General features: G+C 39.2%; 1 protein-coding gene across 2 annotated transcripts; it reads right to left on the bottom strand.

Moving 5' to 3' along the window:
- Positions 1–12352: 12352 nt before the first annotated feature.
- On the bottom strand, positions 12353–59753 carry Il13ra1 (interleukin 13 receptor, alpha 1). 2 transcript variants are annotated; one of them, XM_013507707.1, is made up of 12 exons: positions 59428–59753; positions 57978–58088; positions 50692–50831; positions 49829–49967; positions 48209–48329; positions 42367–42554; positions 40058–40209; positions 34652–34699; positions 34260–34392; positions 31433–31529; positions 29184–29268; positions 12353–15027 (listed from the first exon to the last, which is right to left on the bottom strand). In XM_013507707.1, the coding sequence occupies exons 2-12, from the start codon at positions 58012–58014 to the stop codon at positions 14935–14937; spliced, it is 1233 nt and encodes a 410-aa protein (XP_013363161.1). In that variant the 5' UTR covers positions 58015–58088; positions 59428–59753; the 3' UTR covers positions 12353–14934. The 2 variants fall into 2 exon arrangements, with proteins under 2 accessions (XP_013363161.1, XP_005410514.1); XM_005410457.2 differs by lacking the exon at positions 57978–58088.
- Between the last annotated feature and the right edge of the window lie 3679 nt (positions 59754–63432).

The raw sequence follows: 63432 nt of genomic DNA on the forward strand, positions 1-63432 counted from the left end.
CTTATATGTGGGCCACACTGATTTAAGTGTTTGCAAATGTTAACTCACTAAGTCTCCGAAACAACCTTAGCTTGTAGCTATTATTGTTGGCCCTATTTTACTGATGAGGAACCCGAAGCTCAGGCAGATTGTTTTTACTGTTATTTGTTCCAGGTCCAGGTAGTATAGTTCAGTTGGTCAAGTGATTCCATACAGAGATTTTTAAACAATGGTTTAACTCTCAAGAATAAAAATAAAATAAAGCATCATATTTAAAAACTTCAAAAGCATTAGCATTTCTTTATCTCTTTACAACTGTTTTTCAAACAAAGGCTTTTGGGGTGGCTCTTCTATTTCTTCATTTTCTGTTTTTCTGGTTACTGTTGTAATTATTGTCTTTATTTTAGACATATGCTCTTCACCTTAGCTAACATGCCAACTCTGGATTAAAGATCCTCTTAGGGACTATCCTGTGTGTAACCACTGAGACTCCCTATATTATCATCTTACAAGACAGAGGAACCAGAAAGATGGCCTCTACTTTCCTCGGCCTTGTGAGTTTCCTATTTTTCAGAACAGTCAACTTCTAATTTCTCCCAGATCTTTAAATTTCACCTTAAATATCACATCCTTAGAAACATTTTTACTAATCTCCAAGACTAGGTATTTTTTTGGTTTTGGTTTTGGTTTTTTTCCGGTACCAGGAATTGAACTCATGATGTCATGCTTGCCAGGCAGGCGCTGTGCTGCTGAGCTAAATCCCCAGCCCCTCCAAGACTAGGTATGATTCTCCTATTACTTGTTTGCACTGTCCAATAACCAACAAAGAGACAACCTACAGAATGGGAAAAAAAATTTTGCATGTTACTCCCATGTTTATAGCAGCACAATCTATAATAGCTAAACTTTGGAAGTAGCCTATATGTCTATCAACAGAGAAATAAAATCTATACTCAGTGAGTACTATCTGCCATAAAGAAGAATAAATTTGAGTCATGCATAGGATAATGGATGCATCTTGAGACAGTAATGGTAAATGAAATAAATCAGACATACAAGCTTAAGTATTGCATGGTTTCTCTTATATGAGAAACCCAAAGCAGAAATAATTTAAGAGCAAAAGAAAAGCTAGAGAATAGGACACAGGGAGATAGATCCTTTACAAATGGGAAGGGGACCAAGAAATGGAGGTTGGAAGAAGGGAGGAGAGGGGAAGAGGAGGTAAAAAGAATGGAGACGTGCTATGTCCATGTACCAACTCCCCATGATGAATGTAATCATTATGCACTGCAAAAAATTTTAAAAATTATAAAAAGATAATGTCACAATAAAACCTAATATTTATTAAATTTAATATATACAAGCAAACATAAATACAGAAAAAATTCAGTATTTCACCATCAAATGTTAGTGCCAGACAGTGACTCAGTCAAAATGAGCAATGTGGTGGGTCCAGCAGGGATTTGAGGTCCAGGCCCGAACTTTGGTCAACAGCTACAGGACAGCAGCAGCAGCACGAAGCCTCTCCATTCATGCTTGGCTGTAACTAACTGGAGTATCTGCTTTCACAGTTAAGACTTTCTGGAAAGGAAGGTGCTGCAAAACAAGTGCTTCCACCACGGTTTTCTTCATTGAGGACAGAGAAGCAGAGGTACAATGAGAAGAGTTCAAGAAAGAAGTATAAAAGGATTTTGGAGGAGTTGTCTTGCTGGCTCTGAAATAGTGTCCTCCTCTCACTAAGTGGCTTTCACAAAGCTGCCAGTGCAGTTTCTATGCATGACCCCTAGGTGGCAGTAGTGCGTTACTCTTGCAAGTGCCTGAACCATACTCTGATAACATCTAATGTGCTATCTCCTGACTGCTCCCACAGCAAGCTTAGATTTGGGGGTTCCTCGCCTTATGCTGCTGAGAAGGCTTGTAGCATGCCTTCTGGAGGTGACCCTAATGGTCTTTGTCTGCTGGCTGGTTCCCATGACCCTGACCCGTCAAGTTGCTCTCCTCTCATTCCCAGCCCAGAATGCCCCCAACCTTGTTAGAGACCCTAAACAAATGACTCCCTCCGTAGTCGTATGTCCAAAACAATGCATATTTTTCTTCCACCACACCTCCTCCCCCAGGCCTGCTCTTCTGTCCTTTTAATTTCTCCTTCCCACTTCTCAAGTCCTGTTGAATCCACCCTGGAACTTTTTCAGATCTGTACCCTTCTCTCTAGTTTTCCAGGCACAAGACATAGGCCGACTTCATTACTTCTTAACTAATTTCCTAGCTGATCTGCTTATCTCCATCGTCTCTCCTCACAATCTATCCTGCCATCATGATTTCTGCCTGTACTCAAACTTCTCCCAAAGTTAGGAATGCCCTTCCTCTGCTAATCTACTCAGATTTACTCATATATCAACTACCTCTCCTTCAAGAAGATGTCCTGGGTCTCCTCCTGGCCCCCACACCCCGATTGTTCTCTCTATTGCCTTTCCACAGCATTTCACTTGGAATTCTCCTACAGCTTTAATTTTTAACATTCTGCCTTTTAAGAATGTATATATATATATTCCCCCCCCCCATTGAGCCCTTAGCCCAAGGTGGTAACGAGGTGGCCCACATGCCTCAGCTCACTCCCTTCCACCAGTACCCAATGAGAGACATCACTAATAGATCTATGCTGTCTTCCCACTAAGGCTAAATCCCTCTCCAAATCTTCAAAACAGTACTCTAGGTAGACATGGGTCACAAGATAAACAAATCTGCCATCCTTGACCAGACCTCTAGGCAACAGTAGAATAGAAAGCATGCCATGTTCTTTTTGAATCCACCACAATATCTTGCACACAATCTACACTCACTAAAAGGCTTTGTAATCCCAGCGCTCTAGGAGACTAAAGGAGGAGGACCACAAATTTGACCACTTTGTGACTTAGTCTGACCCTATCTCAAAATCAAAAGTAAAAAAAGGTCTGGGGGTTTAATCAGTGCAAAGACTCTGAGTTGAACCCCTAGTATGAAAAAAAAAAATTAAAAAAAATAAACGAATGAATAAAAAAGTACAGTAGTATGAAGCAGCCCCTGATGGCAGGAATACTGCTTCTCGCTCTGTGATTCAATTTAATCAGCATTCACATTCCCATGTATCTATAGATCTTGCTGGTGATAGCCATATGGCTTGTATTGATATTTCCTGATGGCATTAAGGCAGCAATTTACTGAAAACTTCATGATGAAGTGTAAACTCAGCCGATTTAAGAAGCATATACTTAACCACACATACTTTTTCTCAATATCACATTCAAACTTACGACTTATCAAAGTCCTGTTTTTCTATCCTGATTTCAAATTTTCAGGGCATTTAAATGTATCAAAAAAGTTGTGGCATCTCAGTTTTAATAATGTGGATGTGCTCACTTTTAATAGCACATTTCCAACATGCTTATATTGGTCCTTATTCTGTGAGAAGAAAACAATACAAGACAGATGTGCTCTGTAATGCTATTTGCAAAAGCATTCCCTAGACATATTAGCAGTTGGCATTTGTGTGGATGTGTGATCACTCACAGAAGGGTTGTTCTGCTTTGTTTTCTGGTGCTGGATATGGAATCCACAACCTAACATATGCTCACCCGTGAGATACACTCTGCAACCTAGTTTTGGTTTTAAAGGAAGATAATTTCTTGGTTATATAGAAACTTTAAAATTTCAAGGCCAAACTTAAAGTTTTACTTCTTTCCCACTTTGACAGATGTCTTATGTGCTTATAAAGAATTTTGGAATCCATTAGGATACTAAATGTTTAGTTGCAGCAATCTGGAAGGGGACAAAAGGAGGTACTAGGTGCTACTATAATACGGTTTTAAAGGTCAAACAATTATTTGTTCCCAAGTCCTTTCTCCTATATATCACAAAGCATAGGTACTTAAAAGTCACCAAGCCAGATGTGGTGGCACATAGCTGAAATCCCAGCACTCTGGAGGCTTGGACAGGAGGATTGCAATTTCAAACCCAGCCTGAGTAACCTAGTGACTTAGAGAGACCCTATTTCAGAGAAGTAATTTTGAAAAGGGTTGGGGGTGTAGCTCAGTGTGTAGGCCCTAGGTTCAATCCCCAGTACAGAAAAAACCATCATTAGCTTTGTTGAATCCTAATTAGAGCAAACTATACAGAAAAACACTTAGGAGACAATGGGGGAAATGTTAACACTGACTGGATATTTGATAACGTTAAGCAATTATTGTTAATTTTTAAAGTGTAATAATTGTATTGAAATTTTGTTGGCTGTATGTCTGTTTTTAAGATAGAGTCCTACTATGTTACCCAGCCTGGTATCAAACTCCTGGGCCCAAGTGACCCACCTTCTTCAGACTTCTGAGTTGATTGGGACCATAGGTGTGCACCATTCTGCCCACCTTTTTTTTCCTTTTAAGTAAAAATGGTCTTTAGTTTGTAGAGCTATATACTGAAACATTTACAGATGAAATTATGATGTCTGGGATTTGCTTCCAACTATTTCATTTTGTGGGGAGGAAGGAATAAATGAAGGTATAGATGAAACAAGATTAGCTATATTAACAGAATATAGTGGCACACATCTGTAATCCCAGCTACTTGGAAGGCTCAGGCAGGAGGATTTCAAGTTTGGGGATAGGCTGGGCAATTTAGTAAGACCTGTGTCAAAATAAACCAAATAGAATAGGCTTGAGATGTAGCTCAGTGTTGAGTGCTCCTAGGTTCAACGCCCAGTACAAAAAAAGAAAAAAGACAACCATACGGATAACTGTAGAAATTGGATGATGGATACATGGTACTCCGTCATTCATTGATTCATTGTAACAGCCTCTCAACTCTCCCATAACAAAACATCTTCTTAAACCATTCATGAATGTGAGTGATAGCATGGCTTGTCAGAAGCTCCTTGTAAGATGAATTTTATCTAGGAATGGTGACTCACAAACCGTTTGGCCCTCCTTGACTGCATTTGCAAAAATGAATGAATCAAATACCTAATGAGAAGGCCAAGGCCAAAAGAAACAGGAAATGAGGCGACAAATCTGAAAAGAGAATGTTAAGGCTTGGAACATGGACTCTTGCCAGAATTGGCAATCCATTCCTGGCCACTGAGAGAAAGGTTTTGGGTGTGGTAGAAGCTGGAGCGAGAATACTAAAAAGAAAAGTAGTTGACTCTGAAGGGGCATTGGATATGTCTCATGTTAAGACACTGGTAGGGGCCAGTGGACTGCAGCTTTGAGGAGAAGGCTATAAAACGAACTGATATTTTGATTAGAGCTATCTTTGTCTCTTCTGTAGTACCTTGAGAAACATAATGGAGATAACATGGAGAAATCACTCTTAGTTCAATTCTCAAGTCAAACAACTCATAGACTCATTTTGAGGTTTTTTTCCTACATTTTGAAAACTACAACTTTTGAGTCAGCTACTGTTTTTCTATACCTGTTCCTGTTATTTCCAAAAAATAACCAAAGGTACCATTTTATTGATTGTGAGTTTCAGATCGAAAGGAGCCCTTATAAATCATTTACTCTTTTTTCCCCTTGAAGGTAAGAAAACTAAAGCTCAGAGAAAGGAAATAACTTGCCCAGCATCACACAATGCCTAGCGCAATACTGGAAAATACTACTGAATACCACTCAGTAAGTATCTGCTAAATCCAGGACTGACACATACCTACCAAGTAACTGGGGCTTCCATCTCAGAAGATTGGTTGCTACGCATGTCATGTAGTTTTAATATCACACCTGCTTGAACAAATGAATGAGTAAATAAATAAAGTAGCAAAATTAGATTGCTCCCAATTTATATATCTTCTTTTTCTGTAATTTTAATTCTAGTCTCCATGGGTGCCCTAAGTGCAGAAAGGATCACACTTGCCAGTGAATTTCATAGATAATCCAGGTCTCCTCTGGGCTTGAGGCTTGTTAGCTGGCCATTAGCCTCTTTGCTATTCAGTTTACTGACCTGTCTTATTTTAGGCTGCATGGCAGAATTTATGGCAACCGTCACACGTTACATGTGTAGCTGCACTCCCATCCTGAGAAAATGGTTAATTCGGGCTCCAAATTTAGCTAATTTGTCAAGGAGCAGCTATCTAGCAGCATTTGTTTCAGTTCACATCTACCCCAGAGGAGAGGGGAGGGTGGAAAGAAGGAAAAGGAAAAGGGAAAAACTATTTCTGATTTTAAGTGTTTTTAGAAGCATAAAAGAATTAATATCGTTAACTGGATTTGTACTGTATAACTTTTTTCTACAAGTAGTATAATTGGAAAGGTCATGTTATTACAAATTCAGTTTAATGAAGGAAAATATTAAAGTATAATATCATATTATAAATACAAGATATATTGTCATCAGAATTGTCATTTTCACATGAGAAGGGAAAAGGAACTGGTTCCGGAATAACAGCATGTGTAATCACAAGTACCATTTATTAAAGTTCACCATGCTAATCACATCCCAAGTTTTATTTCAATATCTCCCGACAGCCTTATGAGGTAGAGCCTTTTATCCCATTTATAGATGAGGACTGAGGCTCACATCAAGTTGAGGAAGTAACCCAGAATGTGTAACAAAAAGTCAAAATAAATGGAACATGGAAAAAAGATATGAAAGTTGGAGAATTCATCTAGTAAATCCAGTACCTAACCAGTAGGAATTCTAGAAACAGAGAAAATAGAAAAGACATGGGAGGAGAAATAGTGTAAGATTATGCCTCAGAAATGAAGGGTGAAGCCAGGCATGGTGGTGCACACCTGTAATCCCAGCACTCTGAGAGGGTGAAGTAGGAGGACTGAAAGTTGAAGTCCAGTTGGGGAAACGTAGGGATTTAGTGAGACCCTGTCTGAAAATTAAAATGGGTGGTGGTGGTGGTGGTAGAGATGTAGCTCAGTGTGAAGGCCCTGGTTCAATCCTCAGTACCAGAAAAAAAAGAAAGGTGAATTTTTAGATTGAAACAGCCCACAAATTTTATTTCACACAATGGAATATTGCTCACCCATAAAGTAGAACAAAATCATACCATTTGCAGAAAAATGGATGTCATATTAAGTGAAACTAGCCAGACTTAGAAAGTTACATCTCACATGATTTCCCTTGTATGAGAAACCTGAAAAATAAATAAATGAAATAAAGTAGAAACAACAGAAACCCAGGAGGAGGTTGAATTCTGTAGACAGAGAAGGGGACAAGCAGGAGGAGAAGAAGAAAATGAGGGTAATGAGATTGAACTTAAGATATGTTAAATGCATACACCCCTCCCCAAGGAAGCCCCATCAGCATGCAATATAAACACACACGAATAAAATGTAAAATAGGGCTCATAAAATTCCATCCCAGCCTAGGGATGTAGCTCAGCCGCACAAGTGCCTGCCTGGCAAGCACAAGGTCCTGAGTTCAGTTCCCGGTACCAAAAAAAAAAAAAAAAAAGTCCATCCCACTAAATAAAAGAAGATCCAAAATAAAGCATACCATTTCAAACCCTGGGGATCAGAAAACAATCTTGAAGGAGAAAATTTTACATTTAGAAAATTGGAATACATTAGAGAACCAGACTTTTCCAAAGCAGCCCGAGAAATAACAACACATTAGAATAATGCTTTCAATGTTCTGAGAAGAAATTGTTTCCAAAGAGGAATTCTTCATCTAGTGAAAATTTTAATCATGTGTAAAGGTATATCCAGACAAGGATTTTATTAAAATAAACTCCAGCACAGTCTTTCTGAGAAAGTTAATAGAGTATGGCCCAGTAAAACTAGAGCATATTGCCACAGAGAAAAAACAACTTGGGATCTAAGGAACAAAGTTAACACAGAAGAGAAGCAAAGGGAATTCCCTGGATGACAGCTACATGGCAGGTCTAAAAAAAATAACCATTCCAGCATGACCAAGAGGGCAGAAATTCCAAGAGGACATTATCTAAGACAAATAAATGGAACTCACAGATTACCTAATATGTTTGACTATATTGAGTGGAATTTTATGGGTCTGTCAGAAAGTTTAGAACTGAACTCGTAACAACTACATAGAAAAATAAAAAGTGAGAAAATCTGAGGAAGTAAGAAATATTATTAATTATTCTGCATGCATTAAATATGAGCAATATTTATATGGTATGATTCAAGTACTGAATTTTTTTCTTTTTTTCTCTCTCTCCTTTCAAGTACTGGATATTTTAACCAATTTTTCTTATATTTTAGAAGAAAAGTGTGTGTTGGGAGGCACACAAAGAAAGTAACTATGGGGCTGGGGATTTAGCTCAGCAGCACAGCACCAGCCTGGCAAGCCCAAGGTTGTGAGTTCAATTCCTGGTACCAGAAGAAAAACAAAAAACAAATCAAAAAAAAAGGAAAAAAAGAAAGTAACTATGAGGCCGTGCATTCAAGCCCTAGAACCGCCTTCCAAAAAAAGGAAGGAAGGAAGGAGGGAGGGAGGGAGGGAGGGAGGATGGAAAGAAGGAAGGAAACAAGGAAGGAAGGAAGGAAGGAAATCCCAGCTAATTCCTCCTCTTACCATGCAGAAATTAGGAATAGGTCAGCTCTAAAACTACATAAAAATAAGAAGCAGAATTAAGTATTAGGGTGGTACTTAGAAGTAGTTACACTGTGTGGCAAAAGAAATTTCTAAAAATGTTTAAAACTCACTAGAACAACCAAACTCATTACTTCACATTTTTGTAGGTCAGAAGTCCAACACTATGTGGCCAGATTTTCTGCTCAGGGTCCCATAACACCAAAATCATGGTGTCTGCCACTCTTTCTCCACGGAAGCTCTGGGGAAGTAACTGGCATTTCAAGTAATTAGCAGTATTCAGATCCTCCTCACACTTTCTACATGGCCTCTTACCCCCTCAGGCCAGTGAGAACATTTTGGTCCTTTTTTGTACTTCAAATTCCTCTTTCTCTTCCGCTTCCATGAAAGAGATTTCTCTGCTTTTAAGGGCTCAAGCTTGGGGCCAGCCAGGAAATCTAGGAAAACCTCCCTATTTTAAGGTCTATAATTTTAATTACACCTCCAGAGTCCCATTTGCTGTATAAGCTTACATATTCAGAGTTTCCAGGAAACAGGGCATCCACATCTTTTCTAAGAGCAGGGATCAGGGATAAGCAGGGTTGGTAGGGAGCAACGGCTTCTTAATGATGCACCTTGTGTTACTCAGGTTTCCACTTCTATAACAGATGCCTGAGATCATCAACTTATAAAGAGAAGAGATTTATTCTGTTTCCGAATGTGAGAGGTTTAAGTCTACGGTCGGTTATTCCTGTGGCTTTGGGTCTGTGGTGGCACATCCTCGTGGCAAAGCATGGCCCAGAAGCAAGAGCGAGGAAGAGGAAGGGGCTATGGTCCCACTACCCATTATGAGGACATGCATCCTATGACCCAAAGATCTCCTATTAGGTCCCACCTCTTAAATGGTTTCCATCCCCCCACGAGTGCCACTCTGGGGAATAAGCCTTTACCATATGTACTCTTGAGCACACTTAAGATCCAAAGCACAGCAAACTCTGCAACACTCTTTGAGGTTTAAAATTATGTATATATATTCTTTGGATGAAGTAAAAATAAAAAGTTAAATTCAATTAACAAATTTACAAGTACTAAATCTAAATGGACTCAATTTTAGGCAATATATCAAATGTCATTATATAAGCAGTCTATCCTTTATATTTTTCAGGAAAAATGACCTAAGCTCTGCCAAATGTGTTAAATATTTGGTAAGCACAACGTTAGCCACTTGTGAAACTCCTGATTTGGGTGGGCCACAGCGCTCATCCAGTGTTATCAATTCCTTGATTAAAAGGCCTACTGTTATGGTTACTTTTGGCAGTTATGCTAATAACTAGCTAGTTAAACATATTTTTTTGATTTGTAAAACAAAAATCATCATCTTAGCTTTAATAATGTATGTCAGAATGAATAATGGACTATTAATTGAGTCCATCCTCCTTACGGTACAAAGAACAACACTGCCATCCAGAGAGGGACAAAGGACCTGCCTATGGTCATACAGCTACTGTTCATAAAAAAAGATTTGTTTCCAAATGAGCTCCACAACTGTCTTAGCTACTTTCCTCACTGCTGAAACAAAATACCTGGCATCCAAATTTAAAGGAGGAAAGGTTTACTTTAGCTTATAGTTTGTGGAGGATTCAATCCCTAGGCGGCTGGTAATAAAGCATGGCAGCATGGCAGAGGAGAGACAGTCCATATCAGAGCAGGCAGACAGCAAGAATCCATCAGGCTTCCCTCTGCTTCTCTCTTATTCTATTTAGGCTCCAAGCCCATTGGTTTGTGCTGCCCACACTCAGGGTGGCCTACCCATTATCCACACCCAGAACTATGCTAAACCAAATAGTGGATCCTTAAACCCAGTATCACACATCCATGATCCAGCCACCTCCCAAAAGCCCCACCTATGAGCATATGAAGCTTTGTGGGGACATCCAGATACAAGCCATAATGACAATTCACAGCCACTCTTGAGTCATGTATAGGACAATAAGTGACTAAGTCTAGCATATTCATTTCACAGCTAGGGAAACGTAGCCGTACAGGGAGAGATACCTGCCCAAGTTCTTCTGGAGCATCTAAATTCAAATCTAGATTTCTTTCTCCTTTACAATGCAGATACCTCTTGATTAGCCACCTGATATTAAGCCAAACCTTATTTACTTCTAAATTCCTATTACCAATCACCTTGCCTGGCACATAGATGAATGAATACACAAATAAATCTTAAGATATTATTAAAAGCTTCCAATTAAGTGATTTAAATCCTGTCTTCCAGTTGATAAACAATTTGACAATGTGTAATAAGGTGTTTCTATTTTAGACAGCTGTGTCTTGGGTAAATGAGTAAATACATTACTGGCTATATTATACAGCTTTAAAGTCAAGCTGACTTGTATTCCAATTCTGTCTCAGTTATTTACTAGCTGTGTGATTCTGTAACAAAAGTCAATTTATATCTCAGTTTCTTCACCTGCAAAATGAAGATAATTCAACCTACCTCGTGTGACTGACAAAGGGAATAATTGAAATAATACATGTAACATGGTACAAAGCAGCCATGCAAAACTACTGATTTTCTCCTTTTATGTAACAGTCTACCTAACGCATGTTGTAAATTCACAGAGAAATATTCTCTTGTTGCTAATGGTAAACCAAAAATGTGGCCATTAGGAAAGACAGTCAAAGGCCAAAGAACCTTCAGGAAAAATTCACCTTGGGGCTTGATGTCAAAAATATCTACCACATCCAGATGGCAGTAAAACTCCACTCCTGTGTAAAGTAAAAGTATACCAAGATTTAGTTACAGTATTTACAAAAAAGTTATTGCTTGATGTAATCATTAAAGTTGAACAAAAACGGAGTTCTGAAATCGATGCTTTTATTTCCTCACTTTCTTCTACAAATACTAATATCCGAGTAGCATAATATGCTATTCATATGACCATAAAGTTACACTTTTAAAAAAAGTCAGAGTTTAGGGTAATGACAAAATGATAAACCACTCTGGAAAGTAGATGTGCTTAGAACATTTTAGGTCCTCTTCCCTCAAGAGTAGGCGAGCATGTTTGTGGCTACAGAAATTTGGTTTCCATAGACTTCATACAGATGTATGACCATCAGGGTCCCCAGTTAAAAGATTTCTGTCATAACACTTGGTGGTGATATGCTAAGAATTAGAAAGAGCTTTCTTTTTTTCTTTTTTCTTTTTGAGACAGGGTCTCACTATGTAGTTCAGGCTGGCCTTGAACTCACTTTGTAGCCTAGGCTGGCCTCAAAGTCATTGTGATCTGCCTGCCTCAGCCTTCTGAGTACTGGAATTACAAGCGTGCACCACCATGCTCAGCTAGAAAGAGGTTTCCTATTTAAACAAACAACTATAATTACCTGGACATGGGTTTCCAGAATCTTCCAGATAATTCCAAATAGTTACTGAATTAACCAGACCAGCACTCGCCATACTCTAGGGATTGGATACCGTAGAGACTAAGAGTAATAAACAAATGTGGCCTGGCTACAGATGTGCTCTTAGAAATTAATACAAGGGAGGAAAAAAAACTCTGTGACATTCAAATCATGTTGTTGTAATTATACTACACTTGATCTTAGCCAAAAGGCCGAGAAGCGATGTTGTTGTAATTATAGAAAATATGAAATTAGATCACTATTTCTTAAGAGGACAGCTATTGAATACTGATTCTTAGTCTCAAATCTAACCTACTAATATGGTTAATCTGTAACTAGAGATCCCCCATCACATATACTATGACAGTCAAGCGTATTGTGTATATCATGTATATATCATGCAAACTATGACGGCGAGCATAGTGGACTCTATGTTCAGCTTAATAGCAGGAAGGACCAGCTCTTCATTTCCATTATTTATTATAACTACAATTTATCAAATACACATAAGTCTCTCTATGTGCTACTTGCAAAGACTATACTAATATTAAACTAAGTACATGCATTATCAGAATACACAGGCACAGCAGAACACAGGGAAGCTTCAGATAAATGATTATAAAACATCTACCTTGAAATATCTTTTTACAATATTTATTCTTTTAACTCCAATTTTCTCCACCACCCACTCCTGACAACACTTTCCTCCCAAAGCATTTTGGTGACATACAAAACGACAATTTATATATATTTTACTCAAGCATTCCTATAAGCAAAATGACCCTAGTTCAAGACACTACCAAAATGCTAACATAATATCATGTATACCTTCAGTGCCCAGATGCAGAAAAGAGTAAAAATGAAAATACTTACAGTGGGTTTTCTTAGGTACACAGGGTAAAAAAAAACCACACAGGTCAGAGAAAACAGTAAAATATCAACCATACTATTTTCCTATTAATGCCGCCATGAGTTCCTATGACCTGTGCATCATCACTTTTTAGCAATTTAACAACTATTATAGGTACTGTCCTAATTTACTCGCCCCTTCTCTCTTAGCTATTTTATGCTAAAAGAGGAGGATAGAAAGAAAATATGATTTCCCCACTCGTAGGCTGTATGATTATCACCATCAGTAGTTCCTCGGGAATTTCTAAGCCCCCTCCTCATTGCTATCAAAGTAGGCTAACAGTAGAAATGGCTTTGCTTGAAACGTTTCAGTGCTTTGCTTCACAGAATTATAAAGAAGGAAGTAATCTCACTTCTACACAGGAAAACCAAATATTCTTTCTAGTGAACAGCAGAACCAAGTGAACACTTATTGTGCCTGTATCCCACCTCAACCCAACTTGTAAACTGAAAGCACAGCAGGGAAACACCACCCATTCCAATTTCCTCAGCAATGCCAGAGTACAGTGCTCCTCTGGTACTATAGAAGCAGGGTGCCATGTTTATCCAAAACTGTGGAGAGCAGGGGCCTCTTATCTCCCCTGCCCCAGGAACAGAAATTGCAAATAGCATCATTTTATTACTATGAATTGGTAAATGCTTGGAGAACTTGTGATATAATGTTCTTAAATTTCTACTAGCAATCTGAGTCTGTGTGTGAGAGACAGAAGGGGAAATACCTCTCATTTACTTCTTTAAATCTGGAGGAAATAGGAAAAGGAATATATGTGCATACATTATGGGTATGGGGGAGAATAGAACTCTAACATATGCAGAAAATAAGTATATATGTTGGAGCCCTGGCTATCAATGTAACACATAAAATCTACTTAACCATTTGTGGCGGGGAAAAGAGGAACCTAGGGCCCATTTTATAGATGAAATGAATACAACTATACCTTTTTTCTCAAGTAAATAGCTAAGTTCTAAGTGAAGATAATATCTCATTGCAGTTTAGAAAATGCATAAACATCAAATACTAAAAACCCTCAACAACTGCAGACTCACATGGAAGTTATAAAATATGCAAGAATTAGTCACTGTTTCTCAGTCTATTCACACTGTACCTGAGATGCAAATTTGTCCCTGCTCCTTTAGGTGTTCTGAGCAGATTTATATCCTATTTTCCAACGAAATTCAAAAGATCAGAGGAAGGGAATGAGGGAGAGGGGAAAAAGGGAATGTTGACATGGAAGTTGGGAAGTTGAAAAATCTAAGGAATGGCTGGTTGGAGATAAAGAAAGTGGTAGGAACTGAGGAGTCCCAGCTAGCCTGTAAACCCAGTGTCGGGTGTGTCCCTCACACCTTGGCACCAAGCACAAGTCAAACGTGTAGCCAACATTTGATCTGAGTAACAGAAGTGAGGAAAAATACACCATTAGAGATTCCTTGGTTCAAACTCTTAATACCCAGTGAGTCATTCTGTTCCACTGCATTTAAAAGCCTGCAATGGCATGGAATGGTCTTGGTAAAGAAGCTGCCTCTACTTTTTTTTATAGTTTTAATTATCATGGCCAACAGTGATTTCTGGCTTTCAAAGCAGAGGAAAATACTATCACAGCAGATGTTTCCAGACTTCTAAGGAGCTTTAGTAGCCATAAACATTATTCACTGGGATCCCAAACAATAGATACCAGGTGATATCAATTTTAGTTGCTAACCACTCTCTGTGAGTCATGTTCAACATTACTATTTATATCCAAAAATAAGTTCTCTTACAAATAAAATTCTTTGGTGTTACCTGACACAAAGTATATGCATCAAGTATAGATCCCTTAGGAAGTTGTCACAGCTCTAAATAAGCTTAAACTCTACTGCTATCATCACTGTTTTGCTTTGTCCCTTAGTTTGAAGACTTTACAAAGGATGTCTGCTTTTATACTTCAGTAAGAATGACTCCTCTCACATCTATAAAGGGCCCATTATTTTTAGAATTTTTGGTGTATGACTCACACAAAAACTTGTGGCTCCTATGAGCTGCCTGTTTTTAAAGGGTCCAGTAGTTTCAGTTTCCATTTAATGAGTCCCCAGATAACAAATGGAGAATATGACTAATCTTCACAAGATTATACTGGAAGCAAAAATAAATTATCCCAATCACTGAGAGGCTTTCTTCAGGTTTTCTATCAGCACTACAGAGTCAGTTTCTTCTTTGGATTGCTTCTCACAGATGTCATACTTCTTCCAGTGCTGCAAGGGAGAAAAAAAACATACATGATAATTTTTCTCAGCAATGTTCTTTTCCTGAGTACTAAAAGACAATGCTTATTTTTAGTTTTGCATGTGTGGAATCATAAGTATGTTTTTCTGGTTTCTGTTTTGTGATCTAAGAATATTCATCTATTTTAAGAATACAACAAAACAATCAATAATTAACATTAGAGGTTGGAAAAACATGAGACTATTGCATGGTGTTTAATTGTCTTAAGAGACACACAGATTTGGGCTGGGGATATAGCTCAGTGGTGCAGTGCCTGCCTGGCAAGCTTGTGGTCATGAATTCATTTCCTCATTGCCTAGTACCAAAAAAAAAAAAAAGATAAACAATTTTGGACATTATCAGAATTGGAAAAAGCCTTTCAAGTTGAAAAAAAGGGTAGCATGTATTTCTTTGGGTTTTTTTTGTTTTTGTTTTGGTGCTGGGAATCAAACTCATGACCTCACACTTGCCAGGCAAGCACCTATGCCACTGAGCTATATCCCCGGCTCAGCATGTAGTTCTTATTTCAACCGCTTTCACTTGAATATTTATTACCTTTGTTTTCTTACCACTCAAATTTGACCATTGCTCCAGTGATATAACAAGCTTAAAAAGTCAATTAACATTTAGAGCAATGACAGTATATAGGAAGCCCTAAAAGTTTTAGTGCAATTAAAACCTTTGAAAGGTGTTGTATTAGTAGCTTTATCTAACATCAATTGTTAGACATTACACATAAGACAAGTTCATTCCGAACCCAATTCATGCATGCCTCTTATGGTGAAAGCCAGTATCTTAGAACTTGCCTTCTTTACTTGTGTATCTGGGGAAAAGCATAAAATCTAAGGTGTATTCTCTCACCTATAAAAATAAAGTTGTTAAATTAAACAAGAAATGGGCAAACTATATTTCACTAAGTAAATTTGTATTGCAATACACTCATTTGTTTCTGTATTGCCTATAGCTGTTTCATGCTATAATAGCAGAGTTAAGCTGTAAGAGACACTGAATGGTTTGCAAAAGCAAAAATATTTACTACCAGGCCCTTTACAGAAAAAGTTTGACAACACCTGCATTAGATTACATCTAAGCTCCTTTTTTGTTTTGATGTTCTATGGTTCCTTACGCTTAGGGAAAGAAACAGAAATAAGGAAAGAGAAGCAAGAACAACTATGACTATTCAGTTGCTGCAGGTTGTACAACTAGAGATGGACCCAGTAAGTTAGGAGCATTCTGTCTTAGAGAATTTATGAGAGATAAGTTGGGAAATACTACTTAAAATATCCAAATATTCTAACAAAATTATTTAACCTTGACACTCCTAGTAGAGTGGCTAACGTTAAAAATACTGACAATTCCAAGTGCTGATGAGGATGCACAGTAACTAGATCTTTAACATTTTGTTGGTGAAAATGTACAGTACAGTCACAGTGGCAAACACCCTGACAGTTTCTTATAAAACTAAATATGTGCTTACTACATAACCCAGAAGTTCCACTCCTAGGTCTTTACCCAGAAACATGTCCACAAATATTTCTACAGGGATGTTTATACCAATCTGACTTTATAATGTGCCCAAACTGGACACAGCCCCAATGTTCTTCGAAAAGTGAATGGTTAAATAAACTATGGTACAGCCATACCAAGGAATACTGCTTAGCAATAAAAAGGAATGAACTGTTGAAATATGTAAAAACATAGTTGTCTCATAAATGTGTTATGCTAAGTGAAAGAAGCCAGATTCAAAAAGTTTAAAGCTATGTACTTTATGATTCCATTTATATAAATGACATGCTGGAATAGGTAAGACTTTAGGGACAAGGTCCAGGATCAGATAGGGAGCTGACTGCAAAAAGGCATGAGGGAACTTTTGGGGTATGCTAAAAGAATAGTCTGTTTCTTCTTCCCTTCCTCTTCCCTTCTTCTTCTTCCTCTTCCCCTCGTCGTCGTCCTCCTCCTCCTTCTTCCTCCTCTTCCTTCTTTTGGTCTTGCAGCATTAGGGATTTAACCCAGGAACCTGGCACTGAGTAACATCACTAGCTGTTTGTTTATTTGCTTGTTTGTTTGTTTGTTTGTTTGAGACAGGCTCTTGCTAGGTTGCCCAAGCTGGGCTTGAACTCCTCCTGCAGCAGCCTCCCAAAGTACTGAGATTAAAGGAATGCACCACCACACCTACCTAATATTCTATATATTAATTGGAGCAGTGGCTACAAAATTGCACGTATCTGCTGAAATACTTCTAATTGAATACTTAAAGAGAGCAAATTTTATTGCATGTAAATTACACTTCAGCAAACTTGACTTTTTAAAAATGTGAAATGCAGTGACCTCTAATGAACACAATCTAAAAAATTATAAGACCTCAAAATAATGGCTTATTCAATAAATGGCACTAAGACAATTAGCCAAGTGTTTGAAAAACAAATTTAAATCCCACATCATAGATTACACAAATAAGTCCCTGACGAATTAATGACCTAAATGTAAAAAACGAAATAAAGTAATAGAAAAATATACAGGGGAATAACTACACACAAACACACACACACACACACACACACAGAGTCACATATATGAAGTGGAAAGGGCTTTCTATATATAAAAAATAAAGGAGTTTTTAGTACAGAAAAGTTTATATTTTGTACATCATTAATCACTCTAAAGACAATAAAAAGGCAAAAATTGTTAAGCCAAAGGATTAATAGATGACATACAAAAAACTTTCTAAACCACCAAGAAAAAGATGAATACCATAGGGGAGAAACAGACAGGGTAGAAGAATTTCACAAAATAATTAATTTAAACCAATAAACTTATGAAAAAACATTAAACCTGATATGTGAAATTAAAATGCCCTTTTGTCATTTACCAATTTGACAATGGTTTGTTTAAATTAGCTAACCCAAGGTTGGCAAAAGTGTGGCCAACCATTTGGATGTACTATTGGCAAGTGTATAAACTTGTACAACTTAATTCTCATTTATCCTTCTTGTAAATAGATGTGATTTTGTATATTCTAATGCTCCTGTTTTCTTAGCATGAAAAAAATCATATTCTACATAGGTAACCTGGTATTTTATTAACAGCATATGTTATATATTTTTACACATCAGTAAAATAGGATGACTCTATTTTCTTTATCCTCCACATAATATTTCATTGCATGAATGCATCATAACTTATTTAGCCAATATCTTTACTGGAATTTAACTTGTATAACCTCTTGTGATGACAATTTGTCAATATCAATGGAAGAGTTTAAAACAGGGCTGAGGACATAGCTCAGTGGTAGAGCACTTGCCTTTTGTGAGGCCCGGGATTCATCATGGAATAAAAGGCTCCCAGAATCACGCAAAAAAAGGAACAAAGGGAAAAAAAGATAGAAAAACTGCAAAATCAGTCAAAGGCTGTATAAAAACAGGTGGCAGGATTTTATCTATGGTATGTTGTTTGCAGAGAAATTCTAGAAGGAAGTTAGTAGAGACAGTATAGATTTTGAATCTCTCCAAATGCCACTCTAAAAAAATGTGTAGATAAAAGATAAGTAGAACATGTAGGAAAGCAAAACCAAAATTCCCTAACACAGTCTAAACTAACTGTATGAAAATGACTCCCCCATGAATCCAGAAATAATAGTAGGTGACGACAAACCAGAGATACCTACAAAATCAAAATGGTATGAGCTGTGGAAGAGTACATGGAATCAACATGGCATTTGAGAGACTTGCGAACTCTATAAAGTAATTTTCTCAAATGTTAGTGAAGTAATTTGTGAGTAAGAGCAGTGAATGAGAGAGGTTTGCCTCTTCAAACAGTGGGTGAGTGAAAAGAGTTCATGGTCTAGACTGGGAACGGTTTAAGCCTTCATGAACTCTCACAATGAATCATCTTAAGCTCCCTTGTGGGGTAAAGCTGTACTCAGGAGAAACTAGTGAGAATGGACTCCAAATTGCCCAGGACAGAGAGATAAGAAAAACAAACAGGAAAGTAGAAAGCCCAGATAAATGTAGAAGGAAGGTGTTATGGTTGATACATTGTGTCAACTTGGGGAGTCTAGAGGTTTGGCTAAGTGACTCAGCAGGAAGCCAGGGTGCTTACTTTGTATATATCCTGAGCCTGTGGAAGAGGTGGGCATGGAGATTATGTGAGAGCTACATGCCCCTTAGGTGGGGGCAGCCTGTTTACAATGTAAGGCAGGGAAAGAAGCTGCTTGCCGCCATTCCTCCCTTTTGCTCTGGCTGCTTTGCTGTTTGGCTGCCATTCCCTCTTGCTCTTGTTGCTTTGCTATCTTCTGCCTCAGAGCCAGCCAAGTATGGACTGAAACCTCCACAAACTGTAAGCTAAATAAACCTTTCCTTCCTTCATTTTGGGCGTTGGGTATTTTGTCTCAGCAACAAAAAAAAGTAACCAAGACAGAAGGAAAGAGAAAATAAAAAACAGCAAAATATTTAAACATTTAAAATAGAAACAGAAAAAGAGGAAGCAGACAGGCAGGGCAAGGATATTTCAGAGGGAAATTCAGGCTAACTTTGAACAAGTCTCAAAAATCATAGAAAATGTAACTCTATAGTCATGACATTAGCAAGAAAAATCTAACCCAAATCAAGCTTTCTTCAGGAAACTAATTTCATGTAAAAATGAGCAATAGAATAATACTCTTACAGAATTAAAACATGCCTGAAAGAGAAGTACATGAAAAATCAATAAATATTGCAATCTAACATTTCAAAAAAAGCTGAACCTCTTTAAAAAGTTTCATGATATGAAAAAGTATAAATTATATGGAAGAAAACATAAAAAGCTAGAATAAGAAATGAAATAACAAAACTTAGGAGAGAATTAAAAGTAAAAGAAAACAATAGTTTTATTTCAGATGAAGACTAAGCTAGAAGGAACATAAGGCAAACACAGCAGATAATTAGACAATACCTTAAGGAAACAGAAGACAAAATGTAGGATTTTTAAGTCAAAAAAGACAAGAAAGTGGATGAAAATTATTCAAGAGGACATGACACATATAGAAGTCAAGCAAAGAAAAGGAAATTGAATTAGTTGAGTATCCCTTATCCAAAATGCGTACAGCCAGAGTTTTTGGGATTTGGGAGTTTTTTTTTATTTTGGAGTACTTGCAGATATATCGTTGATGAGCTATCTTCAGGATGCAATCTAAATCTAAACACAAAATTCACTTATTTTACTTATCACCACCAGCCCCACAGCCTGCAGGTAATTTTATACAACATGTTAAGTAATTTTGTTCATACAACTAAGTTTTATTGTGTAGAATTTTCCATTTGTAGCATCATGTTGGTGCTTAGAATCTTTCAGATTTTGGAATAGTCTGGATTTTGAATTTTCAGATTAGAGGTGCTCAACCTGTACTTCAGAAAGTCAAGCAGAATGACCAACACCACCAAGATACATTCTGGAAAATTATCGGATTTTTAAAGAAAAAATCATTTAACAAACAGACAAAAAGACCAAGTGTTTTAACATAGAAAATTATATTTTCAGATTTCTTTGACACATTTTATGCCAAAAGAAAATGGATGACAGGACATATGATTTTGATATCTTGCTAAAATGATTTTTTATGATAAATGTAGCAAATCCTGTCAATGTGTAAAGCATTCAGAAAATGTTAGTCCCATGAAACCTTCCTGAGAAAGCTTTAATAGCTTCAAACACTCAAAATGACTGAGAGATATTGCCATAAAATCCAGTAGTGAGCACCAAATATATATCCATACATAGAAGACTAAATGAGGGCAATGACAATGCAGAGACTGGACAACTTTAAAAGTAGGGAGTGAAAGGGGAGAGCATATGGAAAAACTGATCTTCTCAACAATCATTAAAATCTATTCTAAGCTGGGAATGGGGTATGCATCTGTAGTCTCAGCTACTTAGGAGGCTGAGGCAGGAGGATTACTTGAATCCAGAGGTTTGAGGCCACCCTGGGCAACATAGCAAGACTCCACCTGAAATATACATATTTTATAGTTTAACAGAATTTCAGAAATTTCTTTAGTTCCATCTGTTTCTCAGTTGTTCAAATAAAGTTCAATATGATAATTTCATTTAAATGTATTATATAAAAAGTGTGGACTGGAGATTTAGGATGCCTGGTGTTCAGATCCCAGCTCTATCACTTGCTAATTAAGTTCAGATCTCAGTGCCACTGTATGCTAGCAATGTAACCTCGAGCAAGCTCTACATATCATTCTGCTGTCTCATTTTCTTCAGCTGAATAATAAAGATAATATATACTGACTTTAGAGTGGAGAAAGATTACTGGGGAAATTGCTTACGAAAGTATCTGGCACATATTAAAGGTTCAGAAAGCATGGACTGTTGCTGCTATTATTCCTTCAATCCGTGAGAACATTTCTGTTTACTTGTGGTATTCGTATAATGCTGAAGATAGTTATTTCTAAGTGGTAGAATTAAGTGTGATTTGTTTCTTGATTGTGTGCAGCTCAATTTTCTACAATAAATATATGTTTATTTGTAAAGAAAAGAAATTTAAATGCACACTGAAAATAATACTTTTATTAGTTTCTGGTCACTAGATCCAATGCTTAACTGTGTTGGACAAGAAAAAAAGCAACTTGTTTCAATAAGGTGAATACTGAAGCAGAAATGGCCTCTAAGAAAATATCAGTCTTTTCAACTGGCTATTTCATTCCTAAAATTTAGACTGCTCGCATTTTTACCTTTTATTAGCACTGTAGCCTTTCCCACACACTGCATGGAATATGTCCATATAAGCTAAAAGGAGCAAATACAGAGGCACTGGCCTGCTTAATTTTATTAATTATATGACTGTCTAATTTTAGAATTACCGCTGGGTGTGGTGGTGTATGTCTATAATGCTAGCACTTGGTAAGCAGAGGCAGGAGGATTGCCGCAAGTTTAAGGCCAGCCTGGGCTACATAGCAAGCTCAAGGCCAGCCTGAATTGCATAGCAAGACCCTGTCTCAAAAAAAGAGAATCACTTGTGGAAAAAGTAAACAAATTCATACAATTACAAGGCCATAATCAGTCATTATACTGCCAATTAAAAGTAATATCAGGCCTAAGGCCATCAACCTGGGGAGGGGGGCTGCCACTTTTTTCTTTTAAACTGAACATAGGCTTTCTAAAGATTCACAAACTCCACAGATTTCTACTCCCTCAAACACACTCTCCTCTAAATACTTCCAGCTCCAGACTATAGCGTGCCTCTCTCTTGAGGGCCTAAACACTATTTTCTTTGAGTGTATACTTAAAATTTTGCCTAATAAACCTCTTTATGCTTCTCAAAAAAATTAGCTCATCAGCAATAGAATAATGGCCAAAGAGGAAAAACAATTATACATGAAAAAAAGTAGTGCTAATGAGACTAACATAGCTGGCTTTCAGTTGCTAATCACCTAAGCCTAGAAAAACAATGCCTTACATAGGGTTTTTTATACTGTAAAGGAATGGACAAATTCAGTAGTACAATAGAACATAAAGTCTCAGTGTGACATTATTTTCAAGATGTGGTTAGGATACTTCTCACAGCAAATTGTCTGTGAGTCGGGGTGGGTTTCATGCACCTAAGCACCATGCACAATCACTGGGTTTTTTTGTACACAGGTCAGCTTATTTCATACTCCAATCCTCTTTGATCAACAGTGTAAACTGAAAGTTGAACAATATGAACTGGAGATCATCGTGCCTTAAGAGTATTGCAGCTTTAAATATAACAAGTTTAATGTTGTACCCAGGGGACTAATTTGGTACTATTTGAGGTGGCTTTTAATCCAACTCTTTTTAAAAACTGATAAGGGAAAAGTAAAAATTAAACATTTAACCTGTTATTTTTTAGCAAGAAGTAAATTTTTTTTTGTATCAGGAATCGAACTCACGACCTCACATTTGCCAGGCAGGCGCTGTGACACTGAGCTATATCCTCAGCAGAAGTGAATTTCAGAACAAAGAGTTCATTGATGATAGAAAGCAGGGGTATATAGAAAATTACCAGCTTACAAATGTAGCTGAAATGATAGAATGCGAAAATCATCATTCTATAACCCCTAAAGAAATGACTGACTCAAGCAAGGATATCCACTGATATAAAAGCATTTGCGGAAGGGTTGACAGAGTGCTAACAGAACACCACACAAAGAACCTTCAGGTTGCAAGAATTGAATATGGATGGCAGGAGGGGACATACTGTTATTACGTAAAATACAGTGATCAATATTAGTGTCACTAATGGTTGGACAACTGGATGATATCTGTCCCCAGGCACTTGGGATAGTTGAAAAAATCTGAATGTCCCTGAGTATTAGATAATATTAGGGAATTAATAATTTTTAAAGAATAGTAATGTTATTTATGCTATGTAGGAAAACATTCTTAGTTTTTAAGAATATATACTGAAGTAAAAATCTTTTAAAATATTTGGCAGACAACTCCAAGGTAAAAACCTGCTTTTCTATCAGGAAGGTAAAACTGGCCCAGTACTGAAAATATAACTGTTTTTTCTAAGAAGTTGGAGAATAAATATTTTTACGGATGAAGTAAATGCAGATAAAGAGAAGAAACAACTCCTGCTACCCACTCCCCCATCTCTAACATGGCCAGCAGCCTAGTGAGTCACAAGGAAAAGACAAATAGCAAAACAACAGGAAGAAACGTTGCTGGCCAAAATGTTACTACAGTGATGAACAAAACATCATCAAAGTGCTGGAAACATTAAGAAAAAATATGATGAAGATTTAATTTATTCATGGCCACATCTAAACATTTTTTAAAGAAGCACTACTGATGATATAGTATGAATGCAAAGAGTGTTTGAAAAGGATCTGATCATTATGGGCTACCTGGTTTGAGTCCTCTCTATATGCGAATCCTTGAGAAACTTTTCTGTGATCCCTAAAAAGCCCTTATCTCTAAAGAAGTTAGAAGAGAATCTAAAGTTTTGAAAATTAGTAACTAAAGGGAAGTAATTAAAGATGTAAACATCCACTTCATTAGATGACCTCAAGGGGAATGTGCATTCTCTAACTCCATGATTTCAGAAGTAAAAGGTTAGACTTCTTGCATATGCAGTTCAATTTGTGGGGATTGCAGCCATGTAAACAAAGTAGATAATACATTTGTTTAAAAGTAGACATGAAAAATTGTTCTCTTACCCTTTCCCATATCTGATATTTTTATTATATTTTCCATGCTAAAGAAGTGATTGTGTTTACTGGTCCGCAGCCACTATGAACAAAAACACCTTATGCTTTCAGTGGTTCATCTTGTCAGTGTATCTGCCTCACTAAATTACAAAATTATCTGACTCATGGGGACAAAAACAACGTTATTGGGGCTGGGGATTTAGCTCAATGGCAGAGCGCCAGCCTGGCAGGCACAAGGTCATGAGTTCAACTCCTGGTACTGGAAAAAAACCAAAAAAAAAAAAAAAAAAAAACCAAACAAACATGTTATCCTCTAGACAGCAAATTGAAAAGAAGCAATTTTCCCATCTCTGGGAAAGATAATTGATCTGATTTTGCTGTGGATGTTGCCATTATCACTCAGACCTGCAAAACTGAAATTATTGTTTACTCTCCCCACCTTCCATCACCCACACTGAGTCACCAAGTCATAATGAGTTTCCTTTAATAATGTCTCTTACATTGGTCTCCTCTGGTACCACGTAAATTCAGCCCCAGATGACTATAAGGTTCTCTTTGTGAATGACTTGGGCAGGGCTTCTTTTATTATGAAAGTAATACAGCTCATGAACGATTTGGAAATTTGAGTTAGAGAATATCAGTTATATACAACCCCTCTGCCTAGAGATGATCATTCATTTTGACCCATTTCCTTCCATTCATTGTTTTGGGAGTGCACTGGGGCACTTGTATAACAATTAGAATTGCAGTATACTACACATGTATAATGTTTCCTACTCTGAGTATTGTGTTAAAACAGTAAACTCTGAAAACTTAATCTTTCCTAAACTAATTCTTGGTTATTGATGATTCGTTGGTTTCTAATTTTTCATGTTAGAAAGCAAATGATGTATTGACCATCCTTGTGCTATAGTTGGGCTATTTCCTTAAAATCTATTATTAAAAGTATAATTATAGGATCAAAGATTCTTATTACATTTTATCAAGTTGCCCTCCAGAAAGGATATACAGGTTGAGCACTCTTAATCTGAAAAACCAAAATCTGAAATGGTCAGAAATCTGAAACTTCTTTTTCTGGTACTGGGGGTTAAACCCAGAAAGCACTGAGCTACATCCCAGCTTTTTTGGGGGTGGGGGCACAGGGTCTCTCTAAGTCACCCAGACTGACCTCAAACTTGCAATCCTTCTGCCTCAGCCTCCTGAGTAGGTAAGATTACAAGTATGTGTCACATGCCTAGCAGATATCTAAACCTTTGAGCAATGACATAATACTTCAAAAGTTTTTTTTTTTTCTTTTTGTACCAGGAATCGAACTGAGGACCTCAGGCTTGCCAGGCAGCTGCTGTGCCACTGAGCTATAACCCCAGCCCTCTCAAAAGTTTTCTTTATTCTGGAGCATTTCAGATTTTAGATTTTTGGATTAGAAATGTTCAGCAAGCAAAGTCTATGCAAATATACAGTGACTAACTCCAAGATCTAGAATATTTCAGGTTGTAAATATTCTGAATAATGCATAATGTGACAGTTAAGTTTAATTGTGGCAACTTGATTGGCTTTGGAGTTGGCCAGAAGACTGGTAGAACACACTTGCTGGTGCGTGTCTGGATGGGTCACAGAGGCATGATTTTGTGTACTATATCTGGTCCCTTGTCTCCTCCTCTCTGGTGGTGTGCCTCTGTTCTGCTTCCCACACAACTTTGCTCCACCATGCCCTTCTGCCTTGGAGCCTGCCAAATATGTACCGAATCCCCTGAAATGCTGAACTAATTTCTCCTTTGAGTTGTGTGGGCATTGGATATTGTGTCCTAGCAGTGGGAAAGTTGACTAATACAGATACTCAACTGGTATACTCTATTCCAGGCCCATCAGCAACACATAAACAGTGCTACTTCCCTATCTACTTGTTACAAACAAAATATTGCCTCTTTTTAGGAATTCATTCGAGGAGAAATGTATATCTCATCAAGGCTTTGGTTTGGCTGTCTTGTGTATATTGGTAGGTGCACACGTGTTTGCACAGATATTGGGCATTTGTGTCCTGGCACTCTGACTAGCCTCCATCCTGCTAAGAAGTGCAGCAAATTCAAATGTCCTTCAGAGGTCTGGCATTGAGGTCAGTGTGTGAAACCACAGTGGGAACTGAGAATAACAGGGGCTGAAATGAGTCAGACAGCAAATGTCCTGCCTAAGATTTCAAATACAAAAAATTTAAATATATCACACCAGCCAAACAAGACATCTAATGGGGCAATTCAGTTTGCTGCCATGTTAGTGCTTCCTCTCTCTGATCCATCCCACCTGAATGGTTGATAGAGTAATATTCCTAATACCTTCCCATTGCAAGCTATTCATAATGTGACTCCAAATATTTTTGTCAGAATTCCCCTATCCAAACTCTCTACTTTTGTCAAACAAAACTTTTAGAAGACAGCGGTATGCTTGAGAACAAGCACCCTATCTTACGAGCCAATACAGCATAGTGGAAAGAGTAAGAGAACTCTGGAATTAGATAGTCTTGGGTGAAATCCTACCTTAGCACCAACCAGCTGTGTGATCATAGCTAAGTTAGTTAGCCCCATTGATGCTCCATTTCCTCATCTGTAATTCACTTTTTTTGTTTTTTTTTTCTGGTACTGGGAATCGAACTCATGACCTTGTGCTTGCCAGGCAGGTGCTGTGCCGCTGAGCTAAATCCCCAGCCCCTCCTCATCTGTAAAGATACTGACAGCCTCTATTCCACAGGGTGGGTAGGAGGATTCAGTAAAGTAAGCAAGGTACTTGTTACACAGTCTGGAACACAGTAGACCTTCAATAATTGGTTAGAGCGGTTTCATTACTTGCACAATTCCCAACTTCCAGCATCTATCATAGCAGCTGTTGAAATGAAGAAAGAAATAGTGGCAAGGGAAAATATCTCTAACAGTGATTTCGAAGTATGGACCACAAACTATCTTTTTAATCATCATCACCATTAAAGTTTATCCCTAAATATATGATGAACTACAAGAAAACACTTCATTCTAGCTCTGAGTGGCAAAAGATACTATGGCAGGGAATCCAGATGTTTAAATAGGAGTAGAATCAAGGGGCACTGTCACGTCAAGCAAAAAGAAAAGTTTACTTTTTGCCAGATTTTTAAGTTCCACCTTTGGCCAGGGGGTTCTTCTCAACAACATTCATATTTAGCTCCGTGAGTTTCTTCTGCCCCTGTGTTTCTGGTTAAAAACCTTTTCTTTCTCATGCATCTCCTTGGTGTGCTTCTTGGGCTGTTTCCAGGGCTTCTTGCCACCTTCACAGCTAGACATGGTGCCTGCCACCCTTTATGCAGACCCTAGTCCTTCTATAGACTCCTGTAACATGATGGGAATCACCTGTGGGCTCCTGTTAACAATGCAGGTGCCTAGGCCTCATTTTTGACTTACTGAATCAGAATTTCTGGAGCAGGAGCCCAGGAACCTTACAAACATTCCATCTGATTGTGATTCAAAGTTGAAGAACCACTGATCGCCACACTTGCCCCACTTACAGTGTGCAGTCAGGCACCAGATTTCTGCACCTGTCTGTCTAGTGGTGCCCTATCCCCAGAGTCTGCAGTTACCCACTGTCTGTGAAGGAGAACTGGAGAAAAAGTGATCCAAAAGAATTCTCTGATAGTCTACCAGCTTCTCTGCCTTCCTTCCCGAGCCAAATAACTTTGCTCCCACTGTGAATCAACCATTATTGCAAGAATCATTTTGGCATGAAAGACAGATGGAAATGATTATCAACAGTTAAGATTCATCACGCATGCTTATGAAGCACTTACAATGTGCCAGGCATGCTAACTAGTTTATACTGTTAATTACTGTGTATTAAATTAAGTGAATCCATATAGTACTAGGAGGCAGGCGCTGTTGTTACCTTCACTTTACAAATAGGAAAACTGAGTCAAGAGAGGATAAGGAAATCACTTAAAGTTAAAAAGACAGTCAGTGACACAGCAGACATTTGAATGCAGACAATCTGACTCCAGAGCCTGGGCTATTATCTAGTATGCTGTGTTACTTCCTTAAATTAACTGCCTTATGCCTATTAGTACTAATTTAAAATATATACAGCCATATTGGTATTTATTTCATTTAGTGTTTTTATGATTTCATTAGGGTGACTGCATTTATCACAGAAACTTCAAATTCTTTTCTTCCAATAATGCCTTAGGTTTGTAGCTATAATTCTAGCTTTAGAGTCTGCTGGAAACCAACTTTAACAGTTGGAATGAGCCTATTCTATTTTCTTGTGTTCGGGGTCCGACTTCCCACACAATGGCACAACCAAAGTGCATTTCAATTGCCCTGTATATTTTCCTGTATTGAGTTTTAAAAATTATCTAAGAGTCAGAAGGCCTGTCTATCAGGCTACCTTCACAAAGGAGGCTCTTCCTCCTGGATGTTTGGATGAAACATGCCCCTTACACTTCAAAAACAGGCATAACCCATGATCTAAAATAGGCAAAGTGTACTAAGGACCTCTTAGCTGGTATGCTTGGCCTGAGATATACCTTAAATCAGCTCTTTAATCTTTTTAGATAAAACTATAGTTTGAAAACCAATTTTGAAATGAAATTCTGGTACATGCTACAACATGATAAACCTTGAAAACCTGATGCAAACTGAAATGAGTACACATAAAAAGAAAAAAATATTGTTGGTTCCACGTATATGAGGTATCTAGACTCGGTAAATCCCCAGAGACAGGAAGTTCATAGTGCTTATCAGGGACAGGGAAATGGCAGAATGGAGAGCTATTGTTTAATGAGCGTAGTTTCTGTTTGGGTTGATTGAGTAAGTTCTCGAAATAGACAGTCATGATAGTCGCCCAACATTAGAAATGTGCTTAATAGCACTGAATTATACATTTAAAATTGTTGAAATTGTGATTTTTATAAAAAATTCTGTAGCCTCAAAAAACATAACCAATTTCAATCAAATTCCCATGGACTCAGTGCTTACCAGGGTATCATCATTCTGGTCTCCAAACATTTCTTTAAAAATCTTGCCAGGATCAGGAATTGGAGGGAATATAATGATCTTGAGCCTTTAAGAAAACAGATATAATTTGAATCAAACCTTCCACTGGATAGGAGTGCCCCACTTAAGTACAGCCTTACTAAAGGAAGTTACACGAAAGTCATGACTTAGCAAAAGTCATCATATACATGTTCCTTTAGTGACAAGACAGTTGTGAAAACAATTCTGTAAAAAAGCCATGGAAAAATCTATGTCTTAAGAGCATCAAGTTTGAGCACAGCAAGCAGGCCCCCAGGATAAGAAATTACTTACATTCTATCATTTAAATAATATTGATGTTTTACTTCTAACAACCAGACAGAAGCTTGCTTTTTATAATTTTGATAAACAATCTAAGGATAGGGTATATTTCTCTTTCATTTTTCTTTTCTTCTTACTTTTTTCCTTTCCAGTTTTGAATCCTGTAGTCCCTTTTGGTGACCTGACTCATTTTTCAGGGACTACCTATTGGTGTTCAAGCTTCAAGTTTTTGTCCTTTTTACTTCTCTGTATCTTACTCACTTTAGGAGCATTCTCTTGCAGTCTTTTCAAACACATACATGGCAATGACTCCCCCCATCATATCTCCATTCCAGAGTTCTCCCTTAAATTCTAGATTCATATATACAGTGCTTATTTAACATGTCTCCTTGGATACCTAGTAGGCATCAATATGTTCAAAAATGAAGTCTTTATCTTTCCCTAAAGGCAGCACTCCTCAGTCTTCTCTGTCTGGCAAATGGCAGATAACACTTACTCAGTTGTTTAAGTACAAAACTGTTAATGGGTGTCTTTGAATCCTCAATTTCCCTTACACTTCCACAGAGAAGCCGCTACCAGCCAGCAAGTCTTAGCAACTGTATTTTCAAAATATATTGCATGACCTGATCACTTCTTCCTACCTTTATTACTAACCGTCTAGTATAGGCTATCCTCATCTTTCTCCCAAAATACTGCAATGCCTGCTAACTAGTCTACCTGCTCCCGTTTTTGCACAAGTCATTTCTTCACTCAGCAATTACTGCGATCCTTTCCTCAGATCACACCCTTACCCTGCTTAAAATGCTCCAATATCTCCTACTGTCTAAGGAAAAAGACATAGTTCCTTGCCATGGCTTGCATGGTCTGCTCTGCCGACTTCTCCACTTCCTGTCCAGCCACTCTCTCTCTTGTACACTCTACCTCAGCCGGACACACCAAGCTTATTCCAGCACTAAGGCCTTTGCACTTGCTGTTCAGTTGGGCTTGGATGCTCTTTATTCAAATATTTTAGTGGTTCACTCCTTTACTTTATTTTCCTCCTCACATGTCATTTTCTCAGAGAGACCTCTCTGGCTCTTCTACATAAGATGCATCTCCAGTCACTTACTAGCCCCATCTCCTGCCAACATGCAACTCTACTTTTCACTATGTGAAACCAGTGTGTGTGTGTGTGTGTGTGTGTGTGCTGCTATTACACAGATAGAGACTTTGTCCTTTTTACTGTTGTGCCACCAGCACTTAGAGCAGTGTGTGGCATATAAATAGGCATTCGGTGTATAAGATGCATAATGAAATAATGTCGAAATATAAAATGTTGGTTCTGGAGAACTAATAGCCTTATTCCAATCTTAGGTATTTACTGCAACAGCAAGTAACACTGCCTATAGTGAGATAGAGAAGACAAAACATTCTTAAGGAATGAGCACCATATATTAGTGACAATCTCTAAAGTCTTTATCCCTGTAGCTTTAGGTAGCACGCTGCTTGCATTAGTATTACGTAAGTCATTTCATTGGCAATCATCTTCATTTCTTTTTTCTTTTTTGGTTCTGAGGTTTGAACCCAGGGCTTCACACATCCTAAGCCTGGGCTTTACCTCTGTGGTACACTCCCAGCCTCTATTTTTAAAATTACATTCCATAAGCTACCAAATAACCATTGATAAATTAGACATTTGAATGAATAAATGAACACAGAGCCTATTCAACAAGGCTAAACACATGCAACAGAAGCAGTGTTTGAGCAGAGACCTAACCTCACCAGAAAATGGGCACAATAGTACTTTTCTTTATCATGTCATGCCATCAAAAGCCATTTATGGTGAAAATGCTTCTAATACACTGGGAAAATATAAAAACTAGCTCCGAGAGTAGTAACCATAGCAACAAGGCTAGCAGAAACTGTAAAATCTGTCTGGGGAGGTGCCTTACCTTTTTAGATAAAGCAGAAGGACAATGATTGTACCCGCAACGATGACTGGAATGATAAGTAACACGGTCATATAGAATGTGGAATTGGGCTTCTTACCTAGAGAATGGAAAGCAAACAGAAAGACATAAAAACTAGATCCTTTTTAGTAATAAATCAGGGAACAATTTTGTTAGCTATTGTTATTTCTGTCTCCTAGCCCAACCTATTTTTTCAAAGATAATTTTTTTTTGTTTGTTTGTTTGGTTTTTCTCCGGTACCGGGAACCGAACTCACGACCTTGCACTTGCCAGGCAGGCGCTTTGCCGCTGAGCTAAATCCCCAGCCCCAAAAGATAATTTCTGTTACCGTAATAATTTAAAAATGTCCTGTTATAGCGCCTGAAATTTCTAGGATGAATAAACACCTTAAGGGTTGTCTACAATTAGGGTATCTTAACTAGTTCTAGACACTATTAAAAGATATAAAAGATACCATATCTATTAAAGATCTCACATCATTAACAGTGACTACCTTTTCTTACTACTTACTTACCACTACTAGAAGACCTAGCAATAGCTACCGCTACACTATTCGTAAATGAGCTCCAATGTATGTCAGGTATCATCCTAAGTGCTTTGACATGTTTACCTTCTATGTATGCAGAGAGATAGACAGTATTATCTTTCATTTATACAGATAAATGAAAGGGATTGGCAGTTCATTAGAAGGTTTAGTACACAACACAGGCAAGTCTAACATATAGCATCACCCATTCCAAAGCCTGCCTTGCTACACAAAACACATGGAATGCCACAATGGCACAATCTTGAAGAAGCATCATCACCAAACATTATTGTTTTAGGCAGCCTCTAAGATGACATCAAATGCTTCTTGCCTCTTGGTAATCATTCTTCTGAAATCCCCCTCCCTTTGAACATGGGCTGTACTAATCGACTTGCTTTTAAATAGTCAAACAGCAGCAGCAATGTGGTGTCATTTCCAAAATTAGGTGAGAAAGGACCATGGTGTCCACATTGGGGGTTTTCTCACACATTCTTTCTTGCTTGGATCACTCCCTTGGGGAGGGCAGCGTCTCTGGCAGGAGGTAACCCTGTGGGAAGGTCCAAGTGCTCAGAGGCTAAGGGAAGCCTCTGTATGAGTTTCTGGAGGCTGTTGTAATAAATTACCACAAAGTAAGGGCTAAACCACAGAAATTTATTCTCTCACAGTTAGGGAGGCTAGAAGTTCAAAATCAAGGTATCAGCAATGTCATGTTCCCTCTGAAGGCTCTGGAGAAGAATCTCTCCTTGCTTCTTTCTAGATTCTCATGGCTCCGGGAAATCTCCGCATCACTCTGACCTCTGCCTCTATCTTCGCATGGCTGCGTTTTTGTGTGTCTATGTATCTTTTTCTCTGTGTTTCCTTTCCTCTTCTGATAAGGACACTTAGTTATTAGATTTAGGGTTCACGCTAATACAGTATAACCTCATCTTAACTTGATTATATCTACAAAAACTCTATTTCCAAATAATGTCATATTCACAGGTACTGGAGGTTGAGACTTGAACATACCATTTTGAGAAAACATGATTCAACCCGCCATAACCTACACCTAGCAATCAGTGAGAAACTGAAGCTTTCCAACAACCACAGGAGTGAGCTTGGGAATGGATTTTCCAGCCCCACCCAAGCCTTTACTCAAGACTGTAATCCTACTTAGAGCCAGACTGCAACTTCATGAGGCCACTAGGTAAACTGTGCCTAGATTCCTGACCCACAGAAACTGTAAGGTGGTAAGTGTGTGTTGCTTAGAGATGCTCAACTTTGGAAGAATTTGCTTTGCAACAATAGGTAACTAATATAACCATGCCTGGCAGACCACTTATTTGACCTAGTAATTAATAGAGAACTGACTTCCTCAACAACCCATCTCTCTGCGTCTTAGACACCTGTTTAGTAGTTCTTAAGTTGGTTCTTTGTTGCCCCCTGGAATCACAGAAAGGAAGAAAGCCTATTTCCATTTCAACTTCACAACACCACAGATGTTAGAATTCAGCAATTACGAGTCTTCGAGGTTACTTCCATTGTGCCTCATCAAGTTTTGCGGTTCTTCAACATCCTGATTATCCTTTCAAGGAGAGATTCAGGTCTGTCAATGCGTTTCCTACAATGTGGTGCTCAGAATGGGATGCTGCACACTTCCAATGTGGCCAGATCCCCGTGCCCTACCCAGCACTAGGACCGCAGCCCCTGTTCTAGCATTGCTGCCCAAGACCACACATGCCTTTCAGGGATGTTTTAAGTTGCAATGTTGAGTCCCATTGAGTTTACAGTCAAGTGAAGCCCTGTACCCCACTGCACAATACATGTGTGTAAAGCTCAGGTCTTTCAAATTCTGTACCTGAGCAGGGACTGCTCCGTGTCTCACTAACAAGTGATTTTTCTTCAAACCTAGATACAGGTTTGTCTTTGAAATGCCACCAAGATCACTGCTTCCTCCTTGATTCTGTCAACTAGCATATAGGACAGTCCTCTAGCATGGTAAAACCTGCATATTTGATCGTGCCTGCCTTCTATGTCTTTGTTCAGGTTGTTAATAAAGATGGAGGTGGGACAGAAGTGAAAATAACACCTGACTACCTGGATTGTGGTTTTCCAAATAGTTGTATACTGTCAGTGAACCCTGGGTGACTTGATACTAATTAAACAGAAAATACATTTAAATAATAAGTACTGTTTGACTGGCATCAAGAAAGCCTGACAGTCCCTTTCCCCAATCAATTTTCCACTTCAGCTCAGTTTCCATGCATCAATGTTTTGAATTTTAATGAAATTCTGTTTTCTTACCTATACCCATCACTTGACTCCAATTACTCCAGAGTTTGTCATCCTCATAGCATAATTTATTTGTCTTGACTCTTATTCTCACTGTGTAAAAAGTATCAGGAAGGACACCAGGGACCATGAAACAAGTTGTATCCTTAGATATAAAAACACACAAACACTATTACCAGTTTATTCTTTCTCTTCTATTGAATCATAACATAATTATCTGCCAGATTCTGTATATGCTTAAGACTTGGATTGCAATTCAAATGATGTCTTTGACTCCAAGTTGGCAATAACCCACAAAGTACTTCATTTCCCTGAAAGCAGATCAAATTTACCCTGTGTCAGGCCTGCTCCAACCCCTATTATTTGAAGGCTAAGCCCAAACAGCTAAAGTTAAATTTACTGACCTTCATGTTTCTCTCAAACACTGCATTCTGACATCCGTCCTCGTCAGTCTTGAAAATTAAAAAAAAAAAATGAATGAGTCCCAAATGTTTAAAAACACATTTTATATCATCTATCTATTTCTAAAAAATTTCCTTATAGCCCATTAAAAGGGGACCAAGTGCAGTGAAAAAAGGATTGGCCTTATTAATAAGTGGTGCTCAATCAATTACAGATCTATATGGGAAAAATAGAATCTTGACCTCCTACCTCCCACTATTCACAAAGCTCAATTCCAAATATATTTCAGATCTAAACAAGGAAAGTAAAATGGACAAATAAACACATAAATGTAACAGGCTTTTAGATGAATGCATAGAATATTGTTGCAACTTTGAAAAAGGAAGATTTCTTCAATTGCACTCAAAAATCCCACATTAACAACAAATAGAAAATGTTTATAAAGGGGTCTGTATTAAAACTTAAAACTTCTGCTTATCAAATGATAATCTACTAGGGAAATAACAGGAAATGTGTAGAAGGGAAGAACATATTTGCAATTGCTGACAAGGATCTTGCATATATTCTTTTCTCTGAAACTCAATGAGAAAGATAATTTATTACAAAAACTGGCAAAAAACTTAACAGACACTTCACAAGAAATTATGTAAGCTGCCAGTAAGCATATGAAAAAGTATTCAACTTTACTGATCATCAAGGAAATTCAAATTAAACCTACAAGATAATGATACACATACTTACTAGATAGAATAGCCAAGTGTGAACAAGAACCATCTAGAATTCTCAATTTCTGCTTCATAGTGTGAATTGGCACAACCATTTTGGAAAACTGTTATCTACTAGATACAATCTAATGTAACCTATGAACCACATATGCTTATATAGGCCCAACAGGAATGTATGCACATGTGCACCTAGAGATAAGTGTGAAAATGTTCATAAAACTATTTATACTACCCTAAACTGGAACTTACCCAAATTGGTGAGAGAATGGATAAATAGTGATATATTCACATAATGCAATATATATATAATGAGAATGAACCCTCTACAACTACAGGAAACATTATTGGAGAATCTTATAATGTTGAATGAAAGAGGAAGATAAATATAAAAGTACATTCTGCATATCCCATTTATAAGAAGTTTTAAAAGCAGTAACAAAACAAATTTATGGGATTAGAAGTCAAGATGTAGCTGCTCTCTGGGAGAGTAGCGACTTAAAGAGATCCTGAGAGGGTTTTGGGGTGCTGGTAACATAGATGGAAAGCCATTTGTGAAAACTTTATGAAAAAAATCATTGAGCTATGTACAGTGGTACCTTGGTTCACAAAATTAATTTGTTCTATGCTTTTGGAAAAGATGTCCACATTTATGTTTGTGTGGGAAAGATAATATAATTATGTGCCAGATTCTGTATATGCTTAAGACTTGGATTGGAATTCAAATGATCTGTCTTTGACTCCAAGTTGGCAATAACCTTCTCTTGTGTTTGTCTCCTGATGCAAAGTTAGCAAACAAAAGCAAAATTTTGCCAAGCATTCTGTTTGGAAACCAAACTGTTTACAAACAAAAGTGTTCGTGAACCAATGTACCACTGCATTACGATTTGTGTAATTTGTATCTTGTGTAATATACATCAATAAAAAGTTTTGAAATGAGTGAGCAACAGAGACAGCCAGACTAGTCGTCCTTGTTCAGAGTATAAGATACAAGAATGACTAAGTTGGAGAAAAGAATGCATAATTTAGAATTCTCCACACAGTGTAAGTCACTTGCTATCTGATGTAAAAAGAATAATCATTTCCCTAAATTCAAGCTTCTAAAGAGTGGAATCAAAAATCTGCTGCTTAGTTAACTTCTATTAAAGACATTTAAACATGGAGCAAAGACTAGAACACATGTCCACTAATTTACTGTGACTTACTAAGTGGTTCCTACTGGTATATGTGAAAAACTGAAAGGCCAATAGAATAAAAATGGACCATGTTTTCCAGATTTCATATAAGGGCAGAGGAGGAGCCACTCAAGGGGATACTGTGTCCTGCTGCTGGGTGTTTGGGATTACAGACCTGTTGTGGAATCCCCAGGGTCAACTACCACTTGAGGGACTAATGTCCCTCCTTCCCTGGACCATCTGCCAAATACATAAATTCCAAAGTCAGCAAATCATTGAGTAGATTTAAGTCTCTAGGCTCTTACTCAAATGTAAATCCTCTGGCATAGTTTATCAGCTACTCAGATCTTTCTGAGAGGAGGAAAACCAGGACACAGCATCAAGTACACAGTTTTTCAGGATGGATGGTGGTAATAAAACAAGCCATTCCTTATTTCATGATTCTGTCATGAGCTAACTCTGAGCACAATCCCCTTGTGATGGTATAGTTCACGTTCTGTCTTACTTCCTTTTCTTAACTGTTAACACCAAGCAAAATAATTCCTCAAACTGTATTACAAAAAGAAAAAGAGGTCTAACCAGCAGAGCTCAAAATCAGTAAGGGCACAAATAACTGATGACACTCTAAAGCCAGGTGTGGTGGCTCATGCCTATAGTCCCAGCACTTGGGAGGCTGAGGCAGGAGGACTGCTGAGAGTTTGAGGCCAGCCTAGGCTTCACATGAGTTCAAGGCCAGCCTAAACTACATAGCAAGACTCTGTCTCAAACAAACAAACAAGAACAGATGACATTCTAGAGGAGGAAACAGCTGATGAACATCTGCCAGAAGAAAGAATATTCAAGTTAAGTGCATAAACAGAATTAATTCCAAAGAGACTATATTTCTGATTTACATAGATAATTTCTATAGTGTATGTGTTCTCTTTAGTTTGGAAGTTTATAAAAACAAAAGAAACTAAATATGATAAGACGTTATTAAGAGATAATTATGAGTATGGTGTTACACCAAGTATTACTGGTGAAAGTTCAATACACAGAGACCAACCAACCAACCTTTGAAACCTTTAAAGCCTAGTAACTTATTATTTATTATGAACTATAGCAAGTTAAACTCTTAATCTTAGTACCTTAAAAATACGTAGGTTACAGTAGTACTTTGTGGGGGTTGTCATAAGCTACTGTATAAAACGCCCATAAAGGAGTATCTTTGTGGTACATTCTAAACACTTAATCAATAAATGATGGCTAGTAGTGTTAAGATGAAGTACTGAAGTGGTGTCCTGTGGTTAAGAATACAAGCTTTGTGGTTAAGTTTGCTTAAATTATGATTCTATCTCTTACTGGAAATGGGAGTAACTAAGTTTTCTCATGTGTAAAATGGGGATCAAATAATAGGACCAAGATCTTTAGGGTTACTGCGAGCTCTAAATGAGACAGTTTAGATACAGTATTTACTAACACACTCAGTACATAGTCAGCGTTCAGTACATATTAGCTGCTATTAGTAGCAAGAGCAGGATAAAATAGATACCACCTGACTCCTCTTTACAGGAATTTATATTTTTAGTGGAAAGAACAGCCATATATGCGGTCAGGTTTAAAAAGGTAGGACATAATGGAGGAGTAAAGTTAATACAAGTAGCGTGTATCTCAGAAAATCACACACAGGTGACCACTAAAGGCAAAATAATCAAAATAGTTCAGGTTTTGGATTAATTATTTTCTTACAAATTTAAGCATTATACCCTTCCCTATGTGGAAGCTTTTGCTTCTGCCCTCTGTACTCTTTCATGGGAACACTGCAGCTTCTGGCAGTAATGATGACTGTACTTCAGCAGAGTCATCTGCCAAAGGTCCAGTCACCCCCTCTGGGGTGATAGCCTGTCAACACTGGCTTATTTTAGTTAGCATTTTGAAAAGTTTTATAATAAGCTAAAACAACTGTACCAAGGAATTTGCTCACATACAAGTTGCTGGGCTCTTTTAAAAGCCAATATAAAACATCTTGTATCTAACCTCTAAAACTTACAGGAATCATGCAAAAGGCACAGGCAGGAAGCAAAAAAGTGAGTGGTGCAGTCCCTGAAGTCTCAAGGCACTGTCTTATGGAAATATGTACCCAGAGCAGCATGATTTTAAATCTGGGCAAAAAAAATTAAATTTGGTAAGCAAAGAGTGAACCCCCCCGCCTCTGTTTGTGATCCAAACAAAAGCATAGAAAGCTTAATTTGTGACCCCTTCTCTAAACCTAACATGAGACTGACGCCCTGAGGTTATACCATATTCTATTCAAGGCCTCATAGGGATCTCTAATTAGAATGTTTGTATTAGATTCTAAATAGCAGAAGTACACATAATCCAACAAATACTGACTACTGTACTCAAAACTGACTACCTTCTTTGGGTTGGAGGTATAGCTCAGCAGCACAAGTGCCTGCCTGGCAAGCGCAAGGTCCTGAGTTCAACTCCCAGTACCAAAAAAAAAAAAAAAAAAGAAAAAGAAAAAGAAAAAGGATCTACATTTGACACAAACTCCAAGAAAATGAAATGGTCTTAGTAAATCCTACAAGAATCTACATGATCTGATCTCTGCATTCTGCTTAGCCATTTTTTCCTACTATATGCAGGCCACACCAGTTGTGTTTTTGTTTTCCCACAAGTGTCACGCTCATTTTTGCCTCAGTCATTGTATCTGCTGTCCTCAGTAACTCCAGATCTTCACAGGACTCTCCCAGTCACTCTATTACACCACAACCCCATTTTATTTTCTTCACAGTACTTATGCCCAGAAGTTAACATGCTCATTGAAATGTACTTTTCTAATGTGTAAGCTTCATGAAGAAAAAAACTTGTTGATCAAGTGCCACATTTACTGCTTTATTCCCAGTACATAAAATAGAACCTGGCAAATGGTAGACACCTAATAAAAATTTGTTGAGCAAGGGATAAAGGTGTAGTTCAGCAGTAGAGTATTTACCTGACATGCACCAGGCCCTACATTCAATCCCCAGCACTGAAAAAAAGCATATATATATATATATATATATATATATATATATATATATATATATATATATATATGTATCCCAAAACATTGGTTTACTGAATATTTTAGCCAGGCACAGTGGTGCATGCCTATAATCCTAGCTACTCAGGAGGCTGAGGCAGGAGGATTGCCAAGTTTGATGTCAGCCTAGGCAACTTCATGACACTATATCTCAAAAAAAATCTAAAGGGTTGTAGATGTGAGGCCATGGGTTCAAGTCCCAGAACCAAAGGAAAAAAGGAAACAAAACTTATATTGAAGAAATAAATTAATGAATGTGCTGAACTTTGCAGCAAATACTAACACAAACCGTCAAAGTTTCCATGTTGCCCTATTCAGACAAAAAGTTTCTTTATCATCATTTTCTGGTAACAAATGTAAGAGCTATATTTCATTTGTATTTAATTTAATAAATTCAAGTGAAAGAAAAATATCCAAGGAAAAATAATAATCTAAAAAACTTACGGAGAAAATACCATGTATCTCAGTTTGGCTTTTATTGACTTCTACTTCATAAGATAAGCATTTGCTATCAAACTTCGGTGGATTCTCCCATTGCACATATAAGGTACCTTCTTTGAATAAGAGATTTTTGATATGCGGAGGATCAGGTTTCACTGCAAGATAGAAGAAAGTAAATTCAGCTTCCAAAATGTGATTATATACATGTAAAATGGATAATGAAGGCTCACAAAGTTAAATCACAATCGGGCCGATATTTTTAATGCCTTTACATGATGAGATATATGTTTTCAGAATTTCTGGATAGCCACAATTAGTGGAAGAAGCTTACTTAAAACTGGCTGGAAGCCAGGCATGCCTGTAATCTCAGCATTCAGAAGTTTGAGGCCAGCCTGGTTTACATAGCAAGTTCAAGGCCAGGCCAGTCTATATGGCAAGACCTTGTCTCAAAAAATTTTAAAGAAAGATTTTAAAAACTGCTTAGTAAAATTAATTTAAGCATGACATGAACTCTGACCTGCATCTGGTTACAAAAATGGCCAAGGTACAATGAGGGCATCTAACTACAACATAAAGAATAAAGAAAAGAAATGCCTTGCTCCAGATGTGCCCCTACTTGACGGGTAACAAAGCACCAGGTACAAGGGGCTGACCCAGCTGTCATTCACTCATACCAATCAGAGACCACAATGTAAACATTAGCCTAGTCTCTGTCACATGCTATAACACGGATAAACCCTGAGAACATGACATTAACTGAAATAAGCCAGTCACAAAAAAAAGATAAATATTATATAACTCCACTCACAGGATGTAGCTGAAGCAGTCAAGTTCACAGAAACAAAGTAGAAACGTTCACCAAATAAAGCCAAGGGCTAGGGGGCAGGGGAGTTTGTATTTAGTGTAAATAGAGCTTCAGTTTACACTGAAATTTCAGTTTGGCAGGGTGAAAAGTTCTAGATATCCATTGCACAACAATGTGAACTTTACACTTAAATATAATTGTGATGGTAAATTCAATATTATGTAATTGTAACCACAATTTATTAGAATAAATATTTTAAAAAATCATTAGCCAGGTCAATTTACCTTGGTTGGAGTCAGATATACTTAAGACCAACCAACAGAAAATAATGGATAATTAACAGAAAACAACTTCTGGCTGAGAAGAATTGTCCTTTATGCCATCATTAATTCCAGGAAGAAGAGCATCAAAATACATAAGCCTAAAAAGTATATGTAGGCTAATCTGCCCGAAAGAGGATGGAAAGAGGTTTTGCTCCATCACATCCTACTTGGCAAACTATCTTGAGCCTACTCTCTTGGCCTACAAACTAGGCTGCCTTTGGTCTCCTGTTAGAATTTACTTCCTCGACTATCTGAAGGGGTTGTAAGTAATGTTCTGCTTACAGACTTGGGATCCCTGGTCAAAGGACGGCTCTTTGCCTATAAATCATCTGTACAGCACTAAGCCAAAACCTGATCTCCTTATTAGGATAATGCAACAAATAAACCAGTATGCAAACGGTATTTTCTTTAGAGATTTACAAAATGCTTTTATATCTCTTATGTTGTCTGGACCTAATGACAATTCTTTGAGGTCAAAAGGGACCATATACTCCACTTTACAGATAAGGAAACACTTGGGGAGGGCTCATATGCCTTGTCCAAGGTGGAGCTAGGACCTCAACCAGATATTCTGTACTCAAACGAAGGCCTCTTTCTAAGAGGCTGATACAGTTCCTACACCGACATATGGCTATCCTGGTTTTTCGGACTAATCTGTGCCTGTGCCATAAAGAGTATTAGATATTTTCAATGTGGAACTGGAGGAGTACCTCAGTGGTAGAGAATCTGTTAAGCAGTTTTTAAGCTATGGGATCAATATCCAGCATCAAAAAACTTTTAATATCACCCCTGATTATATCACCTTCACTCTCAACTTTTTCTGAGAGACATTTAGGAACCATATGATCATATAAGCATCACCTTCTCAAGTATCATAAGTGAAGTAAGAATAGATCTTACAGTCACACAACCTGAATTTCAATACTGGTTCTACAACTAAATTGTTCCAAGTCTCAGCATGCTCCTAAGTACAAGAATAAAGCACCTGGCACATGTGCTCAAGAAGCAGAATTTCCCAGCTTGCTTCTGTAAAAAGGATCTATTGAGGAAAGGTAACATACCTGTAGTCTCTTGTTTGAGGAAAATCTGAAGACCAAACTTATCATTTTCTTACGATTTGTAAGGATTGTTCAAAAGACATAAGCCACTTTTATCTGCACTGTTACAGAGGATCTAAAACTTACCACGGGATGTTAAAGGCACTATATGGAACGATGGCCTAATTTTTCCTGCATTATCCTTGACCACTATTTGGACACTATGTTGTTCAAAACTGGAATCATTCACTTTACTCAGATCAAAGGAACAACCAATGTATTGGCCTTCTTTGTAGATGTTTTCACACTGAAGAATTTTTCCCAGGCTGCTGTGCCTACAAGAGAAAATGACACAACCCTCTGTATTATTTTGAATGAGATATTCAAGAGACAAGAGCATAATTTTTTAATGACTGGAGGAGATATCCACTGAAAGCAGTATTTGCAAAAAGGCAAGATAGCTTTTTAAAACCCCTGTCTTAAAACATGGCTCACTTCATTGTCTAGGAAGAAAAGCTTTTCTTTGGTGATGGATATCAGTATTGTCAACAGCTATAAAAACTATTGGAATCCTGACCTTTCTCTTATGGGAAGAAATATGAGGAAAGACTTCTAAAGCCAGGATGAGAAGTTTTATGCTTCTTGAGAACGCTCATGTACTAAACCCATGGCTTCCTTCTGTTCTCTCTGCCTGCTTTCTTCGTTATTTTCTCGGCTCATTCCTCTCCTTCCCTCTTCCCAGGGGATGGTACAATCTTCTGTATTTCTGACTCACTCATCTACCTACTCCCAGTTTTATCATTCCCATTCCTTCACTATACAGTAACTTCTATTCTAGGAGTTCCTGGTTTGAACCTCTCGCCTCAGCATTAGTCCCAGATTTCCAATGGTTCCATGTTAGTCTTCCACTTTTGCTTCACAGTCAGCACCCAAAACATACCAGACATCTTCTTCCCCACCAAACTGCCTTTTCTTCCAACCTTCCCATTATGTCACTCAGAGTTCATTTTCTCTAGGTTGCATAGATTTTTGAAATCACTTTTTTTCTCCTTTCCTTATTTTCTACCACTAAGTTTTGATGCAGAGCTTCTTGGATTCTTTTCTGCTGTGATATCCCCATTGCCCACACCCTGATTCATGATCTCATTGCTTCAGGCTTCATGCCTTCTCCAGATTGAACTCTCTGACCTTCATTATTAAGGCCCCTGCACTTCGATTGCTGCCAGATGGGTCCAGAACACAATGGCTTTCTAAGGGTTCTCCTTCACCATGTGGCTTTGAATGCCTTCTTTCACCAATGACTATCAGCATTATATAGTGCAAATAGACAGAATGTGCTCAAAGGTACATTTCTGTCTAGGCTACCAGAGAACTCTGTTTTTTAGTGACTGGCAGAAGACAGAGCCAGGCTTTACATCATCAGCCACAATGGGAGTTGTGCTAAGGTTCTGCAGAAAAGGAAGACAATTTCTAAGAAGTAAATGAAGAGTAGAGTCCCAAATCCTTGACCTATCACCTCAAAACTACTTGTAGTAATTTAAGGTGCGGATTCCTCAAACCCTATCCCAAAGAATCCAATTTACAAGGGTTTGCCTGGACCTAGGAATCAGCATTCCAACTGAAACTTCCCCAGGGGATTCTGCCGCAAATCCGGTTTTTAAAAAGCTGGGAAAGTACCTCAGTGCTAGGGTGCTCGCCTCACAAGTTTGAGGTTCTCCTTCCAGTACCACAGCAATAAAGGAATAAACTAATTAAATAAAATAGATGGGTAGACTTAAAAAGTTCAGATCTAATGTATTTACCCCTTCAAAGGCCTTACATAGAATGTTTCAGCATAGAAATATTCCTGTCCTTTCAGAGAAAATGTTCTTGTTTTTAGGAAAAAAAATCTTCTTATTCTTCAGGAGAAAACTTTTTCTCCTTGTTACAGGTTTCTGGAGTTTATGTGAAGAAACAGTTCTTTAAAAATTAGGCTATTGTCATGGCTAGTTTTTGGATCACATGGTCCTGGAATGTTTCCTACTCACAGTCAGAAACAGAAACTAAAGAAACTAATGACATTTTTCTTCATAACTAAATAAAACTATGTATAAAATTAGTTTATTTTAATAATAGAAGGAGCTCCTCTAATGGGCAAGCTTTTAGATATCTTTCTCAATTTTGTACCATCTCTGGATCCATATGTGAATTTTTTTTTCATTTTTTGATGCCTCACTACGTAGTTCAGGCTTGCCTTGAACTCACTATGTAGTCCAGGCTGCCATGTAGTCCAGGCTGGCCTCGAACTCATGGCAATCCTCCTGCCTCAGCCTCCTGAGTACTGGGATTGAGGCGTGTGGTACCATGCCTGGCCCAGATGTATAGTTTTAAAAATAATTTTGTAATTTAGAAGTAGTACTAAGGGGGAGAATAGTGGCTTTCAGTAAACAACATTTTTGAATTCCTTGTGAAAAGTTACAAAAGCAGATGACCCTGTTAAAATTTATAAAATGAATTCCTCTGCAGAATCACACTGTAGACAGGAAATGGACAAATTAAAGACTATTTTCCCAACTCTGAAGATGATTAATGTGGTAAGGAATTCCCTAAAGTTCATTGCCCTGGCTGGCCTGTAGCTATTCAAGTCAGGCTCTTTTCAATGCCAGGCACAAGTCATTGCCCTGGGGTGTCAAAGAATTTAAAAAATGACTCCATATTTTCTAGTTGGGGATTTGTGAAAATGGCCTTCGGCCATTTGTGTGATATGATTTACACCAGTACCTTAAGCATTACAGGTGCTTGCGAATGAGCACCATGTCCTCACTGCCTTGTTTTTGTGGTTTTGACTGGAAAGGATCTATCTAGGGGAGAGCAAGGAAGAGAGCAGGTATGAGCTCGGTGCCAGTTCCATGAGGTGGGGAAGAGGCTGGCGCTGTGTGCTGATGATATCTGCAAGGGAGTGGGGATGAATACCAAACACCAGGAACAACAACAAACAACAGCTATCGTGCACTGGGTGCTTACTCTATACATGCTAGCAGTGAGTCACAGCCCCGAACACTTTCAGTACAGTAACAGCCCTCAGAACAGTCTTGCCATGTAGGCACTAATATCACTATCTCCATTTTATAGATTATAAAACTGAAGATCAGACAGAAGGCCCTAAATAGTATTTCTAGTAAGAAAGAGAGCCAGGATTTGAACCCAAGTAGTGTGATGCGATGAAGGCAGAAGATATAGAATCCACCAAACCTGTTGAGCAGAGCTGTCTGAGATGATGGAAATGTTTCCTCTCTGTGCTATCTAATACAAGAGCCACTGCAAAGTGGGTAGTGAGACGGAACAACTAAAGTTTTCATTTAATTTTAATGATTTTAAGTTAAAATGTTAATAGGTGCACGCAGCTAGCAGCTCCTGTGCTGAATAGCCCAAGTACATGCTATGGAAAGAGTTCCTGCTGGTGACAAACTCTGGGAATGTGTATGGCAAGGAGTAGGATATTTGATACCCGTCCCCTTGGGTGCCAGTGAACCACCATTCCCTGTGGACCACAATTCTCTGTGGCTCTGTGGAGCCACCTCCAACTGTTGCACACTGTACCTTGAAAAAAGCCATTAACTGAGACCTAAAAGCCAGCCCAAGAACCACGTGTGTCAGCTTTTGCAAATGCCTACTTCAGCCCAGAGGAAGAGCAACACTTCAACTCACAGGAAAAAGAATGGTCTTTCAAATTGGTGAGTCCATTTCTTTTCTAATTCATTTACCCCAAGGAGACATTCTGTGCAATTCGCGCTGAGACTTGGTTTGTGCTAGCGCATCCCTAGACCTTTTCTTATTTTTGTTGTAGAACCTTAACTAGGCCACCATGTCCCTCCATTGTAACCCTGATATAATAGCTAGGTTACTCTCCCACATAGACTGCCGTGCGATGAGACATATTTTAAGACTTCTTTCCTTCCCCTTATGTAGACACAGGTTCTTCAAAGGTTCTCCCTGTGGTTTAACTCGTAATGACCCTGGGGTTAATAGCAGAATGACCATAGGGATGCCACTGACTCCTAAGACAACTGAAAAGTTTGTAATAACAGCTTTCCTAGACTTCACTGCAACACCAACAGAGCCAGACTATTCCTTCTAAGACTTGTTTGTGTGGCTTCGCTACAAAGTCTTCAGGGAGTCAGATCTGTTCAGTGGTGTTCTCTCTTGATTTCTGAACTATACTGCTTCTGAATTGCTTGTACTTCCTAAGTTCTGACCCCAAATCTGAGTGTTCTCTAGCTTTGTTCTCACCAAACATTCACAAGTGATTTATGGAAAACCTAGCATGTGTCAAGCACCAGGGGAAACAAGACCCAGCTCATGCTCTCAAAGGACATTGCAGCCGAGGGCAGGCTACTACTCAGTAAACAGGAAATGACAATACAATGTGCTGAACACTATGACATGCAAAAGCACAAGGTGTCGTGAGACATAATGAAAGGGCATGCATCTAGACATGAGAGGTCTAGGAAGGCTTTCTGGTGAGGAAATAAGTGTCTGAATTGAGCTGAGGAAAAATAAGAGGCTTTGGGTAAACGGGCAAGGCATGGCTACAAGGGAATCCTCCATGCTAGACAGAATGTTTCCATACCTCTGAGGAATAGTCTGCTTGGATTCTACACTGCTGCCTGAGTATTTGAGAGTCAATTTGAGAAACTGAAAGAAGTTCAAAAGGGCAGGAGTGAAGGAAGGAGATGAGACCAGGGCTGGAGTGGTTGACAGGAGCCAGGTCATGAAGGGCTTTTTCTGTCTTGTTGAAGACTTGACTTTTTCCCAAAGCCATGAGGGAACCAGGAAGGATTTTAAGAAAACAAGAAATGACAGGTACCAAAAGTTGACAAATGAAACTATAAAACTTCAATTGAGAATTATTTAAGTCAAGAGGGAAAAACAAACCTCCAGAAAGAACCACACAACCTCAGTGCCGTCTGGCTTCACCTGAAGTGCTTCTCGCTTTTTCCAGAAGGACCCTCCCCACTGGGAAAGAGAGGGAATGCTAACCCTTAGGCCACTTCAGAGGCTTTCATTCCAAACTTCATGTGGGTTTGAGGAGACACACATGATGAACCTGATTTAAACATTATTTTAACATTATACATTTTACACATGCATTGACATATTGCATGATATCCCTTAAATATGAACGCATAAATCTCTGTATATAGTTATGTTAAATATAAATAAAGTTGAAATGAAATTTGGAGTTTTTGCATTCTATTACATGATATAGCCATGAGTGTTCTCATATACCAAAATTACCTTTCATCAAGTCATCATGAAAAATATACTCCAGGATCGTTTTTCCTTCTTTTGACAGTGCTGGGTCTAGAATCTAGGGCCTCACAAATGCTAGGCAAGTGCTCTACCACACAGCCACACCTAGCCCGACAGCCCAGGATGAAAGGTCATGTTTGTCTATAGTCTCAGAAGTCCTGGACACAGCCCTCCACACCCCATTCTCTAAGAGTTGTTTTAGCAAACACTATTGCAGGGACAAGGCCAGGTAGAGGGCAGATTATTGAGGCTAGGTCACCCCTTCTCCAGGCTCCTTTCACACTGACTCAGTATCCCCATTTGTGAAGGGACAGAGGGGACAGTGAGAGAGTGCATAATGTACACCAAAATATGGGGCAGGGGTGGGGTTCAGGTCCAGTGTTCTACAGAGCAATAGAGCAATTAGAGTCTACAACTACTTACACAAAATGTTACTCAGAGAAATTAGGTGCAAGGTACATGAAGCGTCCTTATACATTTTTTGCAATAATATTTTGTGGCTCTATAGTTAAAAATAGGAAGTTTTTTTGTTAAGTAGACACCCAAAGCAGACACATTTTCCACTGAAGCAAACTGCCCATCATCCTGCCTTTATGGAAGGGAATAAACTGTTTTTTTCTCAGCTCGGATGGATTCAACAGCTCCCCAAATAATCATATTCAGATCTCCAGTCATTCTACTATACATATATACTCACCAATAGTAAAGAGTATAGTTAGTGTCGGGACTTGAATTCTTTCCAGGGAGCCAAGAACAGTTCATGAACCTCAGGTTGTGCCAGATGCACTGAAGCTCAGTCACAGCAGACTCGGGATCACCTAGAATATCCAGGCAAGAGTTTAGGGCTCTTCTCGACTTGGAATGCAAACTTGGCTCTGTGGCATGGGGGATGGGTGGGTGTTTCAGACTGCTTTCCCAGAAAACTAATCTCTAATCTTACTCCATTTTACCCAGAAGTCACGCATATGGCAAAAACCCAAATCTAATTTGTTTACAACCTTCTCCCTCACTTCCTGATTCAAGGAAAACACCTTTGCCATCTCTAAAGAATCCTAACTCTTGCACCTCTAATTTCAGAGAGGTATAATGTTTCAGTCAGGCACTGACTACAGAACTCCTAAATAAAAGTAGAAACACAAACAATCTCTATACTTTATTTATTTTGGTGCTGGGATGGGACTCAGGGTCTACCACACGCTAAGCATATGCTCAAACACTTAGCTACATCCTCAGCTCCAACTCTCCTATTTAGAAAAACATTATGGAGGTACAATACACCTTCGTGTCTTTTGATCAATACTGTGCAGGAAAAGTAAACAGCATATCTCCTGGAGTAATTCTGGGGAAAGGGAGGCATAACTTAGTGCTTAATAAATGCTTATTTTGTGTTGTGACTTTTATGAGCTCTAAAACCTTTCTGATCTGCAAATCTATAAGCTGTTTTAGTTAAGGAATCATGTCTCTAATTTAAACGCCTCTGCTTAAAATGTAAACTTTTATCCCTCATGGTCCTTTAAGGAGTGCCATCATCAATTTTATGTCATAATCTAATTGTTTTGAAATACGAATAGAGTAGGTCAGTTGTTTAAATTATGATCCCATCCTCCCAGAAGTTCTGAATTTTATGATTTTGTTAATAGTACTTCATATGTTTCCAATCAGTGCAAAGCAGGTAGAGCCCACAGTGCTAAGGTTAGAGCTGGGAGATGACCTGCTCAACCAAGGGACAATATGTGTGCATAGGTAATATGTGTAGGGCATTTACTCTTTGCCAGCCATCACCCTAAGTACCTCACATGTATGGACTTAGGCTAGCACGCTTTTTTTTCCCTTTTAACAGCTTTTACCTAAATACATCTTGTATCCCAAGTTAATTTCCCTACATCATGAATAAGATGGCATTTTGGTTTTCTTAAAAGTACTGGACCTGGAGTCGGAACACCTAGAGCAAGTCATTCAGCCCTTCTTCCTCATAAATGGACCATGACAATAATATGTGCTTTGGCCCACAAGATAAGCACGTAAGGCATAGTGTAGGGGAGCTCTGTGTGTGTGTGTGTGTGTGTGTGTGTGTGTGTGTGTATGTGTGTGCACGCATGTGTATTCATTTTTAGGTTAGAAGCACTGTTATGTACCAGGCATTGTGACTTGTGTTGTCTGTGAGCTCCTTGAAGACACAGGCATACTCAGACTTATCATCATGTGGCCAGCCCCGAGTGTACAGCAAAAGTTTGCAAATTGAATGCATTCACAAACAATGAGCACGGAGCATCTCAATTTATTCACTAAATACCAAGACAGTGCTTTGGGATGTTACCTTCCAGGGGTGAGATGCACTTTTCCAGCAAAATGCTACGTTTCTCACTTTCATTGGTACTACATTGGGACCCCACTTGCAGACAAATCTTCTCATTTAGGGGGACTTCCTTTGAACGATGGGTTTCTGGAGCAATTTTCTGAGGTTGAAAAATTTAAAAAGGCATTGGTGTAGCAAACGTGGAAAAGTACACTTACATAAAATATTAGCATGCCTAAATGTATAAAAAGGCAAGTTCTCCAATGTTATAGATTAGTGATTCTCAGGGCAGGTGAAGTTTGCTCTGCTGCTATCCCTGAGGACATTCAGTAAGGTCTGGAAACATTTTTAGTTATCATAACTCAGATATATCAGTAGTGCCATCACTGAGAAACCTTATTGTACATAAAAGATAAGTTCTCACACTTTAAATGTACAAGCATTATGAAGTTTACCTATAAACGCACCAAGTTAACACATCAGCCATCTAAAAGTAAGTTTAAAGGGAATACAAAATAGAATTCCAAGCAGATAAAATATGCCATCAAGATCAAAATAAAAAAGGAATGCTTTAAGAATGCAGGTTACCTTCAGGGACTGTTGCTCAAAGAGATTTGACATTTAACTTTTCTGTACTGTTTGACTGTTTTGACTCTCATACCTGCATATAATCTCAATTACATTTAATCATCAAATAATTAGCAAAAATTTTTAAATGATCCATTTGGTTAATAGCTGTTTCTATAATTTTTCCCAACTGAAATGTGAATACAACTCAAAATAAAATCCCCACTCTGAAATATGATTAGAACTTGGTTCATTCCTTGCTCCAATTCATACTGCTCACTTTTCCCCATCAGTACAATATGTCCCTGAAAACTCACCTTCTCCTTCTGGTCATCAAAATGACTAAAATACCTTAGGCTACAATTTGGGCTGGCTCCCTCAGGAGGATTCCATGTCCATATTACTGTGCAGAGGTTTTCAATAGAGACACTCAAATTTGTCACAGGTGGCTGAATCTCTGTTCAAATCAAGCACAAGTAATACATTTATCAATAACATCCAGTATTTTTAATGGTTCATTTAGTCCATTCTCCCAGATCCTAGATGACAGGAATAGTAATATCTACATTAACAATATCTAAAATTTCCTGAGCCAGGCACTACTGCAAAGAAACATATTAATCCATTTAATTCTCCCAACAACCTTTGCATTAGAGAGTACTATGAGCTCATGTGAAAGACGAGGTAACTAAAGCACAGGGATGTTAAGTCCCTTTCCCTATATCCCATGGTTAGTAAGTGGCAGAGGTGGGATTATAACCTAGAAAATGTGGCTTCAAGGTCATATTCTTAGCTACAATTCTCCCTTAGTATCCATGGAAGACCATTTCCAGAACCCCCTACAAATACCTAAACCTGTGGGCACTCAAATCCCTTCTACAACATGGTGTAGTATTTGCCTATAACACACACATAGCCTCTCACATGTTTAAATCATCTCTGTATTATTTATAATTCCTAATACAATGTATATACTGTATTATTAAAAAAGAGAGAATCTGTACATGTTTGGTACATGTTTCTTCATATATTTTTCATCTGCAGTAGGTTGGCCCCCAGATGCAGGACTCTGGAATGAAAAACCTACAGACAAGGGGAGCCAACTGTACTTGCTATCCTGTGAACATTAAATTGTGTATATTATTAAATATAGCATTGCCTATTGGTTCTTCTTCAGGAATTTGGGGATCATTACCCTTGGAATTCATATCTTAATATAGACAGTTCAATCTCAGTAGTTCTATGAGTGAGTTTAAGAAGCTCATCTTTGGGCAGGCCTCATGGCACAACAGTAGATGCCTGACTCCAAGAAATTCATCTTTAACTGTGCTCACTAACATGATCTGGCAATTTTTTAAATATAGTTTTTCCAAAGAAGCACCATGAAAGAGATTTAGCAGCCCTGTTGTTCCCCTGAGGCCTGACAGTAAGCAGCTGGAGCTAGAGCTTTGGCTAATCTCAAGAAGAAAGGAAAAAATAATAAACTGCAACACCATTTCCAACTTTCCTGAGAACTTTTAAGACCAGGACTATCAAAGTCATCATACCCTAGAAACTGGATGGAAGTGTAAAGGGACTCTCTGTCCTATCTTTGTAACTTTTCTGTGAGTCACTACACACCTGTAAACCCAGCACTCCAAGAGGCTGAAGCAAAAGGATAGTGACTTGGAGCCCATACTGATGAATTTAATAACTTTGCAACACCCTGTCTAAAAATAAAAAAATAAAAAAGAGCTGAGGATATAGCTCAGTGTGAAGGCCCTGAGTTCAATCTCTTGTACAATGCTAAATGAATGAATGAATGAATGAATCCTTTTAAAAAATAATCTCCCCAAATTTTCTAAAGTGATAAATTAAATCATCATCAACTGCTTATGTAGCATAGTTGCAGTATTCCATCAAACCAAATCCAAAGTTACGAGAAGGAAGGAAATGAAGATTAGAGCAGAAACAAATAAAATGAGTAGGTAAACATAGAAAACTCAATGAACATAAAAGGTTTTTTTTAAAAGGTCAACAAAACTGACAAACTCTTAGCTAGACAGATTAAGGGAAAAAGAGAAGACTAAAATTAAAATCATAAAATAAAATGTGAATATTATTACTGATTGTAAGAAATAAAGGAAATGGGTGTGACGGCATATGCCTATAATACCAGCACTGCAGGAGGGCTAAGGCACGGACAATTGCAGCTTTAAACCCAGCCTGGGCAATTTAGTGACTTAGCAATATCCTGGCTCAAAATTTAAAGAAATAAAAATAAAAAAGGTCTGGGGATGGAGCTCAGTGCAAAATCTCAAAAACCAATACTATAAAAAGAATTATAAGAAAGTAGTATGAACAACTGCATACTAACAGATCAGATAAGCTAGATGAAATGAGTAAACTCCTAAAACACAAAACTAAATCACAAAAAAATATAAAATCTGAATATCTGTAAATAGTAGGGAGATTGAATCAGTAACCAAAATCTCCCCACAGAGAAAAGCCTTGCACCTGATGGTATCATGAGTAAACACTATCATATATTTAATGAATATCATACCTTCTCAAACATTTCCAAAAAACTAAAGAGGAAAGAACACTTCCTGTCTATGAGACCATAATTACCTGATGCCAAAGCCAGACAAAGACAACTACCAAAAACAACAACAACAAACTACAGACTTATATCCTTTATGAACCAATGCACAAATCCTCAACAAAATACTGGCAAAGTGAATTGCAGAGCATATCAAAAGGATTATGCACCATGACCAAGTGAGATTGATTCCAAGAAGGGTTATTTGACATGCAATAATTAATCCGTGTATTATACCACATAAACTGAACGAAGGTGGAAAACCTACACAATCATCTCAGTTGATGTGGAAGAAATGTTTGACAAGATTCAGCAGCTGGGGCTCGGTGTGTAGCTCAGAGGTAAAGTACATGTGTAGCATGCATGGTACCCTGGGTTTGATCTCCAACACTGCAAAATGAACTAAAAATAAAAATTCAGTGACCATTCATGATAAAAAAAATACTCAACAAACCAGGAATATAAGGAAACTATTTCAAAATAATAAGTGCTGTAGATGAGAACCTCATAGCAAACATCACACTCAATGTTGAAAGACATTATGTGTATGCTACTTTCCTGTCACTGGGACACCTTAAAGGAGGAGAGGTTTGTCTCACCATTTCCAGTGTGTTCAGTTCATGGCTGGCAGGCTCCAAGCCAGAAATGGCATGATGGAAAGACCAGGGTGGAGGAAAGCTGTGCAACCCATAACAGGAAGCAGACAGAGAAGGGAGGAGCCAGGGACAAGAATACTGTACACGCTTCCAGGTCATCCTCCCACCCTCAGCCAGGCCCTACCTCCTAACAGCACATTCCGCTATGAACTCATCAATAGATTAATCCACTGATAAGCACATGACCCCCATGATCCAATCACCTTCCACATATAGGGGACCTGGAGGGAAATTTTAGATCTAAACCGTATCAGAAAACTTTCTGTCTGAAATTAGGAGCAAGACAAGGACTTTCATAGGTCTGTCCCCCTTCTCTCCCATCACCACAGTCACCTGAGTTCCTGAACTCCAAAATAATCACTGCTGGTTCCTACATCTTATAGCCTCTTTACCCCCAACCTCCACCCCACCTCCACCCATGCTGGGGAACCATGCCTATGCTGCTAGATCACAGTGCACACTCATTGCTATAGCCATGTACTCAGCCATTCTTGCTCCCCCAATCTCACGTTCCCCCTTCGTGTTATCCCACCTAACCCTGTCCCACTAACTCCTCCACCCTATCCATAAAAGACCCAGCTCAATAAATGGACTTGGACTCTCCTTTGGGGTTACCCTAGGAGGTCCTACCCAGAACCCCTAAATTCAGCCTGGCTGTGTTCTTCATTGGGTCCTCACCATTTACCTAACAGACATCTGTTCTTGCCACTTCTATTCAACGTACTACTGGAACTTCTAACCACAGCAATTGGTTAGACAAGGAAAAAAATAAAAGACATCCTATTTGAAAAGCAGCGAAATTATTTTTGTTTGCAAATTATATGATTTTATGTAGAAAATCTTAAAAGATTCCACAAAAACTGCTAGAATGAATAAATGAATTTCACAATGTATCTGGATGTGAAATCAACACATGAAAATCAGTCAAGTGTGCAGCCCGAGTGACCACTGTTAAGTGCTTAATAATAGTATGTCTTCTCATACATGAACATGAGCTGTATTTCCATTTATGTCTTTAATTTCTTTCAAATTAAAGACATCTATAAATGGAAATGAATGGTTTATGGTTTTCACTGTACATGCCTTTGACCTCCTTGGTTAAGTTAACTACTAAATATTGTTTTGATGAGATGAAAAGAGTTATGGAGATGGACGGTGGTGATGATTGCCAAACGTCATAAATGCAGCACTGAATTATATACTTGCAAGTGTTTGGATTGCTAAATTTTGTGTTGCTAGCTGTTCCTCAATTTACAATGGGGTTATGTCTCAATAAACCCATCATAATTTGAAAAATTTTTAAGTCAAAACTACATTCGCAGGTGGGCATGTTGCTCTACATCTACAGTGCCAGCTACTCAGAAGACTGAGGCAGGAGGATTACTTGAGCTCAGGAGTTTAAGATCACCTTTGGCAACATAGCAGGATCCCAATTCTTAAAAAGAAAAAGAAAATATATTCACTATACCTGACCTGCTGAAAATTATAGCTTAGCCTAGACTACCTTGAACATGTTCAAAAAATTCACATTAGCCTACAGTAGCTTCAACAACCAAAATGTTGAATAGTTTGTGTAGTTTATTGAAAAGACCCAAATTCAAAATTTAACCTATACTTTCTATTAATGTGTACTGTTTTTCACACCATGATAAAGTTAAAAAATTGTAAGTAAGATCATAATTAAGTTGGGGACCATCTGTGTTTTGCCACAAATAAAAAATACTCTCTAAAACTTAAAATATAACCTCCATATGTTTAAATATATATGAAGAGTTGTGAATCGTGTGTGTGCCCAGACATACATAAACAAGTGGTGATTACACTTCTTGAAATGGCTTTAACAGCCCTTCATGTTTAATTTCAGTACAGTGGAGCATTTGGGAGAATAGACTGCAGCCAGTCTGCCTGCGTTCATATCTCAGCTCAATTATTTACTAACTGGCAAGTTATTTAACCACTCTATTCCTCAGTTTTCTCACCTATAACATTAGGATGATTAACATGATGCAAAGGGTTTTTATGAGAATTGAATGAGTTAATACAGACAAAGTGCTTAGAACAGTGTGTAAACACAGCAAGTGCTTTTAGCTATTTTCTTGTTCTGAAAGACAACATGGTTGTAAACAGTTGTTTTGATTGTCTATGAAACTGTTACATACCCATGGCCTTTGAGATAGACAAATATCCCCTCTGCCTTCCTTAGGCATCTGTTTTCAACAATTTCTTAGGGGCTTATCCCTGACTTCAGAAAGGGAAGTGGGAAGGAGGAAGGGACTCAAGTATCTCCACTAGCTAAATTGCAAACCCCAAATGAGCTTGGATAACCATCTAGCACCACATCCTACATGAATGAGGAGTTCATACAATCACTATTCTTGGCCGGACTGTACAGTCCAAACACTAAATATTACAGGTGTTCAAAAGAGAGGAAACTGTGAGGGTTGATAGTTACATGGAAGAAGTACAAGGCATTTTGCTTAGCTTACAGCTTTTGCTCTCTCCTGTAATCACAGGAACTGGCAGAAGCACACACATTTCGGGAAAAGTTGAGAAAATACTCAGTCACATGTGAGTCATCCATCTCCTTTCCTCACATTCACTCAGTCATCAACTCCTGTCTCTGTAGTTTTGCAACATCTTTTGTTAACTACCTCCCTCACACTGATGTGCTCTCCGGAGCCCCACAAGGAGTGCAGATGCCACTAAGACACGGACCTAGACGGGAGGTGCACAAAGCACATGATGCTAGAGACCTGCAGCTCCAATTCCTATGGCGCTTTGCCCCCCAGTGGTTCGCCTCCCCAGTCAGGTCCTCCTGCTTACTTCTCCTCCAGTGTCATTTCCCTCAAGCTACACCCTGCTGGGGTCCTTCCAGGGTAAATAAGGCTTTTCTGCCAAGCCAGGCTCCTTGCTGACCACAAAGGAGCACTGTCACACTCACACCTGGGTCTCTGCCCCTGCTACCCTGCCCACACTAGGAATCACTACCTACTCAAATTCCACCCACCTTCAAGGCCAAGCTCAAGCTGTACCTCTTCTGTGAAACTACTGACCCTGTTTCCTCTCTTCTGAACATCTGTAGTATTTACTCTTTGGACTACACAGATAAGCCATTATAAAGCCAGTCTCCAATATGCGATCATTTGTTTTTAACAAATAGTCTGTATATAGTTTCATGGGTCCCAACCAGTCCTACTCTGCCACCCTGGGAGCCACCCAGCTCCTCCGTCAGAGAAGGACTTCTTTCACTTGGGCTGAGAGAGCCACTGAGTACCTCGGTTAACGGCATGGCCTCTGAAATCAGGCTTCTGGGGTTGGAAGCCTGACTCCTCCACTTTATTTGAACCAGGGTCTTAGCCTCACTCTGCCTCAGCTTTTTCATATCCAAAATGTAACCAATAACAGCACGTATAGCTTAGGCCAGTGATGGCGAACCTTTTAGAGCTTTTAATGATACAAACAGCCCACTGCAGCATGCACGCCGTAGGTTCACCACCACTGGTTTAGGCTGTTTGTAAGATGAAATGAAAAAACAGTCTGCTGCACTCCTGTCATCCCAGCACTTGGCAGAGCAAGGCAGGATGACAAGTTCAAGGCCACTCTGGACTACACGGCAAGTTCAAGGCCAGGCTAAGCTATATACTGAGACCCTATCTCAATCGAAAACTCAAAATCAAACAACATAAAAAAAATAAATAAAATGGAAGTTAAACCTTTAGAAAACTGCTGGGCATAAAGTAAACACTACACAAAAGCTAGCTGTTATTAAAAAATGTCACAATGCAGACTATTGAGCTAAACTGACTACAAACAAAACTGGTAACCTAATCATTCTCACACACTCAGAGGACCAGAGCTGGAGGAGCTTTTAGAATTTAGAGAGTTCAAGGTAATTTCACTGATGAGAAAACTGCAGCACAAGGGAGGGGAAGATGACTAGCCCAGAGGCTCACAGCTGGTAAATATCGAAACCACTAAAACTCAAGTCTGGTGACTGGAGGTATTACATTCCTTCCCATCACACCTCAATGCAATTCTATCAATATATCTAGTGGAAAGAAAGTTTCCATGTACTAAGTAACCCAGTTATCATCAAACCATCAGGACAAAACTGATTAAGTGGGGGCTTCCAGCATTGCCTAGAAGGCCTGCTGTTGTTTCAGGTGTGTAAGAGGGGGAATCTGTAGGAGAGAGAGTGTGGGACTGACACTATGAAAATCAGGAGACTAATGAGATGGGTGGCCTTAGACAACTCCCTTCCCTTCTCTGGACTGCAGTTTTCCCATATGCTTATGGAAATCGGGTGTCCCCAGTTGAACCAGAGGGACTTTGGAGGCCTAAACATAGAGCATATTCTTAAAGCAACCTTGAGAGCCTGGTTCAGCAGTAAACAAGGCAGACATCTGAAAGCTGCGGATGTAGCTCAATGGTAGACCACTTGCTTAGCATGTTTGAGGCCCTGGATTCCATCCCCAGACTGCAAAAACAAAAAAACAAAAAACCAAAAAACAACAACAAAACAAAAACAAACAAACAAGAACCCTTCTCAGTGAATTCTTTCCACTCCCTCCCATTTACAATGGCAAACCCTTTCCCGGCCTTGGTTTCTCTCCATAGTACTTGGTACTGTCTGACATGTCATATATTTTACTATTTTCCCCTTTGACTGCCAGGAGCATATTAGCTCCACAGTATAGGGACTTGATCTGTTTGCTCACTGTAGCATTCTTAGCTCCTAGAACACTGCCTGGCACAGACAAGACTACATACATTTTGTTAACTAAACAACAGATGACACTGAGGTTTCCTAATTAACAATTTAACTCTGGTTTCAAAGCACACTGATAAAAATGCAATAAACAGCCTGGCAAGCGCAAGATCGTGAGTTCGGTTCCCGGTACCGGAGAAAACCCAAAAAACCAAAAAAAATAAAAAATAAAAAATAAAATGCAATAAACAAATTGTTGGTGTCTGTTTCAATGTGGCAATAAAACCTGTAAAATTTGGAGCTACGATTTTTACCCAAAATGTTCAAAGGGTCACCCATGCCAGGAGCAGCTGGTGAGGAAATCATTAACCCTCAATCTTCTCAGCAGTCCTGTAGGGCTGACTGATTAAAAGCGGCTGCACAGGGGTGTGGGGGATAGAGGAACTTTCTGATCAATCTTTGCAACTTTTCCGTACATCTATGATTATTCCAAAATATAAAGCTTATTAAAGAGGGGCAATATCTGCCCAGTTGCTGCTCCAGGTTTCCCAATGGATTTAGTGGACGCCAGAGAAGGCCGTGACCCTCAAGTCCTTTTAATACAGAAACTGGGATCTTCCAGAGCTTCCCTTCAAGGTCCACACCAAAAGCTACACTTTGATAGTGCTGATCAACACGGCTCTGGGCGAAGAGCCCGTGAAGTTTTGGGCTCCCCCAGACTTGGGTCGCCAGCCCAGCTAGTCCCTCATCTCTTGGGTTCACAGTCAGAACCACTGGCCTGTTTCGGTCCCGCCCCCGGGCCCCAGCCTCTTGGCTCTTCCCGAGCGCGCAAGGGAAGTGGGACAGCAAGCCTTCGTCCTGCTGCTCCGCCACCGTCGCCGCGCCCGGAAAACCCCGCCACTCCCGGGTCCCCGACCTCGAATGGAGCGCGAGCGCCAGGCTCCAGAGCCCCAGCCCTAGAGGCTATGGTCGCCGAGCGCGGAGCGGGGGCGACAGCCCGCAGCGCCCATCCTCGCCGCGCCCCTCGGCCCCGCGGTGTCCCCTCTCGCTGGCCTTTCGCCACGACCCCTGCCCTCCGACCACCGCCCGGGTTCCGGAGCTCACTCACCTAGGGGCGCGGCGCCCCCGCCGGCGCTGGCGCAGAGCAGCAGCGCCCACAGCCCACATACCCGCGCCGACAGCTCCATACAGCCCCTCGCCACCGAGCCCGGCCGGGCTGGAGCCTGGACAGTCTCCGCCTACTTCGCTCCCTCTCCCACTTCCCGGCTCTGCCGCCCGGGAGGCTGGGGGCCGGTGCAGACGGGAAGGCCCGCCCCACCCACGGCCGCAGGTAACCTGAGCCGGCGCGCAAGGGCGGGCCCGAGGGCTCCTGGCTGCACCTGGCCTCACCGCCTGCGCTCCCGAGGCCCACCGTCCCCGACCCAACAGTGACTTCCTTGACCACGTCCCGGCCAGCTCAAGCGCCTGCCGGCCCCCGCCCTCTGCGCGGTGGAGTCAGCGCCCGCCCTCGTCGCTGCTAAGGTGCACGCTCGCGGGGCCTCGAACATGCCATGGGTTGTGCCCTGTGGAACACGAGGGCAGGATCCTAGGGAAAGAACCTTGGTCTGGGAGCCTGGAAACCTGGCTACCAGCTCTTGCCCTCTGAGCCTTTGCTTCCTAAACTCTGACTCCAGGGTTAGTAATACCAGCCCTACCTCACTGGGTGGACTGGAAAATCCGCATAGGGGTCAGTGACACTGTGCTTTGTGGAATGGACAACTGGTATGTCTGAAAGCTGGTAAACACTATATTGAGTTGAATATAAAAGCAACAGTACTATACTATGTACTTGAATTTTTAATCACGTAACCAACTTCCTATGTATTTTTCAAGGATATATATTGAAAGGATAGAATGAGTCTGAAGGCTACACACTGAATACATGAAATTGGGTGCCTCTGAGAGCTGGTGAGGTTGGGGAGTGGGGAAATGAGAACGCTTATGAGTTTCCTGCTACTGCTGTAGCAAATTACCACAGGTTTAATGATATAAAACACAGTTGTATCACAGTTTCAGAGCTCGGAAGTCTTACGGAGCTAAAACCAAGGTGTGGGCAGAGCTGCATCCCTTCTAGTGATTCTAGGAGAGAATCTGTTCCCTGACTTCTCTGGCTTCTAGAGACTACCCACATTCCTTGGTGTGTTGCTGTACCCTCTGCAGTACTTCCCTTGTCATGTCTCTGGCTCTGCTCTTCCGGACTCCACTTTTCCTTTATAAAGATGCTTGTGCTTACACCCGGCCTCCCGGATAATTTCCCCCATCTCAGAGCCCTGGGTTTGATCACATGTGCAGTCATTTTGGTTGTGCAAGGTAGCACATCCACAAGTGTTGAGAATTAGGGCATGCACATGATTGAAGGAGGCATTGCTCCATCACTTTCCCCCCTAAAAATACATCTGGATGGATGATGAGACCCACGAACAGCAGTACATTTTTATCAAATCAAGCCACCAATTCATACTACACCTGAAAACAGTTGTAAAAATGTATTAATAAAAAATTGATAATACCTAGTCTCAGACTCATCTAAAAGGCATCAGGATGTTTAACCTAGCCCAGTGATGGTGAACGTTTTAGAGCTTTGGATGAAACAAACAGCCTGACCGTGGCGCTTGTGCCTTAGGTTTGCCACCACTGACCTTGCCGACACAAAGGCACCACTCTTGGAATAAAGACCCTTGGTTTCAGTAAATATTTATGAAGCCCTTCAAGGGATTATGAATGGCAGTCATTAAAAGTAGACCTTTCTAGGGGTGTTGCTCAGTGGTAAAGCACATGATTAGTGAGTGCAAGGCCCTGGGTTCCATCTCCAGAACAAATAAGAAAAGAAAAGAGTAAAGCAAAGCATGCTTGCTAACAAAGCAATTTGAGAGGCTATCATGAGGGCAAGAACATGAAGCTGTAGGGAGTAAAGAAGGGTCCTTATGGGAGGGAAGGGGCAAGGAAGGCTTCTAGAAGGAGGACCTACCTGCACTGAGTCTTAGGATATTGATCCTGGCAGTTAAAGGTTCAGCATAAATCCACATATATGTTATATATAATATATTACATTATAATTATACATTATATATTATAATTATATATTATATATTTGAATAAAATAAGGTTTTTGAAAACTATCAGAGCTGATAGAACTGAGAGATATTGCTCTTTTATTCAATCTCTCTGTGAATAGGTCGGTGACTCTCAAACCCAAAGCCTTCTTTCCCCGATCACCACAGACATACACACTTGTTGAGATTTGCTGTAAACATTATACAATAAGTTTATAATAACCTTTCCAAAATGATCATGCCAGCTGCCTTTTAAGGAGTCTCCAGTTGGAAAAGGAGCTGCTGGGGACTGGCTGGGTGCCATCATGACCACTGGCTGGCACGGATAGAGAAAGTGCTTAGTAAAATGAACAGTAAATGGTAACACATGATTGGAAAAATAAGGGTTGTGACTTGTCATTAACCTCCAGAAAAGGCCTGAATAATTTGAGCATTGTGAGGAAAAAGACAAAGGACTGCAAGGGGTGGGAGGGGACCTGATTTCCTTTCACCAAGAGAATTCTGGCCTACTGTCCATAAAACTGTGTAATTAGTTCCCTTTATTTCCCACCCTAAGCATCCAACAACAATTTTTAAATTTTTCTGAAGGGGTTGGAGAGGGTTAAGAATGCTGTTTCTTCAACATGAAGCCATTATTTGTAATCCCTGTGCACTCTTATTTGAAGGGCATCGTGGATTCAATCAGGCCACGGTTCTGGTATGCAGGAAGAATGAAGACAAATGGAAGGCTTTCCAGGAACCGCAATAAACACGAAACTCTGGTTTTGCATAATCAAAAGCATGATGAGGCAACATCAAGTTTTAGCTTTAACCCTTACCCCGCTGATGACTTGAGTGTGGGACTACCGGTCACCTCTGTTGCTTTGGCCCCTAGTGGCTGGAGTTCTGGGCTGTCCGATGTACTTCAGTAGCTCCTTTTTCCCCTTCTCACTAAGCTTTGCCCCTTTTGCAGGTGGAAAGAAGCAGGAACAAGAAAATGTCCGACAGGAAAAAGTGAATGGGCAGCTCTCCTTCTAGCCAGTGAGAAACACCCTCATAAGTTCAAAATGGACATGGACACCAGCATATACCACAGGCTTAGGTGAAAATCTCGCGAAGGGTCCTCTACCATTTATTAGGCAAAATCCAAACAGATCCTTACACCATTGCAATGCAAAGAAAAAGGAGAAGTTACCAACAGGGGAATTTCCCTCCTGACTCTAGAGCAATGGCTCCCAACTAGGGGCAATTTTGCTTCTCTGGGGACATTTGGCAATGTCTGGGGGTATTTTGGTTTGTCCTGACTGACAGGGGAGGGATGCTCCTGGCATCTAGTGGGCAGAGGCCAGGGGTGCTGCTAAACATCCTCCAAGACGCTGGGACAGCCGACAACAAAGGCTTATCCTACTCAAAATGACAGTAGTGCCAAAAGTTAAGAAATCCTGAGCTAGAATACTCTTTTATCCCTTTGTCCTTGTCCTCACCTACCTATTGTCCCAGCGCCTGCCAAAAAAAGTAACAGAAGGGTGCTAAAAGCACTCAGTTTTGATACCTCCCTGTCCTGTATCTAGCACCCCTAGTTCCTCCATCCCACTGTCTAGCCATGCAGTTACTTTGTAGATTGTAAACCATCTCTTAGCTCTGAACCACACCCCCCCGACACACACACACACACACCTCCACGGTCCTGTTTTGAGTCCCTGACACTGTTTACCACCATGTCTTTTCAAGCTGGCTCTAAAGATCCACCCTCCATGAAGCAGATCTTTTCCAATACATAAATCGATCATTTCACACTCCAGCTAAAACTCCTGAAGTGACATCCCTCTCCTTAAATGCCACAAAGGGAATTCCCAATGCCTTTGCCTGCAAGCTTGCCTCTTCAGGACAGACTGATTCTCAAGACACTTCACAACCACTCTCCAGCCAGGCTCCTAGGTCACTCACAGCTGTAGTGCTACTAGCTGACTTGCCATCCTCAGGCTCAATATCCTTGTGGAGAGAGAGAGAGAGAGAGAGAGAGAGAGAGAGAGAGAGAGAGA

Source organism: Chinchilla lanigera, unplaced genomic scaffold (genome assembly GCF_000276665.1).
Source record: "Chinchilla lanigera isolate Chin_1 unplaced genomic scaffold, ChiLan1.0 scaffold00133, whole genome shotgun sequence".
NCBI classification, from domain to species: domain Eukaryota; kingdom Metazoa; phylum Chordata; class Mammalia; order Rodentia; family Chinchillidae; genus Chinchilla; species Chinchilla lanigera.

Coding starts and splice junctions, on each gene's coding strand:
- Il13ra1 (XM_005410457.2), bottom strand. CDS start 59,506: ATGGAGCTGTCGGCGCGGGTATGTGGGCTGTGGGCGCTGCTGCTCTGC. Junction 48,330..49,828: donor GTGCATCTCACCCCTGGAAG/GTAACATCCCAA, acceptor TGGATATTCTAG/GTGATCCCGAGTCTGCTGTG. Junction 15,028..29,183: donor ACCAGAATGATGATACCCTG/GTAAGCACTGAG, acceptor TCTCCCTTGCAG/CACTGGAAGAAGTATGACAT.